Source organism: Elaeis guineensis, chromosome 6 (genome assembly GCF_000442705.2).
Source record: "Elaeis guineensis isolate ETL-2024a chromosome 6, EG11, whole genome shotgun sequence".
In the NCBI taxonomy this organism is placed as follows: domain Eukaryota; kingdom Viridiplantae; phylum Streptophyta; class Magnoliopsida; order Arecales; family Arecaceae; genus Elaeis; species Elaeis guineensis.
This window is the reverse complement of record NC_025998.2, coordinates 2,002,007-2,055,434: the sequence shown is the minus strand read 5'-3', so window position 1 is coordinate 2,055,434 and position 53,428 is coordinate 2,002,007. Positions and strand designations below refer to the sequence as shown.

Sequence of the window (53,428 nt, the reverse complement as noted above, 5' to 3'; positions counted from 1 at the left end):
CATCGTCTCACTGGCCGACCTTGACCCTGTACCGATAGAGATATAAATAGACACTCAAAAAAAGTACATGCTCGAACATCATTAACTAACTCACAATCAAACCCGAATGAACAAAATGTTGAATTGAATCATACCACAAATTAACCTAGGTAAATCGATGAGCTCGATTCAATTAGTCCTTATCTATATATAACCATTTGAACCCTGAATTGTTCTATGACTCATATTCCAGAGTGTATTGATTTTTTTTGGAAAGGGGGTGTGTGCGAGTTGTGTATTTCAAGAATAGGTTGGATCCATCCAACTGCACTGCGAATAGTTTAGCACATTCCTTGTTGCTACTATGGGGCCCTGAGGCACAAGGGGATTTTACTCGTTGGTGTCAATTAGGCGGTCTGTGGACAACAAGTTTTGGCCTGAGGGCTGCCGCGATACTAGGCATTTTGAAGATGTTTTGTCACTGATTTTCTGTAACCTAAATTTGAAAAATTAAATTTCAGCTTTGGAACCAATTGTGCATCTAAATTGATTCCCAATATGGTGGTTAGCATGATGACAAGTTACTCATTAGAGATCACAAATGAGATGTCAAACATTAACATGCACTGTATCATTAAACTATGTATGGATGACATGAGAGTCGAACACAAATACTAATCCATTTAACCATGTAAGAGTTCCGTCTTCTTGAACTTCCAATAGAATTTGTGGTTTAATACCATTTAAGTCCATCAACAAATTTGGGTAAACTCCCTCTCCTTCGAGACCTTTTGCAACTTATTTTAATCTAGTCACTAAAACAGGGAAACAAAGATCATAGATTGTTTGCACAGAGTCACAGACCATCATTTTAACTGGAATCATGTTACCACTTAAGCATAGTATAAAGGGCGTTAATGAACTCCAACCTACTGAAGGCATTTGTGGTTTAATACCATTTAAGTCCATCAACAAATTTGATGCCATCATTTGTGGTTTAATACCATTTAAGTCCATCAACAAATTTGGGTAAACTCCTCTCCTTCGAGACCTTTTGCAACTTATTTTAATCTAGTCACTAAAACAAACAGGGAAACAAAGATCATAGATTGTTTGCACAGAGTCACAGACCATCATTTTAACTGGAATCATGTTACCACTTAAGCATAGTATAAAGGGCGTTAATGAACTCCAACCTACTGAAGGCATTTATCACAGATAGCTGAACCACAATTAAAAAGCTAAAGACATTATTCATCTTCCCGATTCCATCTGCAATCCAACTCTTTTACTTCTAAATCTCACACGATGAATCTATGCCTCGACAGCATAGTATTGCTGTAAAATGCAAGATAAGTAATTATAGTTATATAAAAAGATCTACGATTCTTCACATATTAACTCATGTTTGCACTGTTCCAAAAGTTCATCAAATAGTATATTCTTATCCCCACTATTTCGGCCAAGAAAATTCGAATCAGAAAACAATACTATTAAGTTGGAACCCAGTCGCTACTACAACACTTGAAAATCGACATCGATCAAACGGCAGGCCGAATAAATCACTCCATAAGGAAGTTGAACAAGTTACACTACAAACCTTTGCGGATTGAACAAAAAAATAAACAGAATAAAGCGTAAAAATCCTTTAAAAATATGAAAAATAAGGCAGGAATTGGAATTTTGCGCCGTTTAGACCGCAGAAAAGATCATAGCAGAGTAAAGTCCGAAAATCTAGCTCATTAAAGGGGAAAAAAAGAAAATCACTCACAACTCCAGTCGAGGTGTAGGTCGTGACCGTGAACTTCTGGTCCGTCAGGTAGTCCTTGTATAGAAGATCTAAAGGCAAAAAAAAAAAACAAAGAAAATTCTTTAAAACAATGATTAATCGAAATAATCATCAAATAAAAGCATAAAATTATTAGAAAAAAACAATACCTCTGGCCTTCTTGCCGATTTCGGAGTAGAGACCCGGACCCATCTTCAAGATTAAGCGCAGCGAAAAAAAAATATATAAAGACTAAAGTGACGAAAGAAGGGGAGACGGCCTGCTCTTTTTCTTGGCCAAGAGAAATGGAGAAGATTTATATAACAGAGGCGGCGTGGACCGAAAGAGGCCCCATAAAAAACCCTAATTCTCGCACTTACATTCTCGTACCTGAGATGCTTACTCGTAGAGAGATCCTAACCGTCGAAATCGTACGAAGCTTTTGTTCGAACCGCTGAGATCCATGTCCTCAGCGTACACTTTCAATTTATCGTGAGCGATAGCTTTATATTAATAGATTCGTCCCATCGTCTCGGGTGGGGCGTTGGTTGGTTGCACCACGTAGTAGCCGTCTGATCGTTGGATCTCCGTCCTTGATCACCGTCCAATCACTCTACGAATTAGCCAATGATACTCTCGTGATTGTGATCATGGCGCTGCTCCGCGGTGGTAGCCGACCCGCATGTTGTGAACCGGTGAAAGGCATCTAGAAGATGCATTCCATTTTGGGGGATTCTAAATACACTCCTCTTTGTCCCGGGACGTGCACTGGTCTTTCCAGGGGTAGCGAATGGAATGAACCTGGGTGCGTATTATCGACAAGTTGTGTTTATCATTAAAAAAAAAAAGTGAGGCCACCGTTGGACCGTGCAATAGTCAACTGGCAACGTCTGTGCAAATGGATGAAATGACAGGTTCCGATTGCTTTAAGGACTGTGCAGAGCGCGATCTAATGGTCGCGGTGCATTACACAAATTCAATGGCTTAAGATTGAGAAATATGATGGATAATGAAAAGATATTTATTCTATAGCCCATGTCATGTGCATCATAAGTATCCAAAGTTGAAGTTGCACGTATTTTTCCCACATTATCTTATAATATCATATGATGAATTAAGACTTGCGCTGGCGGTCATATTCTTCTAGATTCCGATCTTGGATGGTGCACCTACTAAGATCTAAATAATAATACTTTCTCTAATAATAAAATCAAAAATAGCCTACGTTTGACGATGTTCATCAGAGTGATCAGATTGGTCCCAAACTTGAGATCGGAGAGAGGCCTGAATTAGATCCAAGTGATGTGGATAGGTTTCATGGAAAGGATGATGAGTTCAATACATACAATTGGGTTCACCAGAAGGAAGCATCGCTGTGGAAAAGAAGGATTCCTTTCAACCGGTCTTTAACTTTTGATCCTATGCGGATGGGTGCAACCACCGGTAAGCTTCAGACCTCCGGGTCTTAAGCTAATCCACTCCCTATTTCTTGTGGGCATTCTTGTTTCTCGCCGAATGCTTGCCTCCCCATAGCCGTTGGAATTTAGAAAAATGGTTCCCTCTGCTTTATCTATAAATTCATAGAGGCCTTTGAGTTGGCCTCCAAGCTCATTGCAAAGAAGTGGAGAGTCCCCTCGAGAAGGCAAAGGTCGGTACACCCCCCTTGTTCATTCAAAAAATTCTACTCTTCGTGACAAATCTTCCACATCCACGTGATGGCTGAGTGTAATTTTCAGAAGCTAGTATATCGTATATGTTGGTGCATGACTAATATCGAGATGGATGGGTTTATAACTGAATAGAAATAAAAAATTAACCATAGAATTTTTAAAATAAATCCTACCAATGGCTGTTTAAAACTGAAGAATCAAAGCACTCAAATTGTGGACTAATAAAATCGTGTTCTTTGATTTATGATGAAGATGGAAGGTGCAACTAAGTTGGAAGAAAAGAAAAAGGAGAAGAAGGAGAAGATTACGGATCCACTCAAGCTAAGGCAGAAGCTGGAGAAGATTGATGCTAAAATTGATGCACTGAAAGCCGAAAAAGAAGAGGTGATAAGACAACTATATGAATTAGAGCAAGGTGGTGCCGAAGGAGGAGGTTCTTCCCAACCAAGCAACGAAGGAGCTCCAGCTCCATAATTGTTAGATGGAAGAAATAAAATATTTTGTCCTGGCAAATAGAGGATACTAGGCTACTGCTGCTGCAGTATTTTTTAGATTTGAATCCTCCTGCAGACTTCACGTTTTCTGTCATGCTCATTTTTTTAATGTATAATGTGTACCAAATGTTTAAATCTTTAATCAGATATGCGAGTCTTCTGTTGTTTGTTAATGATGGGAGAATGTTCGTCCATGATCTATAATTGCATTCTTTATTGACTTTGAAGCAATTCTAGACCCACACGTCAAAAGGTTATTTATTATATATACACACACGATGAGATCTATTTTTTGGCTTATATCCAAGATAAGTGCCAGTGCAATCGCTCCCAATGAATTCTAGAACTGCAATTACTAACTCTGGATTTTCATTTTTTGTTCTTCTTTATTGCCATATCCAGCAACCAGTTGGCCCCAAATTTTGACACACGAAATAAACCGACTCCAATTTATCAGGAACATATCTGACAGTCATCCCCTAAACTTTTTTCTGTAGCAATGCAATTTCAGTGTCAAATAGTTCTATCCATAAAGATGAATCTCATTGCTCAAATCCATGAAAAGGCAATGTATTACTTGATTGATTTCACCATATAACACCTACTCTCTCGATATGATCATGCGTCAGGTGTGCCTTTTTTTTCAATCCCTGTTTCCCAAGCTGCATATATTCTCACCGTCTCTCCCCGCGTTCTGACCGTCCATTTCTATTTTTCCGTGCGGCTATCAAGTACACATTAAAAATTCAAATCCTTCATTTAGCATTACTATTTATTTACATATATTTACGTTAAAAGTAAAAGTAATAAATGCATCGTACGTGATAAAGGCAAAGAATCTACAAAAGAAAGTGCAAGCAAGTTAAAATATTACGATTCATACCTCCATTTTCGTGAAAATCTTAATCTACAATATGTAACGGAAAAACTTAATTAAAATTCATCATAACATCATGCATAAGCACCAGCGCAAGGCAAAATCATTGCTCGGCCAATACCAGGAAAAAACCAGGAGGAAATCAACTAAAACCCGGCGAAATCCAAGGTTTGCTCCAATGATCGTCAAAGCTCCAAAATTATACATAGCAATGCAACACAAACAGTGAACCGAAGCACAAGAATGCGAACCAGAATAACCCAATTCCATCAATCGAACAGTTGGCTGGCGCTTGCTTTAGTCATCTTTTTTTTTGATGGTTGAAAGGAGGCTGGAAAAGCAGCCACCAGTTCTTTATTGATAAGAATAATATATACAACGAAAGTTGCAGAGGATTTGTAAAAGTAGTTAGTCATCACGCAACTAACAGGTAACCAAACACATGCCAGCGAATCTGTCCGGTCCAGCACCTGTGCTAACAGCTAAAGCGGACAGCGGAGCTGACCCAGACGCCGACTTCGGCGAAGGCGCCGCGGGAGTGACGGGAGGTAGGAGTAGGAGGACAAAGACGGGAGGGACACGTGGCGCGAACATCTCCACCATCACATTATTCAATTGCCAGGACATACGGATATTCAGCGGAAAAAAATGAAAAAACGAAGCCCGCCGATCTTAAATAATTTTCCAAGACTCGCTACGCTGTTTATGGCCGTAGGAAGGTCCAGTTTAGGGCTAATGCACCCCCAGTTTAGGGCTAATGCACCCCCGATGAATGCTTGAGACCGACTCCGAGACATTGCTTTAGGATATTTGATTTACGATCGAAATCAAAATAAGAATCGAAATCAAAATTGATTGAAATCAAAATTAAAATGATCTAATTTTTTGAAGTATTTGATTCGTGTCCGAAATCTGAATCAGAATGGTTGATTTCAATTGTTGTTATTTGATTCATTTAAAAAATCGAAATCAAAAATACTATTTTTTAAAACTAATAATTTATTTATTTTATTTATTTATTTATTTATTTATTATTATTATTATTATTATTATATAAAGAGGTAAGGAGAGATTTATTTATTTTTTTTCCTTCCATCTTCCTCCCTCTTCCCATGGCATCGTCGTGCCCAACCTCCCATCTCCGCCGGTGCGAACCGCGACTCCTCTGCTCTGCCCCCCACCCCTTCCCCCTGGCCCTCCGAGTCTTCTCCGTGCCACATCCCAGTCCTCCTCGTGCCTCCTCTGCTTCTCTGCACCCCCCCAACCTCCACCCATGGCCCGCCACTCCTCGGAGCCGCCGCCACCACCCCTCGGCCCCCTGCGCCACCTCCGCTTCTCCGTGCCTCCCCCACCCCTGCAGAAGCAACGCCTTACCCCCCCCCTCCCCTGAATCTTTGGTGATCTGCGACTCCCCCATGCTGCCCCCTTCTCCTCGGACGGCCCGTGCCTCTTCCGAGCCACCACCATCCTTCTAAACCTCCTGGTGGTCCGAGGCTCCTCCATCTTCTTTCCTCACATCCGATGCCGGTGCCTCCTCTCCGCTTTCGATCCCACCTCTCCGACGAAGCCCGATGCCGTCCTTGACTTCCTCCGCTGCCGTGCCAACTCTCCATCGCTCAGCTCCGCCGCTTCGTCCGCTGCCGCCCCTCTATTGTCATCAACGATATCCCCTCCAACCTCCTCTCTAAGCTCTTCTTCTTTTATTTCCTCCTCTAGCCACGACGCTCGCACCCCACGTCCCATGCCCAATGAGTTTTTTTTTAAAATCTCATTCTAGTGGAATGAGATTTTAACTCTATTGAAGTGAGGCCGGATTCAACTAAAGAAAAAAAATGAATCATTCTCATTCCTCTCTAGAATAAAAATCGAAATGAAATTTTTCCAAATCAAATATTTGAAATGAGAGTCATCCATTTTGATTCCCATTTCAGATCTTAATTATCCCAATCAAACATCCCCAAAATGTGATGATGATCTTGAACTATGACCATTCTTGACTTGATCCATCATTTTCATTTTTAAATTTTTATTATTCTTTATTGCCCTTCCCTCTAATTTATGTATTTGGCTTTACCAGGGGAAAAAATCATGTCTATCAGCCCCTCAACTGGCATGTTTTTCTTCTTGCACTTCTTTTTATCCCCTCCCCCTCCGATCGTGGGTGTGGCGGACAAGTCTTAGACGCCCGGAGCTCTGCTGAAACAGACCGAACCACTTGCGCTAATGACTTCCAATCTGAAATTATCCTATCCTGCGACCATCTCCACCCAGTTGCACTAACCTCTACCGGCAATATATAGAGAACGTGTCAGACTGAATACGAGGAAGGGGTGACATCATTATGCTCGCAACCCAATTGGTCGTGCAGGATACAAACATCAAAAAGGTTGCAATAACTGTTTCAGACTTTCAGAAGACTCCTATTACGTCATCTTTAGACAAGATGAGTATTCTCATCATAACAGTCATTCTACATCTGGACAATGGTTCCCATTCGATATTTTCCTATAACGAGGCTGCTTCAATTTGTCCAATCAGAACAGACCCACAGTAAAATGAATCCAACAAGCAACGGTCAGGAGGAAGTCTGCAATCACCATTACAACCTTTAAATAACATCAAAGGAATTTATTAGCTTCAGCAAAATCAACAAACAACAGCAACCAAACAAGTTCAAAACATAAGAAATTACAATAATAATAACAGTCATCTCCATCATTGCTGCCTTAACCATGCACTCATAAACAGTATCATGAAAATAGCTAGTTCAGCAAATCACGTACAACATGCTCACGAGATGCACAAAACAATAAAAAGAATATATATCACACCTTATGTTTTGTATTCTGCTTCATCTTCCAAATACCGGCACCAAATTAAAGCACTTTAGAAGAAAAGAAACAATCAACCGTTTTAAACTGCTAATCCATCCCCACGAAACTAGCCTCCATTTGGTCCTACTGCTGAGTGGTGCTAGCTTGGAGGAGGCCATCCCTTATTTGTGCAGCAATGTCCCTCACAGCCCCAGGCCCATGAGGGATGAACACAGAAGAGGCCTTTGAGGATGCTCCAATCTCTTTCATGGTGTCAAAGTACTGTGTCACCAGCACCATATCCATGACATCCTTGGCTGTGGTCCCAGGTACATTTACAGAGAAGGCAAGCACGCTGTCCCTCAGCCCATCCACAATGGCCTGGCGTTGGCGTGCTATACCAAGCCCCGCTAAGTACTTGGATTCTGCATCTCCTTCAGCACGCTTGATCTGCAGTATTTTCTCAGCTTCAGCCTTTTCATTTGCTGCCACCCTCAGCCTGGCAGCTGTTGCAACCATTGATAGTGTATAATTAAGAAAAATCCATGATAACATCTAGCAATAATAGTTTAATAAAATTGTAAATCCTTTTACACCTTCGCAGTTACAAAAGCAAAGCATCAAATATGGGCTCAAAGCATCTGGTTCCACTACAACAGTAGTTAAGATTGACAGCAAGGATCCAGAATATTTACACCATGCATATACAGATGCTAGCAGATCTTCAAATAATGCGAGTCCAAGACATCATAATTTATAGCTAATAAAAAACCACAAAATTTTCAAAAAAGGAGAAATAATTTCTGGATTAAAAAAAAAATTATCAGATAGCTGACCTCCACCCATTCAAGGCACAAAAAGAAATGTTTAGAATACAGCCATCAAAGGTAGGATAGGTCCACTGCTCATGGAATTTTCATGGTTCCATGCAGTGCAAGTCGCACATCATGAACTGAAATGCTTGATGCACGTCTGCCTGCACATCACAAGGGTATGGGTGAGGTCTCCCATTTCTCCAAGCAATATTATTGTTGCGGTGCCAGACCCCCATCATATGCTAAGACACATAAAACACATGTTCTTGTGCACATCACATGCGAATGGGCATCAATGCGCAGCACTAATACATATTAATATGATATATGCAGCTAGGGGTGAAAATGAGCCGAGCAACTTGCGAGCTGCTCGAGCTCCACTCGACTCAACTATTACTAAGCTTGAGTCAAGTTCGAGTAGCTTGAGCAGTTTTTCGAATCAAACTCAAATAGCAGAATACTCATCTCACTTGATCATATATATATATATATATATATATATATATATATATAATAACTTTATATTTTATTTATAATATATATTACTAATTTTATATTTTAAAATGTAATATTTATATTTTTAAATCTAGCCTAACTCCTAACTTTTAACTATATTTTTTTCATTATGACCAAGGCTCAAATTCGAGCTCGAGTATGGCTCGATTGATATTTGAGTTCAATCAATCTCAAGTCGAGTTTTGAGCCCGAGTAATTGAATCAAGTTGAACTCGAGCCTCTACAGCTCAACTTGATTGCACACCTATATGCACCATTGTTGCATTAGAATATCCAATGATCCAAAGAGCATTGGACCCAGCGTGTGTCCATGCATGTGACCCTTTAACTTTCCTTCATATCCATTAATCAATTCCCACGTACATGATCACGTTACAACCAAATCCATCATATGTTAGGCTGCACAAGAGGCATTCAAATCTGTCAATTCAATCCCCCTCTCAGTTGTACAACCTTATGCCTGTAGCAGATTAGCACCTATCCTGTCTCTTGCTCGCACAAGCATTTCACATATCCAAAACTAAAGACAAATAACCAATTGGGATGCTACCACAACCCCACATTCAGGATATAGCAAAACATGCTAAAGCATTGCCTTGAAAATTATTCCAAGTTCACATGATGAAATCCCATGCAAAAAAAAAAAACATAATGTGCATGCATGTGCAATTATTAACAGGCAACATAAGTGGAGTGTTCACATTTCAAAATAAAAATGGATTATGCATGCTAAAGAAAGACCAACCATGCATTGAGTCACAACGAAAAGTCACTTTCAAAAAGAAGATCACTCCAATGGGAGGGCAAAGATCATCAATTAATATCAAGACCACAAATGTTGAGAATTTTGAGCACCAAGCAATGAAATAAGCTTGCCTGCATTGATCTCGTTCATTGCCCTCTTAACATGCTCGTCAGGCTCAATATCCACAATGAGTGTTTGAACTATCTCATATCCATACATTGACATTGCCTATATCACAAAAGGTGAGGTCGTTTCACCAATTTGTCCAAGTGAAATATAATAATGAATGAACAGATTGATTACCTTTTCAAGTTCATCTTCCACAGCTTTCGCAATATCATTCTTCTGTTCGAATACATCATCTAAGTTCAGCTTTGGAACACTCGCCCTGATGACTATCAGCAAGGAAAACATTTATAAGTAATCTACTATTTGTGGATTATATTTTCATCATAGAAATTTTAATAAACTACTCTATTATGACCCATAAAATCAGTTTCATCATGGTCAAACTGTCATCTAGCCAAACATCATGACTAGTTAACAAGGAAACTAACAAAAAAAACTATAGTAGCAGTGCCTAAAGGAGTCTGCAATCAATGATAAGTATCCATTACATAACTTGCCTCAACTGTTTACACGGCAATTCAGACAGTAAAAAAAGGGAAAAATTAAAAATAAAAGATTCAATATGGATTTATCTCATTCCAAACGAATACAAAACTTTATTAAATGTGAAGTAAAAAAAAAAAAAATATGATTTATGACTTCATGAGAGATTTGTGGAAACAGATACTAGGAAACATTTTCACCAATTTGACAGAAGTTTCTCAGGAAACCAAATTGTGAAACCAGAGCAAAGCAGGTTTTAGAAATGCATAATTCACATTCTCAAGAAAACTAGCATGCCATATCCCCTTCAATCTCATACTTCTTCTATATGTATGGCTTATCATGTTATAGATATTTGGATTTACATCAACTTTTTGATTGGACTCCATAAGCTTATGCACTTTTCAATAACAGATGTTCCACTTTAACAAAAACTAGATAAAATTAGATTGAAACAGTAAGGAAAGAGATTTTTAACCAACTTTATTTTTATTCCATTATCATATGACAAAGGTGGATGGAACTGGCTGGCTGTGAGAGAGAGAGAGCAAAACCAAAAAAAAAAAAAACAAGTATGTGGGACTGATCGGCTGGAACGAAGCAACATCCAGCTAACTTGAATCCACAGTAGAGTTAGCAGACTTCATAAATCAAAATGCCAAGGTCCTATAATTAAGAGAAAAGCATAACTTCTCATTCTGAATGAAATCAGAAGTTCAGATTTTGGGATTATAGTAGTACAAGATAGGTTTCATGTATGAGTGCTTTCTGCATGCATATGAGTGCATTCACATGTAAGGTCTATGTTGCCTCAGATAATTCCTAGTTATTGGATAAAAGATTAAGGTGGATGGGGTCTATGGGATCTATACATCCAAAATAAATAGTAATCATGACTATCAACATAGGGCACATTGTCATACACTGTCTAGTATCCAGATGTAAGTAAATGCATGGATAAGCAAAATCATCTAAAGAGATAAATGTTTCTATGATTGCTAACCATAATTAAAGAAGATAATTTGGACATATAAAGGAAAGAAAAAATCAAGCATAGTTTACTTCCTAGCCTATGCACGAGATATTAACTACAAAAAGATACAAAAAAAATAAAAAACAACAAGAGGAATGAGACAGCATTCAATATTGTAAAAAAAAAAGTTTGCTGCAATAAAAGTTTAAGTACTGCGATCATACCATCAAAAACATAGGATTGAATCTGTTCCCTTGTGTTGCTAAGTCTATAGAAAGCATCAGATGCCTTATCAGCAAGAGCACGGTATTGTATAGATGCAACAACAGTAACAAACACATTATCCTGAAACACCAAGAACATACACATAAGACAATAAATTCAATAGACCCATTATACTTACTGCATCTGCAATACTAATGGAACCAAAAAGATGACCAGGATACAGGAATAACAAACTAATATGACAAGAAAATTTTTTAAAAAAAGTAATGTGAAATCCGATCAGCAGCTATTTGTTTAATAGAGTACAATTCATGCTTCGAATCTAATTTAATTCCAGCAAGACATTTAATCTGTATTTAGCATCCTCTTGTCTTCAAACTTCAATTTTGAAAAAAACTATCCATTAAAAGTGGAAATATTAAGTATAAACCACTCATAGTCTCCATTTAAAGTTGGCCTTTTTTTGAGAAAAAATGGTTGTCCTTTAAGTAGAATACAGGTTACAGGCATATAAAATAAAGTTACAGGTAGGACTTGGATTTTGACACACATGATCCAAAGTCATCAAAGACTAAAGGTGCACCAAGGTGACAAGGTCTATAAGAGCCAAGGTGCAAGGCACAAAGCTAGGCATGCACCTTGATGAAGTGAGGCTATATATATAAATAATAATCAATGCACAATATTAAACACATTACCAATGAATCATCAATTTATCAACACCTGTAAAAATGTAAAATGCATCAGACTTCAGATTTACAAACACATAAACAACATGGCATGTCAAATATTACATACTCAAATATAATGTCTAGTAACCAACTAAAACATAATATTTACCATCAAATAAGAAGTACAACAACATCAAATTACCAACAAGTAACCATTGAGCACTTGCTTGGATGGTATTACCTCTTGTCCCTTGAGCAAGAGGTCAGCGGTTCAATCCAAGTGGCATCAACCCTGGTTTTGGCCTCCGATATTTAAAAAAAACAAAAAAGGTGGGGTCCACAAGCTCTAGCTCGATCTACTCGAGGGCCTGAGCTGTGGCCTAGATGGATAAGGTGGGCACAAGGTAGAAAATCCCCACCAGGGATGGCTAGGGCTTCCCGGTCATTAGAAAAAGGTAAAAAAGTGAGCAAACATTGATTATCTAACTCAAAAGTTAAAGAAGAAGAGGAAGAAGCAGTATCATTGTACTAAAATAGACAACATGCTTCTTTGGCCTCCAGAAACATGGGACAAGATAGTCACAATCACAGACAGCAAAGCATGATAAAAAAGGCTCACCCTTTTTTTTCATCCTAGACTTCACCACGAGGCACACAAACAGCATGCCATTTTAGCACCTAACAAAACTCACCTCAACTTGCAGTAGGCAGGGCACCAAGGTAGTGCCTTGGTGTGCCTTGCATCTTAGGCATGCCTCTGATAACACTGATCTGATTATCAAACATAGAACAGACTCTATAATACTAAACAAAATATCAAAGCTTTGCCAGGCATTGATGCAAAAAATATTTTAATTTGACTACATTTCTTTCCAGAACATAATGCAACTATACTGATCACCGTGATGACACTATTGATGATGATGATCTATAAGAACGCATGTGTGTATTTTTTTAATACAAAAAGATGGCAGCTATGAAACACACCTTTGTCTTTGTTTCACAACGAACATCAAGTTGCTGCACACGCAATGAGAGATAGCCAGCAATCTGCTGCCCTAGACACCATGGCAAGAAGTGGCATCCGGGATCAAGCACATCAGTGAACCTACCAAAAGTTTCTTTGATAGCTACAGTTGACTGCTCAACTTGTAAGCAACATAAAGCCTGCCCCATTTCTTAACTGCATAACAGTAAAAAAGAAAGGACAAAAACTGATTAAGACATAACCACACTACCAAACCTAGTTCATGTAAATGGAGACAGCAAAGGAAGCTTGTTGCCAATTATTCCTATTAAGACTACATCAACAGTCACTGCAAGCTTCTTTCTTGTTCAAATTTAAAAGCAGGTATGCTCAATCAATATAATGATAACTTGAGAGCCACCAAACATGATAGCCTGTTTACAAATTGCACATATATTTTCTAGCAGGTGCAATCTATCTAATAAGCATTGATGCATATATAACATTACTTAACTCTTAGAACAAGCAGATATTTTAAATCATAAAGCATTATGTTATTGAGAACTTAGCACTTGTGGTTCAAATTTCTAGGAATCTACATATTCTATAATGACACAGTTTGTTTGTAATAGTAGGATAGCACAGCAAAATAAAGATCATATAATAGAGTGACACAACTGGTTGCAATTGATACTCATATACCAAAATCCTCGAATTAGTTTGGTGAAGCCATGCTCCTATGGTAGTGAAAAGAAAAATAGATATCACTTGCAGCCATATTTCACAGAGGTTATCTACTAGATACAAGATGTTCATCTCCACATCATAAAAACCAATATCCTTCATCCACCACTCAATATAGTGTGAAGGAAAAAGATACATATAATCCATGTGAAGTTTTAAAAACCAATATATGCCAGCCTATAAATGTTAGATTAGAAAATAATTTAACAGTATTGTTGATAATCAAGGTTACACATTCATATTAAGAAACTAGCAACAGCTAAACAGGAAATCTAATTCACTAAAAGAGAGACAGGCAGAGAGAGAGAGAGAGAGACTGTTTTATAAATACAGAAATCATTGTTTTATGATCATCAAATACCTCAACCACCAATATCTTTTCATTTAAGAAACTCAAAGGCTGTTTTTGGCTCGGGAAATAGGAATACTCATTCTTTTTGGAATTATTCTCCAAGTAACTCGTGTTTGGCTAAAATTTCTGAGGTGTGTTTTGTCCACGAAGATGGGGCAGCAGGAATATTCCACGAATAGAGTTATTCCAGCCTCCCCTTGCAATAGCCATTCCAGGAATATAAAGCTTTATCGGAATAAATATACCACTTGCAATCCTGCTTTTTCGCAGACCAAACGCAACACAAAGTCCCTTTGCACAGCACAGCAGGTTTTAAGTCATAAGCCTCTAGACAAAACAGCATCACAAGCAACTGATTTGGAGAACAGTTATGAATATCAAAACATCCCTCTGGAATCAGAATATTATCTTCAAAACACCTGCAAGAATGCAATCTTGGAACAGGGTATTATAGATAACGTGTGTGAATAACAAAATGGTAAAGACACAACGATTAATCCAGCAATCCTCGAAAAGTCAACAAGCAGCCCGCCAATCAGCAAGCCACTATTCTATACCTGGTGCTATGAACGTACTAATCTTTATCTCTTAAGACCTGGACCAGTAAAGTATGTATGTATGTATGTATGTATGTATGCATGCAGCCCGCCAATCAGCAAGCCACTATACTATACCTGGTGCTATGAATGTACTAATCTTTATCTCTTAAGACCTGGACCAGTAAAACATGTATGTATGTATGTATGTATGAATATATAAATATTCATCCCAGCAACATTATTTCTTGATTTAATTCCAACCGAATAAATATGCTAACTGCTTCGGGAGAATTTTCAACTCCCAGGACCTAATACGGGCAAGGCTACATTAATTGTTTGGTCGGTAGAACATGGGATAAGCATTATCCTAATACCTAGAACAATTATCCACTCATTTCTTCTTTTGCTGAACGTTTTCCAGCCATTCTAAAAGGATAAACCAAAATCAAGCCAAGAATTGCAGAAAGTTCGTGGAAATTTTGGGAAATTCTCTCCGGGTAAAAGAAACAAGAAAGATCAAGAAATCACATCACCAACCAGCAATCAGGACCGATTCATTTCCTTACCTATCAAGTCAACGAGACCTTTCTCTAAACCCTAATCTCCGATTTTCCAATTAAATAGACAACCCCAGAAAGTAAAGCCCTCCAGATGCAAAGCAATCAGAGTCCCCACGCATCAAATTCTCGCCAGGAGAACACAAGGAACAACAAGAATCGACGAAAACGATGCAAGAATTCTAAACATCCGCAAAAAAACAGAACAGAAACCAAGAAAGATTCGCTTTACCTCGGGAGCCGGACGCGAAGAAGAATCCTGGTGGAGCCGAAGAGAAAGAGAGCGAGGCGTGGTTTTATCGAGTCGTCGTCGTCGTCTAAGGAGATCATCACCAGAGGAGCAACGGTACTGATGGTTTGGCAAATGCTTTGGACCCCCCGTTTTTCATTTTTGGTAAAACGCTCCTCCGGTTTAGTCGCCCTTGGTTTTGGAAAATTATTTCCTGCATTACCCTACGTGGCCATCCACAGTAAGCATAACAGCCGCTTAAAGAGAAATTATCGCCTGGTCCACGTCCAGATAGACCACTCAAATCCATAACACGCGTAATCTTTATATTCAATTACATGTTAGCCACGCGGTGTACGTACTTTGAGATGTGTGCTGATCTACCTAGATGTGGTCCGGACAATAATCCCTCTACTTAAAAATAATGCATGAGAAAAATTATTGATTAGAATAATTATATTATATATATCTTATATCATCTAATAATAAATTAATATATCATTTAAAAAAATTAATTTTTTTTAAAATAATAATTACTGATCAGAATAGTTAATACTATATATATCATGCATCATTTAATAACAAGTTAGCATATCATTCAAGAACGTTAATTTTTTTTTCTTAAAAATAATAAAAATCATCAATGGACAATCATAATTAACAGTAAAATTATTTTTTATTTAAAATTTTCAATCAAATTTGGATAACAGTGTACTTTTTTTCAACAATTGATGATATACTGGCTTGTTATTAGATGGTGTAAAATACATATGATAGAACCATTCTAACCAATAATTAAATGAGCTTTTGAGACCCATAGAAATAACTAATTATGATTGGTTGTATAACAGATGTTATAGTGTAATGTAGCGAATGATTTCTCCTCTGCTTTAGTAGAAAAGTTGTGCAGTTTAAAAGAGGGACATGGTACATTCATATTAAAAAAAACTTATACTTTTTCTATTTAGATCATTAGATAAATTCAAGCATCATAACTATCCAACTTAAAAAGAGTTATTCGTTTGATTAGATTTATCAGCTCACGGTAGACCCAAATAACCTCATAGATGGATATGCACCAACATAAAGGAAAATGAAAGATGAAAATAAAATGAAGCAATATGAGCATATTGGTGCTTGTCCCTTGTGGGGGTGCAGTGGATATGATCCAACCAATAATTTTTTCCAACTCAAAACAGCAGAGGTGTAAAAGGACAAACATGAAGACTAGCTCAAGATTAAAGCTTGTGGTGGGTTGGGACTGTCGTGCCAGTCCAAACATGCCGGCCAGGGTTGGAAGAGACCCTCCCTGGCGCGGACATTACAAATAGAGAAATGTACCATGAGGCATGGACCTTCTTGTACATCAAACAACGGTTCTGATGGCCTTGTTGACCCAACTAGCAAAATTCCACAAACATCAATCTAAACAACCACTTTGGGTCGTGTTCTCCGAATAACCACTCAGCATGGTCCTTCTTTTTGTATATCTTGTTCCACAAATGAGACCAATGATCGTTCTATGACAGCCTGTGCTACTTACTAACTTCCAAGCAGATACAAAGAACTTAATGTTGAAACTTGATATGATTTTCTTAGGCCCGTCCAAATAAAACAGAATACTTGAGCAGCAAGACAAGCACTACCTGGCCTAGTTTAGCTCAAAAATTAAGGTTGACCTCAGCTCAACATCAACCGGCAATTCCTAGGCTCCTTCAATTTGAGGTTAGAATCTCTTATCCAAGGGTTCATTACTTTATCCATCCTCGGCACAACATATAAACTAGATGGCCTCACAATCTACCATGAAACCCAGCAACTACTGTGTAACGCTTGAAGCCTTCAAATGTAATCTATGCTTCTCCTTTCTAAAGCCTTCAACTTGCCTTTCACTTGCTTCAGAATCATGCGTCTTGCAGCGCATTCAAACTCTTTCATGCAGTGGATGCTTCACGCCATCTGCCATTTTGGCTATAACAAAAAGAAAGCTGCCGTTTTAATATTGCAGAAGAGATTGTATCCTTCAATAAATAGTTTTTGATGCAAGAAAAAGGAAATCTGCAAGGACGAGTTGGCGACCTCCTCGTTGATCACTATGCTTCCAAATGAGATTTGATATCTACTGTAGCTTCACAGGCTAGTGGCCAGCTAGTCTGCTCACCGTGCACCCTTGCTCAATGCTTGAGATTGACATGGAGATCCTGAGCAGACGCCGCAGGTTGTTTGCATCTTTTCAGGTACCATCCCTTGCACAAAAATAAAATATCTGAAGTGGGCTTGCAGATTCCACGGACCGCCCAGCCCGATCCATTTTTTTTATTTATTTTATTTTATTTTTTATAAGACCCATTCTGATCTTTTATCAGCCGCTCAGCAGCAAGTACCTCTAAACAAAGATCATATAAGACAGGCATTAGGAAAAAAAAAAAAGACTTTATAATTTTTTATAATTTTTTAATATTAATTTTTAAAATAAATTTAAAAATCAAAATTTTTTTTGTATTGTGGGTCTCATGATTAAAAAAATAATATCTTTTTTCTTTCTTATTTTTAACACATATTTTTTCTCAATATATACTACATAGCTATATAATACATACTAAACAAATTAACATCAAACAAATCAATACATACCTCCAAATAAATTGATATATAATTTTCAAAATATAAAATTCATCAATACACAATATATGATCAGATGATACACATTTAATAAATTAGTCATCTAGTAATTCAATACGCACTTTCAAACAAAATAATATATAATTTTTAAAATATTATATTCATTTTACATACTATAAATTCTAACGATACATATCAATTTTCTGGCACATACTATAAGATTTTTTTATATATATTTGATTGTGATCCAATACATATCTTTAAATAAAAAGCATATCTCAAAAAAATGTATATTAATTTATTCAAAGATGTATATTAAATTATTACTAGATGTGTATAAAAGAGATTTGCAGTATATATCAAAATATTGATAAAGATATATCATCGTACCATTTAGTGTATATTAGTAAATATAATATTTTGAAAACTATATATCAATTTACTTGAAAGTATGTATTATGTTACTAATTGACTAAAATATTAAGTATATACCATTTAATCATGTACTATATATTAGTAAACCTCATATTACAAAAATTATATATCAATTTATCTAAAATATGTATTAGATCATTATTAAAAATGTATCAAAAAATTTATAATATATATTAAAAAATTAATAAATATATATCACCATATCTTCTGATGTATATCAATGAACAAAATATTCTAAAAATTATATAATAATTTATTTGAAGATATGTATTGCATTATAAGATGATTAATTTATTAAATATATATCATTTAATTATATATAATATATTAACAAACTCTATATTTCAAAACTGCGTATCTATTTTTTTTAAAGTATATATTGACTTACTTGATAATTAATTTATTTAATATATATAATTTAATCATATAATATATATTAATAAAAAAAAATATTATTAAAAAATATTATTTTTTATTTTTAATTATGAGATTAACTCCCCAGCAGTAGAATGTACCGTTGATTTTTAAATTTTTTTTTAAAAATTGATATTAAAAAAAACATGACAAAATAAAACATCCGTCCCATTTGATATTCTATAGCGCCCACCCCAATATGATTTCTGCCCAGCAGTTCTAACAATAGAAAAGCCAACACCTGCACATGCTATGCTATTTATTTCGCTGCCAACCTGAGCACACAATTAGGATGTTATCATATTTTTCCATCATCGTGCTTATGATCTAATTGGTTTTAGCATCCGTAGAATATAAACTATTGCTCTATCACTTCAAGCTTGATATAAATTACAAGCAACGCTTTTCTTTGAAAAAGAAAAAACGAAAAGAGGAAAGCAAGAGAAGTTTTTCCCATGTTTTCCCCATGATTCTCCAATCAGAATCATTCACGAACTGTTCAAGCTTCAAGAAGAGACCTGATGACCCCATAAAACCTCCTTCGTGTCAATTGGCTATACCGAGCAACTGACAATTACTACAACAGGAGAAAAGACAATGGAAGCATCAAACTATAAATATTCTTCACAGTTACTCTTTTTTTTTTGGTAACTCATAACCAGCAAAGGTTGACACCAATCCCTCACACCTCCATCAACCTTTATCCAAGGAGTCCATCAGCCTTGATCACCAGATATGCAACAAATTTAAACACCACAGTCCAGCATACTTTCACCATTCAATATTTGTACTTTCTCGAAATAGGTTACCGAAAGCGATGTGCTCATGGTTGTTTGCCATTGGGCTTTGGAGATTGGCGGTATGGAGAAGGAAGTGAACCATTAGAGAGGCTCCTCCCAGGCTGGCTCCTCACAGGCTGCTGTCCATTCCTTGGAAAGGATGCCTGTAATTTTAAAACATGCCTTGCATTCTGATTGTTGGTGTTTGCTGCACCTGCTTGCATTGACTGAAAAAAATACGAGGAGCTCGCCATGTCTTTAAGGTTGATCAATGGTTTGAGGACTTTCACTACTTCACTCATTAAAGGCCTGATTTTCGGATCACGACTGAGGCACGCATGTGCCAGCTGGGCAGCTTTTTGAGCACCTTTGACTGAGAAGTTGCCATCCAGGCGAGGATCTATAAGTCTGAAGAAGCGTCGTCTTTCTCCTAGCTGGGGGCGTGCCCACTCCACCAGGTTGTGCTCACCATTTGGTCGGTTCCTGTCCATGGACCTCCGCCCTGTCATCATTTCGAGCAGCACCACCCCAAAACTGTAGACATCACTCTTTGATGTCAGATGTCCTGAAAAAATAATGTCAGACGTGTAAGTTGACAAAATCAGAAAGCAAACTGCAAAATGATAAACAATAGAACAACAGGATCAGTGGTGAGCTTCCGGAGCGCCATAACCATTAGTAAGAGCAAACTGCAAACACACAATATGTCCATCTACCAACATGTGACAGAACATAGGAGACATGACAAATTACAGCTGTTCCCAGTCCCCACGTAGAAAAGACCCTGAGAACTAATTCATGTAGCATCATATTGAAATCAAATTAGAGATGCAGGCATACCTTACTATTTTTCCCCATTTTCTGAGACCTATAAAGATTTTCTTGGCAGTGTCCCTTTTAATACCTCATAAAGCTTTTGAAATGTCGAACCCGTGATAATGCTTATGTCATCTTTTCAAGAAGAACCATCTACAGCACCTCAAAATTTGAGATCACACTCATCGATCCGATCAATGGTGGTGGTCTCCACCAAATCATTCCACTCAAAATATTATTTTATCACAATTACAAACATGGAACTGACTCCTCTTTAAGAGCCACTCAATCTTATGAAGGTACAAAGATACAACTTAATCAAGTTTCCAAGCACCATCTACCTCATAGTCTGCAGCAACTCTACTCCAATACCAATGCCTTACCAACTACTATTGCCACATCCAAGCTATGAAAGGCAAGTCAGTATTTTCCTTTCATTATTAATATTTCACCTGCAAAAACGATTTTGACCTATATATTTTGAATTTGTCATGTGAAATCTAATAAAACCATCAGCACATTACTAATGAAAGTTGCTGGAATTTTTCAGTTTAATAAAACCACAAGAAGCATCTTGAATACATAGAAATAGGGAGATCCAGGAAAGTGGAATGCAAGTGAAAGTCTAACAAAGTCTGATGACTGAAAAATATATTATCCCTTTCACATAGCAAATTTCTCTCCAGAACAACTATCATGTCCCAAATAGAAAACAGAAACCATGTCCCCAACAAGATACAGGGACAGACGTGGATTGGTTAAGCAATTCATCATGTAAGTTACAAGTTTGCCCACTAACATTACTGCTTAAATTTTCATAAAGTTCAACTGAAGTCGTGATGTTGCTTTCAAGTAACATAAGACAAATGGATATTCAAACGTTGTTCCTCTGGATTTTACAAAAGATGACATACTGCCCAACATAATTATGGGAGATAGGCATACATAAAATCTAACATGCTGATGTATGCATCAACATGAATGAATAATTCAGTCTGCTATTTTCTGATATTCTACGAAGAATTGAATCTTATGGTAGATTTACTTTTGGTACATTAATGAATCATGATGGTGATCAATGTGGAATGCACTTGGTAAATTAAATGAATCTTGCATCAAATCCACTTTTTTTGGTACATTAAATGAATCATGGAGGCAATCAATGTGGAATGCACATGGTACATTAGATGGCATCAACATGAATGATCAGGTTGTCTGCTATTTGCTGATATCCTATGAAGAATTGAATCAATCTTATGGTAGATTTACCCCTTTTTCCCCCCTTACAGTACATTAAATGAATCATGTAGGCAATCAATGTGACACGCACTTGGTGTGCAAAGAAAATTATGCTTTTACCAAAGCATGAGACCAGAAAGCACACAGAATCAGAAGACTCAAGAAAACCTAAAAAATAATACAGGCAAGGCCAAATCAAGCATAATAAAATATGTCATAGCACTGTACATCTATCACCCTGCTCTGATCTTTTCCATCCATCAAAGGTACAACATAAGAAAAAAAAAAAGAACAAACAACATCAAGTTCAGAGTTATATTAACAAATGCCAGTAACAATTAAATGATTCACCTGTCATTACATATTCTGGAGCTGCATATCCATATGTTCCCATCACTCGTGTTGACACATGAGTTTTATCCCCCTCAGGAGCATCCTTAGCAAGCCCAAAGTCTGACAGCTTTGCATTATAATCCTGGAAGGGCACATTTTCAGAAATAGTCATATAAATAGATTACATGAGACACATATGAATTTGGTACACACCGCATCCAATAGAATGTTGGATGTTTTGAAATCACGATATATCACTGGTCTTTCTGCTTCCTCATGGAGAAAAGCAAGGCCCCTTGCAGCACCCAGAGCAATCTTCATTCTTATGGGCCATGGCAGAGGCAGGGACCCTGTTGCACAAAGCACAGTTGATAGCAGAGATTAGATATGGACAAAAGGCAATAGTTCACTTATCATTTCAACTGCGACAACCAGAAAAAAAAGGATATAATCCTAGCACTGATAGTGCAAATAAAGGCCATCGTAGAGTTCCATAAGCCTGACCGAGCAGTAAATGATAATTGAAGTGAGTGATAAATTCATGGCATAAACAATGGTTTACTATTAATTATTAACAAGACAGAAAAGGGATAAAGCCTTAAAGGTGCTTTGTTGGAGATGTCAGATGGTAGAACTCAACTTGCTATCTATTGTGATGAGCACAGCCAGATATTAAAGAAAGAGAGGAGTGCAGTTTTATTTGTTGGGGGGGGGGGGGGGGGGCGGTGGCGGGGTGGACCACTCTCTGTGGTCCATTATAACAAACTTGCAGCTTCACAACAAAGAATGAGAAGTGAACATATGACAGAACCTAATAATAATGTTCATGAAGACGAATAGTCAATTGTTTCAAAGGGTAGCAAGATGGTATCCATCTAACGAGGAATGTCATTTTATCTGGTTAAAATGAAGAAAACGGGTGCAAAGCAGGCAATGCAGAAGAATTTAAATAGATTTGCAATCATCTCTGTGCCTGTGTTATTCTATTGACAAAGAAATGAGTTTGGCACTATATCATAATGGAATTTTTAGTTCTCTTTTAGGTACCACATCAAAATCCTAAATACTGGACTTAGCAAACTGCTGATGCTGAGTGAAATAAACATAAAACATCTGAATACTAGAGACTCCATATTAGCATCAAGTTTGCAATCATGCATATACATGCTATAATCATATTTATTTCTGGTCAAGCCATGACATTAAAAGTTGATAACTATATTACACCAGTAAGTAAATAAGTTTAGCTGGTTCCAATATCATAAACCAGCACCAGTGATCTTAAACAAACTACATAAATATAACCAGTAAACCTTGATAGAGTACCACTAAAAGCAACCAAAGCATGCTTTAACCCTAATGTACAATTTCTATTGCACAGCATTAAGGAAAAGAATATAGCATTTCTTCAGGGAAACACAGAAGGAATTGAGGATGAAAAAATAATACAGCAATTGAACTCCGAAGTCTTGTAGATAGGCAAGTTAGCCTATTTTGAATTTTCTGGCATTGCTTTTCACTGGTAACTAATAAGGTATATACTAGAAACAATATCAAACAGAGTGAAATCAAGCAGTTACATACTTCTGAAAAGATGATTTTCAAGACTTCCTCGAGGCATAAACTCATACACCAGCAATCTTTGATCATCTTCAATACAGTAACCAATCAACCTCACTAAATTTGGATGTTGAAGGTCACCAAGATAATTAACTTCTGCCTGCAAACACATTGAAAACATACACGGTGAATGAGAACTTTGAAAGGGATATATACCTGTTATTCATTATTGAAGAAGTCAAGATTGAAAAGTCAGAAGATATCATACCAGCCACTCTTTATGCCCTTGAAGTCCATCATGGTTGAGTGTTTTGACAGCAACAGTTAGCCCTGTACCAGGTTTCACAGGAGCAGTACCATTCTCCTCGATCCATCCTTTGAAGACACAACCAAAGCCCCCCTCTCCCAGAAGGCTCTCCGGCCTAAAGTTTCTTGTGGCAGACTTAAGCTCATGGAAAGTGAACTTCCGCAACTGAGATGCAACTTTTAATTCCTCACCTCCTTTAGTAGATGAGTTACTTTCAGCAGTACTTGTGGTTGTGGAACCAGAGACTACTGGTGCAACTGGTTGGTCCCTGCTGCCATCATTTGTGTATTTACTTTCTGCTGGTCCATGCACAATAGCAGCAATTAACCGGCTGTTAGAAGACACTGAAAAGCTATAGCAAAAATAACCTCCCAACTTGACAGAACTCAGACAAGGTAAGCATGCATGTCAATGAAAATATTGAAGAAAAAGCTACTTGCGGCTAAGAGATGAGTTAATCAAGCTGGATGACTAATACAACAAAAGACCTTCACATTTGGTGTAGTTGCCAGCTGGAGTATCAAAGCATCCAACTCTTCAACCTCCATCACACAAAACAGTTTGATACAGCTGTTATTTGGACATAATACCTAACATGTGGACATGTTTAAATTAATAGCTCTTTCCTTTTAAAGAAGCGAAGAAAGAAATTTTTTTTTTCTTCTTTTGATGCCAGGGGAGGGGTCGGGGGGGCGCGGGCCAGGCTGCACATATTAAATACAGAGGGAATTGAACACAGAACAATTGAAAGGAAACAGGGACCTATTTACCTTTGAGTTCTGATGCTCAATTTCTCTTGACTCATGGTTTCACAGTGTAGTTTAAATGTCCAATTTTTTAAGGAAGGGAAAAAAAAAAAAAAAGCACAGCCTCTATGCTACGAGAAATCATTCTAAATTTTATTTGTTGATAGAAAATGATCCATCAGAAATATGCTCGCCATCAAGATCCTCCTAGAGACATGCTTATAGAAGATAAGCATTTCCAAAGAGCAAGGTTTTATAAAAGACATGCTTAATGGTACTGGTTGGCAACTGATGAATCAAAATTGAGTTTACCCCCTAATACTTTTAAATAAACAATTGTATAATAAAAAAAAGGTAAATACAGAAACTGGAATACTTCTTACAAGGGTTTTTAATATCAATCGGATGCATGGTCATTTTAAACTATGAATTTAATAAAATACTAAAATCATTTTGTACAAGTAATGATTATTCTAAAACAGGGCTATACATAGTTCCACCCAGAAGTTGCCTTTCAAGGTCTACTTGGGCGATCTACCACAAAGCCCCTTCAACCTACAATTCCCAATCAATGCTAAGCCAGAAAAACAGCAAACAAGAAAGAACTAGGCATGAACTCGACAATCTCTAGAGAACATCAAAAAGGTGCATCAGGAGATTGAAGCTCAACTACACAATCACAACAAGTATATGATGATTAGCACAGTAAGCATCGAGTGAAGTGCAACTTCCAAGATGGGGAGCTCGCCAAGCATCACCTAGGGAAAGAGGGATTAAAGGGCAAAAAAAACAAGCCAAAAGCAATCCAATACTGTCCCTTCAAAATTCAGAAGAAGATTGGTGAAAATGCCTTCTAGCTTGACTTGCTACCTTGCATGGAGATTTACTTAGTTACCAATGTTGAGAACCTAAAACTATTCGAGCCTTCCATGTGGATGAAGACCAAAATCAGGAACCAGTGCTACCATCCTTGAACGACCTACAGATAGAGCAGGAAAAGCCTCTTTCCAAGGAATGCACTGTTGAGAGGAAGGTCACAGAAACTATGTGGTTGAAGGATTGAGTCTTTGGGATTGACCGAAACAGCCAACTTCCTTCCAAGGCCTATTAGTTTAGTCATATGATTGGAGAAGCAAGAGTTTCCCATCTCCAATTCTAATTTAGTAGGAATTAATCTCCCCAAAAGGGTGGGGGGGTGGGGTTGGCCTTGATCCAAGAGGATCGGTAATCCTACTATAGATCATGCTAGCCATGTCAGGTAGGTCTGAATAGAATCCAAGAGCAAGATCCACCACATCGGAAGCCAAATTGCACATCAAACTACTGAATGCCATAACTTCTGCATACGATGTTGGATTGAGATGTTCTTTTTAAAAAAATTTGATAACTTTTCAAGATTTATAATGCTACATCTACCCTTAAAAGGTTCAACACACACAGCAATCAAGGCAATATGATAATGTTTGAGCCCCCAAACACGCTGATCAAAGTAAAAAAATCTTCTTTTACGAAAGAATTTGACCAAGTAAAACTCACAATTTAGACATAAATGAGCAACAAGATCGAAGACAAAGTTGATACAAAAGTCGAGACTAGCTCTAGGAAAATTTTAGCTTTCCATAATTTTTTTCATCAATCATGGCTATTGTAGGAAGACTATGATTTCTTCCAACTAGAAGAGCAATCCTATCCTAATTTTGTAAGGGTGGCCTCACTGGTATAAATAGTGAGATTGTTATCAATTTTACTTTCATTAAAGACCTAAATCCCTGCATCCAAAATCCCTTATTTTTTGTTTTTCTTTTGAGATTCACCAGGTTGAAGGAATTTCTTCCCTCTCCCTATTCAGATCATAACCTAAGTTAACCTGCTAGTAGAAACTTTCAAGCTTAAATTCATTTAAATTATCAAAGACAACTTATTCCATACCATAAATAGAATAGCACGCTTGACACCAACATGAAGGCAATGCAATCATGTCTTAGCATTATTTGCAGAGGGATAAGGCATCGTTATGACTCATGACAACACCTTCCCAACACCACACCGAACTATTTAGTTCCCATAATCAGCTGCCAGCTCCTCTCCAAAATGCTTAATTTCCCCCAACTCTTCAGTTCATCCCCTTCTAAGTTGTCAATTTTCAGTTAACCATCAACCAAGGCAACTCTCATTACTGATCTCCATTTATAATACATTTCAAAACCTCGAACAGAGCAAGAAGTAGACCAGCACAAAAACAACGTGGCATCATAAAATATGTTTTGCCTTCATTCCACCAAACATGTGGCTAGAATGACTAAAATTTAGAGATACCAAGTCGCCCAAGTTTTGGAGTCAACAAGAATTTCACATATCAAGTTCAATTAATAACCAAAAGACAACTAATCTAAGAATCAAAAAAGTAGCAAGCCCGCGTCTGAGGATAAAAAGTAAGGATCTTTCCAAATTGTTCGCATATAATCATAGCATTCATGATCAATAACCATGAAACGACAAACACGGAATCTAAAAATAGTAAAGAAGCAGAAATACTCACAAACTAGCAAGCATAACAAGACACTACAACTATCGAGCAAGGTCAAATTGAAGAGAGAAAATGTGGGCGAACGAGCAGCTTACCGCAATGAGTGCTGGCATTACTGATGGATGTATCCACTTTGGATCTTGACGAGATGCAACTCCACATCAATCTGCGCTTAATCCAACATCCAGTCTCCTCCTCCCTTGCCTTGCTCTTCTTATTCTTACTCCCCTTCTCCTTCCCTTTCCCAACGCTGCCCCATCCCTCCGATTTAAACTCCTCGGGACCCAACCCCATCCCTCAAAATCTCATCCCAGTTCGAAATCAAAGATCCCAGCTAGGAAAGCCGAACCCCCTCTCTCCCAGAAAGATTCCTTATACCGAAATCGGCCCTAATAACTCCTCTCCTCCAGAAACCTCTCAACAAATCTGCACCAAAACGGCAACAGGAAACTAAGATCCCACTAATCCAGAGCTCGAAACCCTAAACGAAAAAGAGAGAATCGAACGAGGTGGAACGACACCGAGATCAAAGACCGACCACGGAGCTCGAGATTTCTCCTCGGAACCTCCGAACCCGGGAGGGCTTCCTCGCCCGGGGAACTTCGGAACTCGCTTGGAGACGGAGGTGGTCGTGTGGTGCAGAACCGGACTCAGTCTCCTGTCCGAAGAGCTGCCCAGGTTGGGGCTCAGGCGAGGTAAGCAGGAGGAAGGCAGCTGCCCGACGTAACGGCGCCAGCGAGCATTTGACGGTGGGAGAACCAGAGACCGATGGCTCCGAGGAAGAGAGAAGGGGTAGAGAAGCAGTGCGTGGGAACCGGGGGGTGGGGGGAGAGAGAGAGAGAGAGAGAGGAGAAAAGGGGCGGGCAGGACGGGCAGAATATGAGGGACGAGATGAGGGTGCGGAAAATGCGGGCAGGACGGGCAGGAGGTAGGAATTTAGCAAAGAACGAGAGAGTTAGGATGCTGCTGAGGATGTTTTTGTACAGACGGCTGCTTAAATTTTTATATGTCCGTAGACGCTCTACCGTCGGCATTGCCACCTAGGAACATCTGGTCCGTTGGCGTATTCACATGTCACGATTGATGTGCATCAATTTTTTACCCACTCCACTTAATGCTCGTCTTTGCGGAATGGTAGCATCCGTTATGTTTACCCTGCGTGCGAGAGAAAGGGGTCCGACCGAAGTTAATGTTTACCCTTCAAGGTTTTTATTATGGTAACGGTTACCTTTACAAAGTACTAGATATATGCAACCGGTAACATCGGTTACTGCAATATTCCAAAACATTCAGATAAAGCTAAAAAAGCTTTGCATAATATGGTGCCACTACAGTTGGCCAGATAAGTAGCAACCCATCTGGCAGCACTATTTGCTTTCTTATTGACATATCTAGCCACACATGAGGTAATGCTCGACGTGGGTCTCCAAATATCCATCAATTGAGGGCTAATGTTTGCATCAAAAAAACTGAGGACTAATGTCATAGCGTTCAGTCCCTGTCCCAAACTATGAGATAACCGTTGAGTCCCCTTCCAATGTTTGTCTTTTTATCCAACTTGCCTTCTTTTGTCTCTCCTAGTTTGGATGCCTATCTGAAGGGAGGGAATATGGGGAATGGGTGTCAACTTTAGATATACAGTGCTTGATTTCGGGGAATCTAATATTATCTGGGAGCTTGTTTCGGGATAAATATACGTGTGTATTTTGTTTCGCTCCAGGCCAGGCTTTTAGACATGTTGCTCATAGGATCTTGCACGATTAATGTTTGTGATATTCATGTGATGGTAGATGACAATCAGACCACCAATGAGACAAAAACTCCAATCAATAAGGAGTTCGACATATTATTTGTTTTTTGAATAGATGGTTGTTTTAATCATGCTTTCAACTCTAGTTATCAAAATGGGTGTATGATGAAAACAGGGCATGTTTTGAGTTGCACATTTTGAGTAAGTTAAATACACCATGCACCAAGGATCTCATAGGCAAAAAAAAAAAAAAAAAGGAACATGGAACATATGTTTTATTCGTTCATGCATTACATTTACTTTTAATTTGAGCCGAAGTGAATGCTTCCAAATTCCAATGGTACGATCAAAATTAAAAGCAAAGATGCGCCGCAATCTTCTCAATGGTGTGAGATAAGTTGTGTACTAGTGTGGAGCATCAATAAAGGAGCGGGATGCAATGGTGTTGGTTCATTTAATATTGATGCTTTCAATATTATTCTTAACCAATAAAAAGCATCAATTCTTGCAAAAAAGATATATATATTTTTAATGAAGGAAAGGTAAAACAAGCTGACCAACTTATTAATATAAATACTGATAGCAACCTTACCTCACAAATTGTTGCAGATTGCTATAATAGTCATATCTGAAAACAGAGAAAGTGGGAAGAAAGAATTGCAACATTAGATACTTTCATATTTATATTAGCAATGTATAACGGTGGTATAAATATGTGTATATATATATATATATATATATATATATATATATATATATATATATATATATGTGTGTGTGTGTGTGTGTGTGTGTGTGTGTGTGTTACTGTAAAACTCCGATAGAATGCTGATGTGGCTGGAATCAGATGCCACTTTGAATCTACTATGACTGAGGATATCTACAAAGAACGTCTACACTCATCAAAGATATTTCGATAGAAAATCTTTTGATGCCTAAATTAGTTTGAATTTTAGAAATAGTGGAGAAAAAATATTGCAAGAGCAGAATGAGCTTGCTTTAGCTTGGCTTACTTTGGGATCCCTTTAATATCTCTTTTTATTTGAAGATTGAGCTCATACTAGGTTAGATTTGTAGGAATAAAAAAGAGTTAGGATGGAAATATGAGTGTAATGGAAATGAAAAGCAATGAATTGAAATCAGAATCTCTACTCCAAGATTTCAACATATGACAGAGAAATACATGGAAAGAAATAACAATTCAATTATAATATTAAATATAGTTATTTTTATATTAAAAGTAGATGTAATTTTATATTACTTTTTAAAATATATCATTGACCAAGGAATAAAATTAAACCCTATATTACATGACCAATATAATATTTTTGGGGATTTTCCATTTTATTCCATCTATGTATAACGAATTGTTAAGTAATAAGCATCAAGATGTTATAATGGTCATTATTTTATATTTGATAGTTCATCCTTTTCATTATTTTACTTTATTAATTTTTTATTTCATATTTTTATTTTTGTTAGTATAATTTTTATATATTTATATGATGTCATTTTGTTTAATTATTGTAACTTATAATTTCATTATAATATTTATTTGTTTGCTACTTTATTGATATTTTTTATATTTATTATTTTATTTACATTTGACATTTTAGCTATATTTTTCTATATATATTGTACTTTTGGTCTTATTTTTGTTTATAGTTTGTAAATTTTTAATTGATAATCTTTCTTATATTATTATTTTATATTATTGGCATTTTAATGAGGTAGGCTATTTTTCCATCTTTTTATTTTATATTTTTTTAATTCATATATTACTTTGATTGATTTTCAAATTTTATTTGATATATTAAATAATTAGTACTATTTAATGATTTTTATTTTTTATGATTTTTATCCATCATGCATCATAAAATGCCTATTCTATAGTATATAATATATAGTAACCTTTTGAGTGATAATTGATATAATATTATATCTCCCATTAAAATCTTTCATAAAATTTTTTAAGTAATTTTTATTATTTTTAATAAAATTTTTTATTAAAATTAAATATTAATTAAATAGAGAACTAGAGATAAATCTTCAGCTATACTTTCAACTTAAAAGCAGCTCTCCAAATGAGTTTTATGTAAAAGCACCTATCCATTCCAAACATAAGTTAAAAATATCTATCCATTTTGGTTAAATTATCGTTATACCTTTATACCCTTTAAAATACTGTAGTATTATATTATTATAATGCAGTATTTCTCTACAATAAAGTAGTATTATATTATATTAGTATAGTATTTTTTTATAATAATATAGTATTACTTTATTATATTATATTAGTGTAGTATTACTTTATAATAAGATAGTATTATATTATATTAATGTAATATTTTTTTATAATAATATAGTATTACTTCATTATATTATATTAGTGTAATATTTCTTTATAATAAAGTAGTATTATCTTATCACAGTATAGTATTTTTTTATTATAATATTATTTTACAATAATGTAGTATTACTTTATAATAATATAGTATAATTTTATAATAATATAGTATTATTTTATAATAGTATAGTATTATTTTTATTATAGTATAATATTATTTTATAATAGTACAGTATTGCTTTATAACTGCAAGGGTAATTGGATCATTTCATCTAATTTGGATAGTTGCTTTTAAATTATATTTCAAATAGAAAAATTTTTTTATTTGAAACTTAAGTAGGTAGCTATTTTTACGTTTAAACTCAATTAGATATTTTTTATTAATTTTTTCTTAGTTAAATTAATTTATTTTATATCTTAATTATTGATTATTAATTATATAAACATGTATTTACTATAGTTTTATATCGTAAATATTATTAACTAATTCATGATGAAAATTATTTTTTATTTTTGCTTTATACAAATGACCATTCCTCCTACTTATGAGCCGAACCGACATTTCAAATAAAGAAAAATGTTACTCTATTTTTTACCACCATACCTAAGGCTGGAACTGGACTTAGGCTGGCCCGAGGCCCATCAGGTCGGTTCGACTTTAGGCCAGGCTTCGAGCTAAGCCCGAAGCAATTCAAGCCGGGCTTGGGCTCAATTATAGAGCCCATTTGTATTTCGAGCCAGGTTCAAGTATATGTTTAGCCCAACCTGAAGTCTAGCCTGATTAGACTTGGACTTGAAGTCCTATTCCTTCGGCTCTGCCTGTACCTACTTGCCTTCTCTGAGAACTCTCCGAACCTCCTTGACCTCTCCCACTCCATCCCCTCCCTTGACCCTTCCTCTCCTCACCTCCGCCTCATCCTTGGCTCCGACGTCCGCTCCCTTTTCACCCCCTCCACCCTCCTCCTCGACTGTGCCACCTCTGCCCACGAGATCACCCTCCTCAATCGCCCGGCCTTAAAGTCCAGTTCCTTCTACGGCTTCACTTGCTTGCCTTCTCTGAGAACACCATCGACCTCCTCGACCTCCCTCAGTCCATCCCCTCCCTCGACCCTTCCTCCTTTCACCATCATCTCATCCTCGACTTCGATGTCTGCTCTCTCTTCACCCCCTCCTCCGCCCTCTTCCTCGACCGTGCAGCCTCCACCCATGAGATCACCCTCCTCAACCCCCTCTCGATTCACTCCCGTCCCTCCAGCAAACCATTTTACACATTCTCCACGGGATCAATGTTGGAGTCGGCATCGACATCGAGCCCACACGCAGTGAGGACCCTACCCTCTTCGTTGCCGGTGCTGTCCAGTCCCAGAAGCTTGCCGTACGGGCAATCTTCGACCTTTAATTTCTCCCAGGCGACGACATCAAACTCCTCTGTGATGCCGTCATTGACCTCGTCCATGAGTTTACCAACTACGACGACCTCATCCGCAACCTCATCATCGACCTCATTCGCATCATGGTTTACAAGTTCCATGAGAACGAGCACAGCAAGATTGTCATGCCTCCGACCTGAGATTACAAGTCAGAAGTCATGGCAACCGCCGTATACTTATGAAGAACTCTCTCCATAAGCATACAAGGCATCTCATCACGATATCAATGCATCACAGTAGAATAAAATTTAAATAATTATTATTCAACTTTAATTCAAATAACTAAATCAAATATCTTACATTCAATAAAGTTTCACTAAAAATAAAATAATAGATCTAAATTCAATGATGTTGACAATGCTAAATCTCGTCTCTAAAAATTATGTCCCAACATTATTACCCATGCTCGTAATTAATTATCTGAATCTGAAAAAAATAAAAAGAGAGGTAATGAGCTAGACAGCCCAGTAAATAACGAATATATCAACTAGATATTTTAGATAATTATATAATTTTCAAGAACAATGCTATGAATAAACATAAAAATATATTTCATATTAATTCAATGCAAATTCAATCTTTTTAAATATTTATATATAATATAATCATAAATTCGATTCAAATCAAAATACTCATAACTCAACAGCCACGACTATGACCAATGTTTAACCTCTATTGGTGGGATCTACTGAATACCAGTGCACAACCTCTACTGACAGGTCTACTGAATATCAGCGCACAACCCCCACTAGTAGAGTCCACTAAATACTAAATCTCAGTCTTTTGCTTCTCAGCCTTCAGGATCTTCTCACCCGTCCACTCATGCCGGCACTTCCATCCGTGGTAGAGGCAGACGAGGTCGAGAACGAGCCCTTGGTCGTGATCCTTCATCTCCTCTTCCCATCTCTGATTCATTTGACTCTGATCCATCCAGTCATGATCTCTATTAGATCCTGTGTAGTTAGTTTTTTCTTTAGTTTTAGTCTATGATCTATCTTTTGGGCCATGTAATGATGTTGACTGATTGACTTTTGTATTTTGGTATATGTATTGGAACAACCATGTAATCAATCACTTCTTGATTATAAATATATATACTCTTTGACTTTCAATGAATGACTTTCAAATTAAGTTGCTTTTAATTATGAGTATGCAAAATAACTCCTATCCATGATATCCAATTGGTATATCTTTTATGTTTGCTATATTAAGGGGGAGTAAAACAATAAGCAATTAAAAAACAAGCAATAAAGAAGGAAGCTAAAGAAGTAAAATTAATCCCATCAAAAGGAAGAAATAGAGAAAATATATTCAAAAAAAAAGGGAGAAGTAAAGAATCTTAATTGATGCTGTCAAAAAGGAAGAGTAAAGAATCAAATGAGCAATATAAGCAAATGAGCAATATAAGCAAATAAGCAAATTTTCAAATGAGCAATATAAGCAAATAAGCAAATTTTTAAATTATTAAGCAGGTGAGCAATAAGCAAATTGTTAGGCAAATGAGCAACATAAGCAAATGGACACATGTGTTGTGAGCCAAAGAATCAAAATCATCAGCTCTTCTTTCCAAGCAAATGTATTTATAAGCAATTTTCAAATTAGTAGCAAATTTTACATTTATCTTCAAACTATCTATGATGTATTTCATTCCAATGCATGGCTATGATGCATCTTCATAAATTTAAAATTCATGCTCAATGTCTTATATATGCTTTTGCTCAAGTATTTTGTCATCATCAAAAAAGAGGAGATTGTTGCTTCTTGGATTGATTTTGATGATTACAAAGCATTTGAAAGGGTTATTAATGATTTTTGCTTGAAAAAGATCTATTGCATTTCAGAGGCAAAATCATAATTTTATCAAATCCTGATTTGAAAGCATCAAGAGCAAGAACAAAAGATTTGTGATCCATTGGAGAAAATTTTATAGTTTTTGGATATGTATTTTGAAAGATATTCATGTTTGTAAATTTGAGTCGACCCCATGAGTCGACTCATGGCACAAAGGGCTGATTGGCACGCAGAATTTTTTGGCTGGCACAGTCTGTGAGTCCACCCCATGGGTCGACCCTCAGGCATGAGTCGACCCCATGAGTCGACCTCTGTTGTTTTTAGGCCAAAATTACAAAACCATTATTTTCTGCTATTTTTCACAGAGGTCGACCCCATGAGTCAACCCATGAGTCGACCCCTGTGACGGAAAAGTTCCGCAACAGCTAGTTTTTAATCCATTTTAAGTATATTTAATGCTCATTTAATGTAGTCTAACGGCTCTATTTCAGTCCAGATTGCACTCCACCATTCCTTAAAGATATAAAAGGGACTAAAAGGTGGGAATCAAGTATAAAAGAAATTTTTGAAAAGAAAATTTCAAACATACTTTTCAGCCCTAAGCAAGAGCCCACTCAAAGCATTCAAGAAGCTTTTAATTCAAGCTCACCAACTCCTCAAGTGCTCATTCAAGTCTCCAACCACCTTGAGAAAATCAGAAAGAGGGTTCTTCTATTTGAGTAAAGTGTATTTAAAGTTTCATTCGCTCATTAAAGGAGTTTCTTTTGTATTTTCTGTGCTATTAATTGTAATACTCTTTTTGAGTTATTGTTTTTGTTTTGAAAGGATTCCAAAACGTGGGAAGGTTGATCCGAACCTTGAATCGGATTGTATTGGATTGGCTTGTACCCAAGAAATAAGTGGACTAGCTTGGGATAGCTAGAGTCGAAGGTTTCGATGAGTGTATTCAAGTTGAATACAAGTTAGTGGATTGAAATTTCCAAGTAGGAGCTTGGGGAGTGGATGTAGGTGCAAGGTTGGCACCGAACCACTATAAATCCTCTTATTTGTGTTGTGCCTGATTGCTCTTCTTTAGAACTTCATTATTCTCTTACATTCTTGCATTTAACCATTAGCCTTGAATCAACTATACTCTCCTTATTTATTTAGCTATTGTTAAACAATTTTCATAAGATATAAGTTAAGGTTAAAATTTTTAGGAACCCAATTCACCCCCCCTCTTGGGTTGCATAGCTGGACAACAAGTGGTATCAGAGCCCGGTGCTCTAGCCCTACTTTGATCTAACCAATCAAAGAGCTAAAGATCTATGGCAACTCAAGTTGGCACTTCTCTAGCCGAGGGGCAGTCCACTAACCGATCCCCACTTTTCAATGGGTCCAACTATATCTATTGAAAAGCTCGGATGAAAATCTTCATTCAAGCACTCGACTATGATATGTGGAGTATCATAGTAAACGGTCCTCACACACCCACTAAAATTATTGATGGTGTGGAATCAGCCAAACCCGAAAAAGATTGGGATGAGGTTGATAAGAAAATGGTCCAACTAAATGCTAAAGCTATGAATGTTCTATATTGTGCTCTTGATGCTAATGAATTTAATCACATTTCAACTTGCTTGTCTGCTAAAGAAATATGGGATAGATTAGAAGTAACCCATGAAGGAACTAATCAAGTAAAGGAGTCCAAAATTAACATGCTCGTGTATAAATATGAACTGTTTAAAATGGAGCATGATGAGTCTATAACTGAAATATTTACTCATTTTACTGATATTATAAATGATTTAAAGAGTCTTGATAAGTCCTATTCTAACAATGAGCTTGTGAGAAAGATTCTCAGGTCCTTACCAAGAACTTGGGAAGCCAAAGTGACTGTTATCCAAGAAGCCAAAGATCTGAACATCCTACCTTTGGAAGAGCTTCTTGGATCACTGATGACACATGAGTTGAGCATGAAACAACATCAAGAGGAAGAAGTCAAAAAGAAGAGAACAATCGCCCTCAAATCCATAGCTCAACTAGATGAAGAAACTGATGACACCGAAAATGAAGAGCAGGATGAAGAGATCGCTCTCATTACCAGAAGGTTCAAGAAGTTTTTGAGGAAAAGAAAACAAGGAATGAGGAAGAGGCCACTCATAAAAGGAGAACATAGCAAAGAAAAGGATAAAGATCAATCCCTTATCTGCTATGAATGCAAGAAACCGGGACATTTCAAATCTGAATGCCCTCAACTGAAGAAGGATCCCAAGAAGTATAAGAAGAAGGTCATGATGGCCACTTGGAGTGGAAGTGATGACTCAAGCTCCGAAGGGAAGACTCAACTGAACAAGCCAACTTGTGCCTTATGACGCACGAAAATGAGGTAAATTCCGAAACTCCTAGTGACTTTACCTTTGAAGAACTTCATGAAGTTTTTATGATTTAATTGATGAACTAAAGAAACTAGAGATAAAGAACAAAGATCTAAAATTAAAAAATCAATTTTTACTGAAATAAAATGAGAGCATTTCAATTGAAAAATCTATCATGTTTCAAGAAAATCAAAATTTAAAGAATGAAATTGCCAAGCTAAAATCAATAGTTGAAAATTTCACCTTGAGTTCTAATAAACTTAATATGATTCTTGAAAATCAAAAGGCCGTGTATGATAAGGCTGGACTTGGCTATAATCCCTTGAAGAAATAAAAGTATCTGAAAAATATCTATGTAAACTCTTCAAGTAACAAGTTTTCTAATATTACTTGCTTCAAATGTGGTAGAGTTGGACACAAGTCATACACTTGTTTCTCTAACAAATCTGTAAACTCAAATGTAAAGAAAATATGGGTTCCAAAAGGAACCATTATGACTAACCAAAAAGGACCCAAGAAAGCTTGGGTACCTAAAGCAAAAACTTGACTTTTGCCTGTAGATGTGTCTAGCATCCCAAGGAGCAAACAGAAAATGGTATCTTGATAGCGGATGCTCGAGACACATGACTGGTGATAAATTCCAATTCATTACACTTGATGCTAAGAATGGAGGGATGGTCACCTTTGGAGACAATGGTAAAGGAAAGATCATCGGTATAGGTAACATTGGTATCACTCCCTCCAAGTACATTGAAAATATTTTGTTAGTAGATGGTTTAAAGCATAATTTACTAAGTATTAGTCAATTTTGTGATAAAGGATATAAAGTTATTTTTGAATTTTCTGTTTGCATTGTAACTAGTCCTATTAATGAAGGCATTAAATTTGTTGGGCATAGACATGGTAATGTTTATATGGTAGATTTGAATGATCTATCCAAGATAAACATGCAATGCCTAGTATCCTTGAATGCCAAGATTAATGAGACTAGTTGGCTTTGGCATCGTAGGCTTGCACATATTAGCATGCATTCACTTTCAAAACTCATTAAGAAGGAATTGGTTCTTGGTTTGCCAAAATTGAACTTTGAAAAGGATAGAATCTGTGATACATGCCAACTAGGTAAACAAACAAGAGTTTCATTCAAATCTAAGAATATTGTTTCAACTTTTAGACCATTAGAGCTATTGCACATGGATTTATTTGGACCTACTAGAACTACTAATCTAGGAGGAAAACGATATGGTTTCATAATTATTGATGATTTCTCTCGTTTTACATGGATTTTCTTTTTGGCACACAAGGATGAAACTTTTCAGGTTTTCTCTAAATTTTATCGAAAAGTCACAAATGAGAAAAGATTTTCAATTCAAAATATTCGAAGTGATCATGGAATCGAATTTGAAAATCAAGACTTTAAAAAATTTTGTGATGAAAAAGGAATAGGCCATAATTTTTCTGCACCTAGGACATCCCAACAAAATGAAGTAGTAGAAAGGAAAAATAGAATCCTAGAAGAAATGACCCGTACCATGCTATGTGAGAGCAACCTTCCAAGATACTTTTGGATGGAAGCTATTAACACAGCATGTTACATATTAAATCGTGCTTTAATTAGATAAATTTTAAAGAAAACCCCTTATGAGCTTTGGAAAGGAAGAAAATCTAATATTGCATATTTTCATATTTTTGGTTGCCGATGTTTTGTGTTAAATAATAGTAAAGAAAGGCTTAAAAAATTTGATGCAAAATTCGATGAAGCGAATTTTCTTGGTTACTCCTCCTCTAGTAAAGCTTTTAGAGTTTTTAACAAAAGAACCTTAGTAGTAGAGGAGTCAATACATGTTGTCTTTGATGAAACTAACGATCTTCCTTCAAGGAAGAATGAAGGTGTTGATGATGCAGATTCTCTTATAGAAGGGATGAAGGAGATCACTCTGAAAGATTCAACAATTCAAAATGATGAAGAACTTGAAGACAAATAGGATGAGGGAGGTGAAGAACAACAAGCACAACCTCAAGGTACAAATGATCTACCCAAAGAATGGAGGTATGTTCATAATCACCCCAAGGAGCTAATTATTGGTGATCCTTCACAGGGTGTAAGAATTCGTTCTTCACTTAAAGATGCATTCAATCATTTTGCTTTTGTCTCTTATCTTGAACCTAAAACCATTGAAGAAGCTGAAAAAGATTATAACTGGATTAATGCAATGCAAGAAGAACTTAATCAATTTGAAAGAAATAATGTATGGACTTTAGTATCAAGACCTAAAAATTATTCAATAATTGACACAAAATGGGTTTTTAGGAATAAATTCGATGAACATGAAAATGTAATAAGAAATAAAGCAAGATTGGTTGCTAAAGGTTATAATCAAGAAGAAGGAATTGATTTTGATGAGACCTTTGCACCTGTTGCTAGATTAGAGGCAATTAGACTCCTACTCGCATATGCTTGCTTTATGAAATTTAAATTATTTCAAATGGATGTCAAAAGTACCTTTTTAAATTGATATATTGCTGAAGAAGTCTATGTAGAACAACCTCCAGATTTTGAAAATTATGCTTTTTCTAATCATATTTTTAAATTAAATAAAACTCTATATGGTTTGAAACAAGCACCCAGGGCTTGATATGAAAGGCTAAGCAAATTTTTACTTAATAATAATTTTTCAAGAGATAATGTAGATACAATCTTTTTTATTAAAAAAAATCAAGATGATATATTAGTTATGTAAATATATGTTGATGACATTATTTTTGGGTCTACTAATGAAACTCTTTGTCAAGATTTTGCAAAGCTCATGCAGGGGGAGTTCGAGATGAGCATGATGGGAGAACTTACATTCTTCCTCGGACTCCAAATCAAACAAACAAAGGAAGGAATCTCCATCATCCAAAGCAAGTACACAAAGAAATTACTCAAAAGATTTAGAATGGAGAACTCCAAAGTAATTGGCACACCCATGAGCTCTTCATGTAAGCTTGATAAGGATGAAGAAGGTAAAAGTGTAGACTTAAAATTTTATAGAGGTATGATTGGCTCTCTACTATATTTAATTGCTAGTAGACCTGATATTATATTTAGTGTTTGTCTTTGTGCTCGATTTCAATCAAATCCAAAAGAATCACACTTGAATGCAGTTAAAAGAATTCTTAGATATTTAAATGGTACACAAACTCTAGGATTATGGTACTCTAAAGACTCATTAGTTAACTTAATAGGATATTCAGATGTTGATTTTGTTGGATGTAAATTAGATAGAAAAAGTACTAGTGAAACTTGCCAATTTCTTGGAGTTAACCTAATCTCCTGGTTTAGCAAGAAACAAAATTCGGTAGCACTGTCTACGGCCGAGGTCGAATACATTGCAGCCGAAAGTTGTTGTGCTCAAATCTTGTGGATTAAGCAACAACTCGAAGATTTTGGTATCAAACTTAATGAAACTCCCATAAGATGTGATAACACTAGTGCTATAAATCTTACTAAAAATCCAATTCAGCATTCTAAGTCTAAACATATTGAAATCATGCATCATTTCATAAGAGAACATGTTCAAAATAAAGACATAATTCTTGACTATGTTTGTACTGAAAAATAATTAGCCGACATCTTTACAAAGGCCTTAAGTGAAGATAGATTTTGTGAAATTAGGAGAAAACTAGGAATCCTTGATCCATCTGCTTAAATGTCTCTCTGATCCCAAGGGATCAATGTCAAAAAACTCTTTGAACTTCATACTCATCATTTCTCTTGGACTTAAAAGCTCAAAATTATCATTCTCATAATTAATCTTTGAGTAAATATCCTTCTCTTAAAGTTTCGAATTTTTCAAAAATTATTCTGAATTTCTATGAGCCATGAGTCGACTCCTAAGATCGACCCAAGGGCAAACTTACAATTTTTGGCCAAATCCCACATGTTCTCTCTCTTTTTGTTGAAAATCCCTCCTTGAGCCGACCTAACTCATTGTCTTCTTCCTTCCTCCAAGCCATAGGTCTCCTTCTCTTCTTCTCCAAACCCAAGTTTTCCCTCAAGACTCTTCTCCCGCTGCCTCTTACACCTCAAATCGACCCTTAGGAACCAAGTTCCTCCCCTTCTCCCTCTTCATCTGGAGCGGTTTGAGCGTGCCCTAGATTCTACCCATCTCTTCCAAATCGGGGTATCACTCCTCCAAAAATTCCTATCCTTCTACTAGAAACTCTTCATCTTACCCTCACATTTGCTCTCCCAAGCTCCGTGCTAGTCTTGTCAGTGCAAATGGCTCCGAAAATGAAGCTCCCACAAAGAAGAAAATCGATCCACGGGATGGAAGAGGGCTTGCGCCGGAAAAGACAGGCAACCGAGACCACGTCAGCTTCAATCCCTACTCCGGCATCTGCACCAGCTACTTCTCAATCTCCAATAAGCCCCAGTAAGATTCCCTTGTCTGATAGGAAGGTAGAACCCAAAAAAAATATAGATTTCAGATTTTTTGAAAAGGAGGAGTTCTCTATCGGATCAAAAATCAAGGATCAAGGTTGGAAATTCTACTGCTTACTTAAAAAAATTACCTATGTGGATCTGGTTAGAAAATTTTATCTGAACTTAAGCTATGGCAATGAAACAGTAAAATCCACTGTGAAGGGTATTGAAATCAGTCTAGATCCTATGCTTTTGGGAGAAATTCTTCATTTACCCTGTGAGGGATACACAAATATGAAACTACCAGTTAAGGAGGAGGGAATTAATGTGATTCTAGAAAGAACCTTCTCGGGAAGCCTAAACAAATTAGAGGCCAATATCCTTTTCATTGAGATGAGGATACTACATCAAATGGTAACAAAGCTATTCTTCCCTAGAAGTGGTAGACATGATCTCCTCTCAGGCCGAGACATCTGCATTATGTTTCATGTGATTACCCAAACCCCTTGAACCTCCCAGCATTAATGATTGAGGCTATGAGGAAAACCCTGAATAGATCCTAGGCACATCTGCCTTTCGGTATGGCCCTCACTTTAGTATTTAAGAGGTTTGGAATCAGCTTTGAGGGGGAGGCAGTAGCTAGGCTTTCTCACTCTGACACCATCAACCAACATACTTTGCACCGCATGGGCTTTACTAAGACAGATGGTGGTTGGACTAAAGGTATGGAAGAGAGAGCTGAGGACAGAGCTGAGAAAGAAGGACCACCCTCACCCCTCCGTGATCTCAGGGCTATGTCTCCAGACATTCGGTTTGTTTCAGATCATGAGGCTGGGCCATCAGAGTCTACGAGGAGGCACACTCCAATCCAGCAGCCAGACAGCAGAGCACTTCCCTCAGAGATCAGATTGGCTGACGACCAGATAGAGATGATTTCTCAGCGCGTAGCTTCTATTCTATCTCGTCAGATGCATACTTCAGCTTCTGCTCAGGGATCAATATTTCATGATATATCTGATCAGACACTGATCCCCCACATCTCCACTGTGTTTCAGATGATTTCTGATCAGCCAGTTCGTATCGAGTAGCTTGAGGGGTGTGTAGTGAGACTGACTGTCAGAGTATTCGACTTGCAGAGGCAAGTACTGGATCTAGCTCACCCACAGCTACATGGGGACATCACTGAGGTCTCAGACCTATCTATGGAGGCAGCCAAACTTAGAGGAGTCTTGGAGAGTGGATTTGATTTCCTGAGGAGAGAGATCAGAGGCTCCAGTGAGCATGCTTCCACCCAGTTCACTGCACTGCTACAGTCTGTTTCGAGAGCCTTAAACCTTCTTGACACCATCAGACTCTCTCTTGTAGCTCAGTCTTTTACTTCTCAGCCTTCAGGATCTTTTCACCTGTCCACTCGTGCCGGCACCTCCACCCGTGGTAGAGGCAGACGGGGTCGAGGATGAGTCCTTGGTCGTGATCCTTCATCTCTTCATCCCATCTCTGATTCATCTGACTCTGATCCATCCAGTCATGATCTCTACTAGATCCTGTGTAGTTAGTTTTTTCTTTAGTTTTAGTTTAGGATCTATCTTTTGGGCCATGTAATGATGTTGACTGATTGACTTTTGTATTTTGGTATATGTATTGGAACAACCATGTAATCAGTCACTTTTTGATTATAAATATATATACTCTTTGACTTTCAATGAATGACTTTCAAATTAAGTTGCTTTTAATTATGAGTATGCAAAATAAGTCCTATCCATGATATCCAATTGGTATATCTTTTATGTTTGCTATATTAAGGAGGAGTAAAATAATAAGTAATTAAGAAACAAGCAATAAAGAAGGAAGCTAAAGAAGTAAAATTAATCCCATCAAAAGGAAGAAAAAGAGAAAATATATTAAAAAAAAAGGGGGGGAGTAAAGAATCTCAATTGATGCTGTCAAAAAGGGGGAGTAAAGAATCAAATGAGCAATATAAGCAAATAAGTAAATTTTCAAATGAGCAATATAAGCAAATAAGCAAAATTTTAAATTATTGAGCATGTGAGCAATAAGCAAATTGTTAGGCAAATGAGCAACATACGCAAATGGGCACATGTGTCATGTGCCAAAGAATCAAAATCATCAGCTCTTCTTTCCAAGCAAATGCATTTATAAGCAATTTTTAAATTGGTAGCAAATTTCACATTTATCTTCAAACTATCTATGATGTATTTCATTCCAATGCATGGCTATGATGCATTTTCATAAATTTGAAATTCATGCTCAATGTCTTATATATGCTTTTGCTCAAGTATTTTGTCATCATCAAAAAGAGGGAGATTATTGCTTCTTGGATTGATTTTGATGATTACAAAGCATTTGAAGGGGTTACTAATGATTTTCGCTTGGAAAAGACCTATTGCATTTCAGGGGCAAAATCATAATTTTATCAAATTCTGATTTGAAAGCATCAAGAGCAAGAACAAAAGATTTGTGATCCATTGGAGAAAATTTTATAGTTTTTGGATATGTATTTTGAAAGATATTCATATTTGTAAATTTGAATCGACCCCATAAGTCGACTTATGGCACAAAGGGTTGATTGGCACGCAGAATTTTTTGGCTGGCATAGTCTGTGAGTCGACTCCATGGGTCGACCCCCAGGCATGAGTCGACCCCATGAGTTGACCTCTGCTGTTTTTAGGTCAAAATTACAGAACCATTGTTTTCTGCTATTTTCCACAGAGGTCGATCCCATGAGTCGACCCATGAGCATGACTCGACCCATAAGTCGACCCCTATGACGAAAAAGTTCAGCAACGGCTAGTTTTTAACCCATTTTAAGTATATTTAATGCTCATTAATGTGGTCTAACAGCTCTATTTCAGCCCAGATTGTACTCCACCATTCCTTAAAGATATAAAAGGGACTAAAAGGTGGGAATCAAGTATAAGAGAGATTTTTGAAAAGAGAATTTCAAGCATACTTTTCAGCCCTAAGCAAGAGCCCACTCAAAGCATTCAAGAAGCTTTTAATTCAAGCTCACCAACTCCTCAAGTGCTCATTCAAGTCTCAACCACCTTGAGGAAATCAGAAAGAGGGTTCTTCTATTTGAGTAAAGTGTATTTAAAGTTTTATTCGCTCATTAAAGGAGCTTCTTTTGTATTTTCTGTGCTATTAATTATATTATTCTTTTTGAGTTATTATTTTTATTTTGGAAGGGTTCCAAAACGTGGAAAGGTTGATCCGAACCTTGAATCGGATTGTATTGGATTGGCTTGTACCCGAAAAATAAGTGGACTAGCTTGGGATAGCTAGAGTCGGAGGTTCCGATGAGTGTATTCAAGTTGAATACAAGTTAGTGGATTGAAATTTCCAAGTAGGAGCTTGGAGAGTGGATGTCGGTGCAAGGTTGGCACCGAACCACTATAAATCTTCTTGTTTGTGTTGTGCCTAATTGCTCTTCTTTAGAATTTTTTATTCTCTTGCATTCTTGCATTTAACCATTAGCCTTGAATCAACTATACTCTCCTTATTTATTTAGCTATTGTTAAATAATTTTCATAAGATATAAGTTAAGGTTAAAATTTTTAGGAACCCAATTCACCCCCCCTCTTGGGTTGCATAGCTGGACAACAACTAAGCTCGATGAAAATCATCAAAAAGAAGCGTTTCACTATGCTAATCTTAGAAAGATAACTTTGAGAGAGAAAAATCTATCAAGAGAGAGAAATAGTTTAGAGAGAAAAAATTTAGAGAGAGAAAATGGAGAGAGAAAGTAAAAATTTTTAGAGAGAAAGTTGGAATTCAGACTGAAGGGGGAGAGAGAAGAAAGAGAAACTCTCTCTCATATTTATTTATTTATTTATTTATTTATTCTTTTCTTTTCTTTCCTTTCCTTCTTTCTTTTCTTTTTTCCTTTTTTTTTCACGGGAATAAAGAACTTAACGTCCTCCTCCTTCTTCAGCAGAATAGGGGAACGGGGGGCTCTTCCTCCCCTTGTTCCCAAAGCTGGGAGGTCCTCCTCCCAGTCGAGGACTTCCATGGCTAGAGGAATAGTCTCCAACGACGACAGCCAGTCGGATCCGATGACCGATGGTGGCCCACGACGATGGAAAAAACCAAAACAAAAATGAAAAAAATAGGGGATCTGAAAATCAGTGACTTTAATGATTTTTTGGAAAATAATTTGACACAAACTCAAGCTTAAATCCTATACAAGATTGAGAATTATAAAAATATACCTGGTCTTTGAAGAGGATTGATCTGACTTTTGATGGCTAAAATGAGATTATTCTACCGGTGAGCAGGGCAAAATCAGAGAAGAGAACCAGTGAGTTAAATGGTGATTTTTGAAGATTTTTTGATGAAAAAAACTAGAGGGATTAGGACCTTTAAATAGGACTTCAATGGGGAGAATTTTGAGTTTGATTTAAACTCTATTTCCTAATGATTTTAGGACTTTGAATCGGAGAAGAAATGGAACTCTTCTTGGGTTCTTTCCGTATTTTCCTTCTTTCTCTCTCTTTTTTTTTTGATCTTTTTATTGCTTGAAGATTTGTGTGATTAAGGGTTAGGGTATTACATTCTCCCCTTCTAAAAAAAATTTCGTCCTCAAAATTTTTTTTTGCTTAAGTATTCAAAATTCAGGATCGCTATTATCTTAAATCATAATCAATTCTCAAATTTTAAAATTGAATCTTTCATCATAATATCCTTCAATCAATTTATTTTTCTATTGACTTAGAAATAATTCAGATCACTAAACTTCTACTGCGTACTCTGATTCAATCCACTAGTGCACTTATGTCAATTTAAGTTTCTAAATTATGTCATGATCAGTATAAGTTATTATCCCACTAGAATCCCAATATCTCTAGTGTCTACCCACCTACACTCATGTCCGATTCTATCTGTCATAATTTATTCACTTATATTGTGATACCATATTAATTGTCACGTCCCCGATCTGAGAATACGAGTCGGAAGTCATGGCAACCACCGTATACTTATGAAGAACTCTCTCTATAAGCATGTAAAGCATCTCATCAAGATATCAATACATCACAGTAGAATAAAATTTAAATAATTATTATTCACTTTAATTTAAATAATTAAATCAAATACCTTACATTCAATAAAGTTTCACTAAAAATAAAATAATAGATCTAAGTTCAATGAAGTTGACAATACTAAATCTCGCCTCTAAAAGCTTTGTCTCAACATTATTATTCACGCTCGTAATTAATTATTTGAATCTAAAAAAAATAAAAAGAGAAGTAATAAGCTAGACAGTCCAGTAAGTAATAAATATCTCAACTAAATATTTCAGATAATTATATAATTTTTAAGAATAATGTTATGAATAAACATAAAAATATATTTCATGCTAATTCAATATAAATCTAATCTTTTTAAATATTTATATACAATATAATCATAAATTCAGTTCAATCAAAATACTCATAACTCAACAGTCATGACTATGACCAACGTTTAACCTCCATTGGCAGGATTCACTGAATACCAGCGTACAACCTCCACTGACAGGATCCAATGAATACTAGCGCACAACCCCCACTAGTAGGGTCCATTAAATACCAATATACAATCCTCACTGACAGATCGACTGAGTACCAACGTATAATCCCCATTGACGGGATCCATTGAAACATAATTAGGCTGAGAGCATAAATCTGATCTATATTAAAATATTTTTATATCATAACATATCATAATTTTTACTGAACATGTGTATAATCAATAAATTATAGTATTTCAAAATCACTTTTCATTCAAATACAAGTTCATAAATCATACATAATTTTAAAAATAATTATTTATTTTTAAAATAAATATGAAATATCTTGAGAAGATGGTTCATTATTTATCTTTCACAGACCACTGAGAATAATTATTTACTTTCAAAATAAATATAAAATATCTCGAGAAGATGATTCATTACTTACTTTTCACAAATCATTGAGAAAATAGGTCGATTAACCTTTAGAGGATTCTTCAGTGCATATTATTCAAAATTATATTCTTATATTAATTCTAATTCAGAATTAGATCTAAACAAATGTCAAATCAAAATCCTACTTAGGATCGGACCCTTCACTAAGCTCGATGAAAATTATCAAAAAAAAATCTTTCACTATCTTAATCTTAGAAAGCAACTTTGAGAGAGAAAAATCAATCAAGAGAGAGAGAAATAGTCTAAAAAGAGAAAATTTTAGGGAGAAAAAATAGAGAGAGAGTAAAAATTTTAGAAAGAGAAAGTTGGGATTCAAACTGAAGAGAGAGAGAGAAACTCTCTCTCATATTTTTTGTAGTTATTTATTTATTTTTTCTTTTCTTTCCTTTCTCTTTTTCTTTTCTTTTTTCTTTTTTTTTCCATAGGAACAGAGGACTTAATGTCCTCCTTCTTCAGCGAAACAGGGGGCTCTTCCTCCCCTTGTTCCCAAAGCTGGGAGGTCCTCCTCACAGCCAAGGACTCCCATGGCCAGAGGGATAGTCCCTGACGGCGATAGTCGGTTGGATCCGGTGATCGATGGTAGCCCACGACGATGGAAAAAACCAAAACAAAAATGAGAAAAATAGGGGATCCAAAAGTCAGCGGTTTTAATGAGTTTTTGGCAAATAATTTGACACAAACTCAAGCTTAAATCCTATACAAGATTGAGGGAAAGATAATTATAGAAATGTACCTAGTCTTTGAAGAGAATTGATCTGATTTTCGATGGCTAAAATGAGATTATTCCACCGGTGAGCAGGGCGAAATCAGGGAAGAGAACTAGTGAGTTAAACAGTGATTTTTGGAGATTTTTCAGTGAGAAAAACCAGAGAGATTAGGACCTTTAAATAGGATTTCAATGGGGAGGATTTTAAGTTTGATTTAAACTCTATTTCCTAATGATTTTAGGACTTTGAATCGGAAAAGGAATGGAACTCTTCCAGAGTTCTTCCTGTGTTTTCCTTCTTTCTCTTTTTTTTTTTTTTTTTGATCTTTTTACTGTTTGGAGATTTATGTGATTAAGGCTTAGGGTATTACAGAGGTCATCATTAAGAACTGCCACGATGACCTCGAGCCCTACCTAGGCCTCCACTACCCTTCCACCGACATCCCTTAGGCCTCCCTCTTCCTCTTCAAACAGAGCCACATTCGAATGATCGTCAATTGCAATGCTGCCCCCATTCGGGTGATCCAAGATGAGAGCGGAGAGCTTGATGCAGCCTCTCTGCCTCTCGGGTTGGCCTATTCAGGCTCGGGCCTGGGTCCGGACCGGCGTTTTCTTAAAATAATCAGGCCTAAGCCCGGTCTGAAGCCCAAACAATTTTATCGGACCGAGCTCGGGTAGGGATATGGCCCGACCCAGCCTAATCTAGTTTCAACCCTAGCCATACCAAACATGCCAATGAGGCCAAAATAAAAATTCTTATTCCATGTTAGCATCCTTCCCAATAAACAAATGTAGCATTAGATTTATATAATGACCTCCAAAGACTATGACATCCAGTGCATGATTTTTTTTTTAAAAGCCCAATGAATACTAAACCTATGGTTTTATACCTGGATTTGATTAGTTCAATAGTGATTATAAAAATTTTTATTTTTTTTTGGATACATGTGGACGGTCACACCATTTTGGTATGAGAATAGTCCAGAAAATTAGAATATAAAAGATTCTGCAAAATCGATGGGATACTCTCATCCTATCATCAAGTCCAGTCTCTGGAGTATTTCGCAACAAATGATGTGATCTAATCAGCCGTGTTGTTCGTCTTCGATAGACATGCCATACTACCACTACAGCTGGGAGGTGAAGAATAGTTCAAATGTTAAAAAAGAGTGGATGGACTTGTAGTTGCCTCCTGCTATCATGAATCTATCTAATGATGATAGTAGTCATCCTCAATGAAAATGCGCTTTATGGGCAGCTTCAACTTGGCAAAGTTTCCATCTGTTAGTAATGCTATGGTGACCTTGGGGCAAGTACAAGTCCCCTTTCCAAATGGAAGCCCTCATTAGTATTTAACCAGAAGGAAGATAATAATTCCGCGAATCAACCTTGGCATCGCAAGGACCACATGCATAATAGAACGAATAGTTTGAACAAAAAACAATCAAGGGTTTGGGATGGTTTAAATACAAAGTTGGGCTCTTAAAAAATTAATTCTTTTGGGTTTGTTTGGAAAATTCAGTAAAATTAGAGTAGATTTTACATAGAATCATAGATTACATAATATATTTAAGCTAGGCCCGTGTCAACTCAGTCGCTCTCCATCCCAAGTCTTGTGGAAGGAAAAAAAAAAGGACCTTCCTAAACTTTATTTTATTTTTTAAATATCCTGTGGTCCAACAGGTTTATAGATTCTACTAAGATCAAGATGGAGACAGAGGCTCTGCAGGTTAATAAGCTTGATTTCTATAGAAAAGCAAATTGGATTGGATTTTCCAAATAGACCCTTGGATCTTGGATAGAAATAGTCTGGGAGCAATATAATGTCCGCTCGTTCCTGGATCCACCTAACTTTCTCCAACCTTACGCTTTGGAGTCATATTTGCTGGTGGGAACGGGCAGCCTGGGCTGGCACAAGCTCTACACATCCACCCGTTAAACTGCTAGATGGGCGGTGGGATCTAAAACAGCCAAGAATTTTAACTGCGTTCCCCAAGACGAGGATCGAATGCGCAATTCCAAACGTCGATGGGGTTCGGCCGTTCAGATTGCTGTGATGTGGGACCCGCTCGTCTGGTCCTTTTCCGTCCACTAGGCCCATGTAGCGAGGAAAGCTTCCCGTGGGCCTGGCTGGGCTGAGGGTCGCACCGAAAGGGGGAGGGAAGAGGGGTGGGGGTTGTGTCGAGTCACCCCTCCCCCACCTAGTCCATAAAGCTCCGACAAACTACCGCCCGTGAAAACGACTCCTTATTAGACGGGAATTCCAAGTTCCCGTCCTCCGCCGCACCACCTTTGCACAAAGGCTCGCCCTCGCATCCAAAGCTTCGCAGAGTACCATGAACTCATATTGACTCGTGCTCGTATGGTTTGCTGCGGCATAAATTCCTTTCTGTCTCCTTGGATGATGATATATTTCTTACTTGGATATGTAATAAAATTATTGGTTATATTATTAAATCGGTAGAAGAACCTTTTCCATGTGATATATATCAATGTGTCGTAGCTAATCTGGGTTTTATGACGCAAATTAATGTTGTCCAGAGACAAAATTTTCTCGACGGGGAAACACGATCTCTCCCTTCTTTTCTCTCTTCCTTGAGCATGGAGACAAAGGCACGCATGGCAACGAGCTACACATACAAATGTCGCATCCCTCTCCGTGGAACTCTTATCTCCGGCTCCAATAGATACAAGATTTAAACTCAAAGCAGCCAGTGCGATCACCGGTTTGAACCAATAGACTGAGCTAATCTTATTTCTAACTTGCAATTTGGAGCAACTAGGTGTCTGGATTTTGAGCTTTCCTCTTATCTGTTTTGATGAAGCTCAAAACAACGCCCTTGGTGTGATTTTCAAGAGAATGTAATTATGGAGATGCACCCCTTGTTGTCCATCTAGATAATGACTACAACTACACGATAATGATGAGCTAACAGTTTTCATATCTAGATTACAACATGCCACATGCGATGTAGGTGATGTAAAGGTAAACTTTCTTGGGTGAACCTTCCCGTACCGATTAGAAGTTTGCCTTTTTTTGGTAATTAGTAGTAGCATAGGTAAGGTTTTGAATTGTCTTTATTATACCATTGTTCGAGCATGTTTCATCTTGTAAGATACAATTGTTGAGGATTGTGGTCTAATTGTTGGACTTGTGGCTCAATTGATGAGATAGGCTCACCTTAGTCTAATGTTAGTGCAGTTTACCTGTATGCAATGTAGTTTATGTGTATTTATTAGATGTTCAATAAATGTTATGTAAACTAACTCAGGTTAAGATAGTGATTGATCAGGTGCATGAGGCTGCATGACGGTGATGTTGCATCCATAAATAAGCCTAATAGAACAGCTTAACATTGAAACCGGATAACTTTATTTTGGTTTGTTTTTCCTTGAGAAGAATAATAGACACTTACAAAGCAAGGATTAATCAGTGGTATGTGGACAGAATTTTTGTGACTATTGGACCAGCTGGACTCTTCTTTCGGACAAAGATAATTCTAAATATGTTGCTGTAACATCAAAGATTCCGCTGATCTGATTAGTGGATTGAAAGAAAATTCAAGTTTTGTATTGCTCAGATTCTTAATAAAAGATGTGGCAAAGGTGTAACCAAAAAAAAAAAAAAAAAATGTGGCAAAGGAAGAGTTTGCATGGCATAGATGCAAGCAGGTTCCCTTTAAAGCGTCATTATCAAGCTTAGAAGGTTTAGACATAGCTGAAAATTCTAAGACAAAAAGGAGAACAAGAAGAAGAAGAAGAAGAGAAGGGGGGATGTGGGGGAGGATAAGGGATGGTTATTTTAGCCAACCTGCTAGGTGTCTGATCTGATCTGATCTGATTAAAACTCAAGACGGATATGAATTTTAAAAGAAAAAATACCGAAGCGAGCTCAGATCAGACATAGATAATGGTATGTCCAACTCTGAACACTGATCTGATACAATCTTAATATATATTTCTATTCAAAATTATAATAATTTTATATTGTTTACATATATTCGATTCGATTGGATTCGACTCGACCCCTCTTATTTATCCGATCTAATTTGATCCATATCTCTACTTGATCCAATCGAATCTCATTCGAGATGGATAACTAAACGGATATGGATATAAAATTTTTAACTACAAGATGGATATGGATATGGAGCGATCTGACCTATATCCGACTTGTTACCATTGCTAGGGAGCTTTCTTTAGTATTTTATTTTGATCAGTTCCACTTCTATGCATATTGTTTTTGTTCGTTGTCCTTGTCCTTACTCTTAAAAGAAGGATACTAATTCTAATTACCTATGGATTATTGTGCTTAAGAGTTTTAAAGCATATTTAGTTTGAAAGAGTTAGACTCTGAAATGAGAATGAGATTGAGTGACTCCCATTCCCATCGTTTAGTTGAGGGAAGTTTCATCCTCATCCTGAATCTTTGATTTTCAAAAGAAATGAGAATTCTCCGATTCTTCAAAATCTAGTCTTTATTTTTTTTTAGGATTTAAATTTTATTTCTATTTTAATTTTGATTCTGATCACGAACTAAATGTATTGATGGATATGATCATTCTGATTTCGATCATAAACCAAATGCATCCTAGTTATTTGAAGGTAGGAATATAGGATTTAGGAGGTATGAGCAGGACCCGAGGAATACGTGGAAATTGGAATGCTCAACAGGAGATATGTTTTGTTTGTTTGTTTTGTTTTTTTTTATAATAAAACCAGAGATATGTTTGTCGATGGTTTCACTCGAATGACAAGTGAACAATACGTGAACATCCGGGGCGCACAAGGTGATCAGTTTCAGAATTCCAACTTAGGTTTCGTGTTCACCATCCAATAATGAAATATGCAAGGGAAGATGGGGTACCTTCTATAACCCAGTATCTTTGTGATCCTTCCGTGAAAGAGTTGGACAAATTGTCTTAAAGAGATGGATGCATCTTACCGTAAGCTCGTCCAACGTTCCATTTAACCATCATGAACCCAAGGTTGGTACCCTCTCGAGGCAGGGGACCTTCAGTCACGTCATATGATTGGAAACAACCAGATACAAACTTAATTATGATGGTGGTACAAGACAATTCTCATGTTGCAGGATGGTTCCTTGTGATTTTGCACCCTCAACCCCTGTTATGATCCTCTATGACCCATTTTATTACTTTTTCATCTCTTCTGCTTTGTTACAGTTAGATTGTTCATAAGTTGATAATTCTTTTATTTTTAAACATATGAGCTGCCTCCAACGTTTGCTTATGTACATCTAATGAACTTTTTTGTATTGATGTAAGGTCAAATAATTTTTATTTTTTTTTTAATTCTAGACTACAAGTGTATCAGCCATTTTCATTTTCAT

The 53,428-nt window shown here is 36.7% G+C and overlaps 2 protein-coding genes and 1 long non-coding RNA gene across 6 annotated transcripts; all 3 read right to left on the bottom strand.

Moving 5' to 3' along the window:
* Positions 1-1,112: 1,112 nt before the first annotated feature.
* LOC140858399 (uncharacterized) lies at positions 1,113-2,213 on the bottom strand. Its single transcript, XR_012141967.1, has 2 exons — positions 1,918-2,213; positions 1,113-1,818 (listed from the first exon to the last, which is right to left on the bottom strand). It is a non-coding gene; the product is annotated as an uncharacterized lncRNA (long non-coding RNA).
* Positions 2,214-7,401: 5,188 nt separating this feature from the next.
* LOC105047712 (hypersensitive-induced response protein 1) lies at positions 7,402-15,795 on the bottom strand. The gene is made up of 6 exons (XM_010926758.4): positions 15,550-15,795; positions 13,146-13,341; positions 11,487-11,607; positions 9,981-10,072; positions 9,809-9,905; positions 7,402-8,107 (listed from the first exon to the last, which is right to left on the bottom strand). Exons 2-6 carry the CDS (start codon positions 13,332-13,334, stop codon positions 7,746-7,748), a joined length of 861 nt encoding a protein of 286 aa, XP_010925060.1. The 5' UTR covers positions 13,335-13,341; positions 15,550-15,795; the 3' UTR covers positions 7,402-7,745.
* Positions 15,796-19,366: 3,571 nt separating this feature from the next.
* LOC105047713 (serine/threonine-protein kinase PBL34) lies at positions 19,367-28,204 on the bottom strand. Of its 4 annotated transcripts, XM_019851375.3 has the most exons (7): positions 27,863-28,197; positions 27,420-27,750; positions 24,013-24,350; positions 23,769-23,904; positions 22,398-22,534; positions 22,203-22,326; positions 19,367-20,361 (listed from the first exon to the last, which is right to left on the bottom strand). In XM_019851375.3, the coding sequence occupies exons 2-7, from the start codon at positions 27,616-27,618 to the stop codon at positions 19,841-19,843; spliced, it is 1,455 nt and encodes a 484-aa protein (XP_019706934.1). In that variant the 5' UTR covers positions 27,619-27,750; positions 27,863-28,197; the 3' UTR covers positions 19,367-19,840. The 4 variants fall into 4 exon arrangements, with proteins under 4 accessions (XP_019706934.1, XP_010925061.1, XP_010925062.1 ...); XM_010926759.4 differs by having other exon boundaries at positions 27,420-28,198; XM_010926760.4 differs by having other exon boundaries at positions 24,013-24,347; positions 27,420-28,193.
* Positions 28,205-53,428: the final 25,224 nt, after the last annotated feature.

Bases quoted from the DNA above. Each gene is read 5' to 3' on its own strand.
- LOC105047712 (XM_010926758.4), bottom strand. From the start codon at position 13,334: ATGGGGCAGGCTTTATGTTGCTTACAAGTTGAGCAGTCAACTGTAGCT. The intron at 11,608-13,145 runs GTGTGTTTCATA...TTGGTGTTTCAG, and splicing joins GTTGTGAAACAAAGACAAAG to GATAATGTGTTTGTTACTGT. The intron at 8,108-9,808 runs GCAAGCTTATTT...TGGTTGCAACAG, and splicing joins AATGAACGAGATCAATGCAG to CTGCCAGGCTGAGGGTGGCA.
- LOC105047713 (XM_010926759.4), bottom strand. From the start codon at position 27,618: ATGGGGTTGGGTCCCGAGGAGTTTAAATCGGAGGGATGGGGCAGCGTT. The intron at 23,905-24,012 runs GTATGATATCTT...ATGTGTTTGCAG, and splicing joins AAGGGCATAAAGAGTGGCTG to GCAGAAGTTAATTATCTTGG. The intron at 22,327-22,397 runs GTGTGTACCAAA...GTGCCCTTCCAG, and splicing joins CCAACATTCTATTGGATGCG to GATTATAATGCAAAGCTGTC.